At 45.2% G+C, this 72089-nt stretch overlaps 1 protein-coding gene, 1 long non-coding RNA gene and 1 pseudogene across 2 annotated transcripts; 1 reads left to right on the forward strand and 2 right to left on the reverse strand.

Moving 5' to 3' along the window:
• Nucleotides 1–20082: 20082 nt before the first annotated feature.
• On the reverse strand, nt 20083–23431 carry LOC137846990 (endogenous retrovirus group PABLB member 1 Env polyprotein-like). The gene has a single exon (XM_068665173.1). The coding sequence runs from the start codon at nt 21298–21300 to the stop codon at nt 20113–20115; it is 1188 nt and encodes a 395-aa protein (XP_068521274.1). The 5' UTR covers nt 21301–23431; the 3' UTR covers nt 20083–20112.
• A 13629-nt stretch (nt 23432–37060) lies between these two features.
• Nucleotides 37061–38887, reverse strand: LOC137846932 (very low-density lipoprotein receptor pseudogene; annotated as a pseudogene).
• A 367-nt stretch (nt 38888–39254) lies between these two features.
• LOC137847064 (uncharacterized) lies at nt 39255–42662 on the forward strand. The gene is made up of 3 exons (XR_011090772.1): nt 39255–39460; nt 40777–40903; nt 40997–42662. It is a non-coding gene; the product is annotated as an uncharacterized lncRNA (long non-coding RNA).
• Nucleotides 42663–72089: the final 29427 nt, after the last annotated feature.

Genomic DNA, 72089 nt, shown 5'->3' on the forward strand with positions numbered 1-72089 from the left:
AGTAAAATAAACACAATTCATACATATAGGGTGTAAATATATATTTGAATGGGTAGGCATATTCAATCTGTTGCTGTAAATCCAAAATTTAAATCTGTGGCACTGAATCTCTCTCTGAGTCTCTTACATGGAGACTACTCTCAGCCCGCTCTCTGTAAGTCACCAAACATTTTGCTGCCATCACTTCGTTGCCTTGTTGTGAGCTTGTAGTGGTTTTACCAAGCTAGGCAGCTAAACACCACAACTGCTCTCTCACTCCCCCTCCTTAGATGAGGAGGGGAAGAAGTAAAGTAAAGAACAACTCACGGACTGAGATAAGGATAATTTAATTAAAGGGAAAAAATAATTATTATTAAGGAAAGATTATTATTAACTAAACAATTTAACTAAAGGGGAAAAAAAAAAGAAAGAAAAGGGAGGGGGAAAAGGAAAATAAATAAATAAATAAACAAACAAATAAATAAATAAATAAAAGCTATGTGGACGTGCAGAGGAAAGAAATTACTCTCTACTTCCCACAAATGACTGATACTTGACCACGTCCTTGAAGCAGGGCCTCAACGCACGTAGCTGGTGATCGGGAGGAGGACTGACATTTTCACAATGACAGCCCACCCCTCCCCTCTTCTTCCTTTTTCCACCTTTTATTGCTGAGTGTGACATCACATGGTATGGAATATCCCTTTGGTTGGTTTAGATCATCTGCCCTGGCGATGTTTCTCTTCTCACTTTTTTTGCCCACCCCCTAGGAGGGTTAGAAAGAGTCCTGATGCTGTGCCAGCACTGCTCAGCAGCAGACACAACACTGGTGTGATCCCACTGCTGTTCCAGCTACAAGTGCAGAGCACAGCACTGTATGGGCTGCTGCAGGGAAAGTTAACATCCCAACCAGACCCAGTACAGAGCTGAAGGGCCATGAGCAGCAGCACAGCTTCGTAAAGGTGTTCGAGTTCAGTATAGGAGGTCAGAGCTTAAACACCATGAAAAATCTGGTCCTTTGTCTGTTCTGGTGCTACCGAGTGCACTGCAAAGAAATCTATTGACATCAGTGGGCTTTGGATTAGGCTCTTGCTGCGTTATTAAGTGAATTATTGATTATTAATAGTAACATAACAGAAATCACATGTTGCCTTATTCAACCATTCAATTTTACCTTATGCATGGGTTTTTGAAAACACAGTTGCTGAGTTTAAATACAACTGTGGATTGATTGTTCAGCCTCCTCACTCATTGCCAATGAGAGTATGCTTACATATGGGTGCCCAGTTTTAAATTAGTATTGATTGACTGAAATTCATGCCATCTGCTTCAGTTTAACTGTTTGTCAAAGCTAGAGATGTCAATAAAACTGGACTGAATTTTGAACGGTATTAAAACTTTCTGGAGCCAAGGTAATCATGATGGAAAAAAGTAATAAATGGCTGGAGACCTTACAAACTTGGGGTTTTTCCTACTGCTGTGAAACCTTCTGGAGATATGGGTGTTTAGATCCAATGTTAAAAGACAAGAAGAGCTGCTAATGGTCTTTCCTTTCCTTTGCCTGCAGGAAATATAAATAAGCCAAGTAGATGCTCCAACTTGGACCTTCTTAAACCTTGGCCAAAGGAATGCCTTTATAATGTTTCTTCAGATAATGAGGTCTGGGAAAGTGCCTCCTCCTCAAGCAAGCAGAGGCCAATTGCATGTCCAGGTGATCCTGAGTTTGTCCCCATGGGACCAGCACTTGCCTGTCTTGGCTCCCCAGAACACACAAACATCTGCCTTGTCTGCAGGAGAAGTGGCACTTGGCAGATTTGAGAGAAGGAAACAGCAGGGTGGGTCTCACAATGCTGTGTATTATTTTGATTTTAATTCCTGAGGCAGGAATTCATGGGATAAGAGCAGAGCCCATTGTCCAGCCATCTGCAACCTCACTGTATCCCAGTGCAACTTTTTATCCCAGCAACTTTTATTGCACTTTTCCACTTATTCATGATCATGATTATTTACTTACCCACTTGTTAGTGCACTTAGTGCAAACTGAAGTACAATGAAATTAAGGCACTGAGCCTCCAAAATATTTTTATCCAATTTCTAAATGATTTCTATGAGAATTTGTCCTATGGGTGAATCTGTATCTCCCAAATTTAGCCACCTTAAGTTCAAGCTTTCTAGTCTAGCAGAGATCTAGACTCCAGAGCTGCTTCCTCCTGCCATGCAGTCATGAAATGATGGCACTTAGGTGTACTGTGGGAAGAACTTGGGCATTTAATACTAGAAGAGAAGAATTTACTTGCATAGCTTACACAAGATCATGCATGATTGCTAATAACAAAAGGATTTGAATTGGGATGTCTTGCAGGTTTGGTGTATACCACAACTCTGGCCTAAGATTTCAACCAGTTTGGGGCTGGAACTATGAAAACAGACAGCTCTACAGTAACCAGCCAAGGCTGGTAATCATGTGTCTTATCCATTTGTGGTGAACGGCCAGTGGCAAAAAGAAAAGGGGGGAGACAAAGACAGAAACGCTACAAGGAGGATGCCACTGACACTAACAGCATGGGTAATAGGAGTAGTATAAGTGACACAGGTGACGGTACGGGGTGCTCTGCCTGCTGCTCGCCCTCGCCTGACTGTGCACTGCTGCCAACGGTGCCAGAGTAAAATGTGAAGACTGCTCAGATGGCAGTGATGAGAGTGCTTGTGTGAAGAAGATGTGTGAAGAAGATGTGTGCTGAATCTGACTTTGTGTGCAACAGTGGTCAGTGTGTGCCAAACAGATGGCAGTGTGATGGGGATTTGGATTGTGAAGATGGGTCTGGCGAAAGTGCTGAGATGTGTCATATGAGAGCATGCCGGGTAAATGAAATCAGCTGTGGTCCTCAGTCGACCCAGTGTATCCCAGTGTCGTGGAAATGTGATGGTGAAAGAGACTGTGACAGTGGAGAAGATGAAGAGAATTATGGCAATGTGACTTGTAGTAGTGCAGCAGAGTTCACATGCAGTAGTGGACAATGTATTTCCAAAAGCTTTGTCTGCAATGGTCAAGGTGACTGCTCTGACCACTCGGATGAATCTTTGGAGCAGTATGGCTGCCAGCCTGCACCTCTGGTGAAGTGTTCTGTGAGTGAGGTGCAGTGCGGCTCAGGTGAATGTATCTACAAGAAGTGGTGATGTGACAGAGATCCTTATTGCAAGGATGGGAGTGATGAAATTAACTGCCCTTCCTGGACCAGTTCAGATGTGAAGATGGGAACTGTGTCCATGGGAGTAGGCAGTGCAGTGGTGTGAGAGACTGTCTGGATGGCACTGATGCAGCAAACTGTAACAATGTTATTCAGTGCTCTGGACCTGGCAAATTCAAGTGCAGAAGTGGAGAATGCATAGATATCAATAAAGTGTGTAACCAGCAGAGAGACTGCAAGGACTGGGGTGATGAGCCCCTGAAGGAATGCAACATAAATGAATGTGACTGTCGAGCTGGGAAACTGTGGAGATAGTGATGAATGCCAAAACCCTGGTATCTGTAGTCAAATCTGTATCAACCTGAAAGGTGGCTACAAATGTGAATGTAGCCATGGCTATCAGATGAATCCTGCTACAGGAACCTGGAAAGGGCCATACGGCAAAGCAAATTAGATAACTGTTATTTAACTTGTCAGAAAATAAAAAAGAAAGTGTTTCAACAAGCAGCCACGGGAGGGAAGAATCACTGAACCCTCGATGTGAGGGACTGTACCTTGTTTTACTGACTACTGAAACAGCTGTGAGAACCGCAGAAAGGGACCCATGCATCCAGAATAAAAGGACCAGTAACTACTGAAACTTGGAGGGCTGAGTCCGCTCCTGGGAAACTGAAACTCAAGCTAAGGAAGAACTAATATTCTGGCAACGAGGCTCTGCATGAATTAAGGATGCCAAATAAAGGGGACAAGCTTGAAGGGAGGAAAGGGAGAAGGCAAGACCGGGGCAGGACCCTCCACTGCGGTGTGTATGGTCTACCGAGGGAGGCAACCCCTATGGGTATTGACTGCTGAGTGAGAGGGCCTCGACCGGACTTCTCCCACACTAAGGTCAGGTTGTCCCGAGAAAATAACATAAGAACCTTTTTTTAACCTATATAAAATTGTGATTCGTTTTCAGACTCCCGGTGCACCCAGCGCTGTTTGCTTACCTCTATTCCTTTATATTCTTTTAATAAATCCTATTTTTTTATTTAATCCTAATTTGAATCCTGAGCCATTTATAACTATCTGTAATTATATAAATTATGCGTGATGGTAGTAAATGTTCATGTCAGTTCCTAATTGCAGATTGATTAATTGACTGTGGTGATTTGTATTACTTATATAGGAATATATGAAGATGATGATAAATAATGATTAGTATGCAACTTTTCATATGACACATAGCCAGAATTAGGGGAAACTTTCCTCTCATTGACACTTATGTTCAGTGTATCAAAGACATTTTGCATTATTCCATGCCCCAAACAGGGACACTTTGATTAAATTTAAAAAAAAGTATGGTGTGCTCTGCTTTGTGACTTGGATGAAAATTCAAGCAAATAAAAAACTCTTGAAAGATTTCCAGCCCTCAGGAATTTGCCTGTGGCTTTCTACTCACTTCAGTACTGATCTGGATGTCTCATTAACTCTGGTTTTATTATGAAAGTCTAAAGAAAGGGGGGTGCTGATTTACTTTTGAGGAGATAAACTCTCTTGCTGTAATAGTTCAGGTCACACTGATGTTCTGAGAATTGCTTAAAGTTCAGAGGGCTGATGGTGTAAGCCCAGATTTGCCAGTAAAAAGGAACAGCATTTGCTAAAGAACATCTACATTTCCAGAGAAATCCTGGGCAAATTAATGACTTGTTCAGATCTCTGGCCTTTGTGGAGATCCTGTATGGTCCTAACCCTTCTCAGTTCACTTCTTAAGCAGGAAGAAAACCAAAACAGAAATTGTATCTCACCAATACCATGCTTATTTTTCTCCAATGACAACACACCTGAAGTCTAGATCAGATGAAGACCTGAGTTTTGCAACTTAATCCCGTGACTGTTTGCAGTCCTGGTTCAGAGAGATTAGCCATTTCTTTACTGAAAAGTGTCTTTTTATGTAAGTATTTATGTATGTATGTATTTAAATCAAAATGGAAACAATTCAAAGTTCTCTGAATTTGCAGAGTCTGGTAAGGGGAACCCAGCCTAGCTTCCCACATATTCATCCATGGGATTCATTGGCTCACTGTTTTGCTGTCAAGACAATACCATGAAATCCTCCCAGTCACAGGTGCTGGTCCTTTTCCTCATCATGGCCTCATAATTTGGGTTTCTTTCTGAGAGAGCTGTTACCCTATTGACTATCTCAGACCACTCCTGTTCTGAGGTGTTGCTCCCATGGAATCCCCTCTGTGACTGGGAGAGCCTGGGCACCAGCCTTTGGGACTGGCTTTGGCTGGGATGTGAAGTGGTGAAGGCTGGATGTTGCAATACTCACCACAGCAGGACTCCTCCATTATGGAAGGCTCTTGCAAGACTTTCTGGAAATGGTACCCAAGTCCTACAAACCTCATTTGGCTGAAGGTACTCACAAGCTTGCAGTAAACAGGTCAGAAATACTCTGATGGGACAGTTACCCATTAGTCATATTGTATTCATTTAATAAAGACACCAAGTTAGGTCTGAAAACAGCTCATTAGGTCTATTTTTGGCAGACATTTTGGCTATATGGCCCCTCTAAGCCATATGTAGCTCTATACAATAAATTATATCTCTGTACAATAAGCCTTTAGGCCATGAAGCACTCTAAACATATTCAATACCTTTTGCTACAAGAACTGGATTTATTTATATGATTTGTCAGGAAATCCCAATTCCGTTCAGGCAAATGCTAGGAACATGAGCCTGGTAATTGCTGCCTGTGTCACTGAGTAGGGTCCTCTGCTGTAGCTGGCAACTGTACTGTACAGCCACTTTCAGCAGGTGACCATGTTCTTCCTTTATTAAGTTTTATGCTTTCAGGAGAAAGGCTCTAATATCCCAATTTAAGACAATAAATCCTGCAACATCAGTTTTAGTTTTAATAATCTAATGAAGAATGTTCAAAATGAGTGTTCCAGATGATCTAATCTCTCCCTTATATAAAGTAGTAGCACTATTTTTGTTGCTCTCCTGAAAATCTCTCTTACATTGTAAATCTCATTTGCATTTTTCATGACCATATCAGTCCCAAGATCTGCTAACATGCCCGAGTATATTTTCTCAGTCATTCCCATAAAACAGCAGTTTTTAAACTTGTCTCTCAGCACTGTTGCTCCATTTCTGTTAATCCAGTTCTCAAGGTAACCTGATTCCTCCTGCACAGTACGTCAGTTCTCCCCAAAACAATGTCTTTTGCACTTTCAGCAAGCACCATTTAAAAATATCTACTTTTTGTACCAAGGTCACTCAGACGTTTTGAATATGGCTACTGAAAAAAATGATCCTTGAGGAGCTCCACTAACAAACTGTTCCCAGTCCAGCACTTCTGTTACTAGAAGCTCTTCTTTTCCCCTTGGGTAAACCTTACAATTTATATTCTAATCCCCAGTTTCTTCAGTTTCACTAATCCAGATAATCCCTCTCTGAAGCAAGGATAAGTGACACCTATTCCATTTTCTTTTCTAAACTCAGCCTCTTATCAATGGGGTATGCTAAACACAAGTGACACTGTATCTTTGGAAAAGTCAAGCTATATTTAAGATGATAGCCCTGAGTTTTTCCAAATTTTGTTCTGATTTTGTCACCTCACTCAGATCAAAGCATTTTTTAAACTGTAGGATTAATGGTCCATAGTTATTTTTCTGCCACTTGGTATCTGCGTGGAGATTGTCCAGTGCCTTCACCATGTTATGATCTTCATTATTTTCTTACATCTCAGGGGTGGTAATTTCCATTCTTCTGCTTTCTTCTGCAGTATCCTTCCTGCCTACACTGATACAATCCCTCCCTGAACTGTGAAGCTGGATACATGGTTGAATGTTGAGAAGGAAAATCAGCTTTTGTCAGATAGTCATCTGGTAAGTAGCTTTTCTTTAAAAATGCCTCCACTACCCTGTGTCTTCCAGGAACCCATGTACACTGACTTGCAATGGTCTTTTCCAGTTCTGAGCCAAAGTGGGTGTTTGTCCTCGTATCCACAGGATGAGCAAGGACAAACACATTTGGTTATGGCCCATTCAGGGAGCCTTCTCTGAGTTATTACTATTATCAGCTGGGAGACCTCAGCTCTTGGGAGAAAAAAAAAGATAATTCCCTTTCTATGGTCCTCTCCCAAGAGGAGACTCTGGTCTGTGAAGGTTAAGAGACAGATGCCACCCCAAGAGAGAGCAAGGACAGGTGCTCTCCTTCAGCATGGATCCTCTCTCCCTCAAATCCCTGGCAGAGGCTGGGCAGGGCAGAGCAGAGGTATTGTAGCAGATGGCACTATCATGCTTTCCTCCAAAAGCAGAAATTCTCTTTGTTTGCTATTTGCCATTTTCCTGTTATGACAGTGAAGGCCTTTTTTTTTTTTTTTTTTTCCCCAGATGTGTGCATCTCACTGGGACCATTCACTGCAAGCTGAAACCTTCATTCTCTTGCCTAGGTGTATGCAACCTTGGCTAAATTACTTACCCATCAATGCCTTGGCTTCCTTACTAGAAAAATTAGTACAAAGCCAGTTATGCATTGATGTCTATTCAGCTAATGCTTATAAAGAGCCACAGGACCCAGGCATGGAACATGCAGTAGAAATATCTACCATATTGCTGTTGCTAATGTGGTCACTTACATTTCTGTGCATAAATAAATCTTGAAGGGATAACTAGGGAAAACACAAATGCTGGAAACGTCTCATTCATGTACAGTGATCTGAATTTCTAAGCTCTAGCGTAAGTGGAGTTGCTCAGTTTTATTTTCACTTAGGCCTTTAGGCTTAAGGCTTTATTTTCAGGCTTGACTGTGCGCCCTTTGGGACAGAGACCATCTTGTTCCATGATTTTGCCCTGCTGACTGTGGCTGCCTGTCCCAGACATTGCTGCTAGTGAATGGGACACCATTCCATCCATTCACCTCTTCTTTTATACACGCATGTGCAACATAGTGAACCAAGCTAAAAAACAAAACAAAACAAAACAAAACAAAACAAATTTCCCATTAGCTTTGAGCTTCCTCAGCTCAGGACCTGCCAACAGACTTGCCGCAATTGACTCCTGTTACAAGTTTAAGAGGAATTTACCCTCCTTTTTTGACAAACCTCTAATGTTTTCCATGAACAGGGTGGAAAATGCTACCTGGCAGCTCAGTAACCATTTCCATAACCAGTGGTTTAAATCATTATAATTGTTTTTACAAAACTAATCTGTGTGGGCAAACAACTAGATGAATTATGCTGGTGCCTTTTAAAAATGCAACAGATCTGTAGCTGATGCCTTAGTATCAGTTAATTCTCATAAAAGGTGTGTACAGTGAACTGCAGGCCTGTGAGAGCTGGGCAGAGGCAGTATCCCTATGACTGATGTGCAACACTCAGGGGTCAGCGCATTACAAAATGATTCTCTTCAATTATTTGCATCCATCTATTGTATGGTGGGCTCGGGCCTGCTGCAAGGAGCTTCTGCCATCTTTACGCTGCTCTGCAGGCTTTTTCTGTCTCCCTAGGAATGGCATTCGCTTAAATAAAAACTGCAGTCCTTTCCTACTTTCTGTGCTTGACAAAAACATTTGGGAAGAGGGTGGGTGGTACCAGTGCAGCTGCTCAGCACTGGGGGAGCCCTGTGCTCCCCAGCATCCTAAACGGTGCCTGTGAGCCCTGCGAGTCTGTCCTGGATGAGCCCCTGGAGAGGGGATCCCATGGTGCGCTATAAAGATGAGGCTGGGAAGAAAGATGCCAATTTCATAACCGATGATCGCTCTCTCTCTCCCCCCACCTCCAAACCTTCAGCAAAAAATCCAACTTTTTTTTTTACTTTTTTTTTTTTTTCTGATGGCAACATAGTATCAGGCATGCCATATATCAGACATGATGTATAGCCTTACAAGCTGACTGTCGTCAATTTATGGTCTTTTGTCTGGGTTTGCCTACTTGTTTAATTACATGAAGTGCCTGTTGTCTGCTGACATTCATACTAGCGGCTGCTGGAATTCATGGATGATGCTGTTTACATTAGCCATCAAGATGATATTCAAACACATTAGCATGACCATAGTGTAAAATATATGGTAGGTGGAGTTGCTATTGTGGTACTTTGGTACATCTACATGAGCTAAATTAGCCAGAAGAATATTTGCTAGAATAAAGTGTTTCTTTACATGTTTTCAATACTTTCCTGTAACACCCCTCCTTCCATTTCTTTTTTACATTGATGAAATTTAAATTAATGACCATAGCAATTTCATTTTTGATGCAAATTGCAATTAATAGAGAGGACAGTAGAAAAGAGTCCTGATATTTTATAAGTATAGATTACTCTAAGGCTACATAATAAAATGAATACAGCATGCATAAAGGTCATTATAGCTGTAATAATGCTGTCCCAAAGTACCCATTTCATTCTGGACTACTGACACTCTTTGCCAAGCCTAAATAAAAAGCAATGAAGTTACATCTCAAACCTCTGTTATTGTGACATAAAAATGAACCCAAAAATCTGGGAACCATTTTTGTGAGCAATGTTCAGAAAGCTGTTAGACTTCACTTTGTCTACTGAAAGATGAAAATTTAAACATGGAAAGAGGCAGAAATTTTGAAGGAGAGAAACTGGTAATTATCATATAAATGTCACTGATTTTTTTAACAAACCTTAAGCAGTCATAGGAGGAGCCCTTAACTGGAATCAGTGTCTTGTATTACCTAAAGTAACAAAAATAGACTGGACTAGGAGATATATTTCATGTTTCTGCTTTTTTTAATCTACACATGGTGCTTATGAAATTGTATCAGCTGAGTGGACATCTTATCTGATGAAAAGCTGAATAAAGTGTCATCTCTTAGGCTTACTCAAATGAGCATATTTCCCTTTTTTGTGTATATGAAACAGAATAAAATTTCTCTGTTTTGCCTTTGGGTCTTTGAATACTCTTTTAAAATGAAAGGTAGGCAACTGAAATGAAAATTGAAAAAAAATCATTTTGAACCCTTTAACTCCACCTGAAAAAAGAAACTTTTTTTTGTTTGTTTGTGTCTTGGTTTCAGTTAGAACAGAATTAATTTTCTTCCTAGTAGCTGGTGCAATGCTGTGTTTTGGCTTAGGATGAGAAGAGTGCTGATAACACCCCGATGTTTTAATTGTTGCAGAGCAGTGCTGTTGTTTATCCTCTCCGGGCCCTGGTTTCAGATCATTATGGTACTGAGTGTTGTAGCAATGGCTTATGAGACGATGAGATATCTGGTCATGACTCTAACTTGGTATTTGTACTCAGTAGCATCGTGGACTCTGTACTTTGGAAACTGTATCTTGGAAACTATTAGCAATTATACCTATTGTTTTTTTCCATTAGGGAGTCAATCTGTGGAGGGGAAAGTGGAAGATATTTTTTCTTACTTGATTACTCTCCCTTTCTCCTTCACCACCCCTGTATCCTCCTGGATCACTCTCCCTTCCTCCTTCAACACCCTCTTATCCTCCGAGCTTGTTACAATAGCTCTCCAAGATACTGCTGCTCAGGTAGAGAATCTGGCTGTGAAAGTACGCCACGTAGATGCTCATGTGCCCAAGAATCGGGCTACTGAAGAACATCAAAACAACCAGCAGGTGGATCAGGCTGCTAAGATTGAAGTAGCTCAGGTGGACCTGGATTGGCAGCATAAAGGTGAATTATTTATAGCCCGATGGGCCCATGACACCTCAGGCCATCAAGGTATAGATGCAACATACAGATGGGCTCGTGATCGAGGGGTGGACCTGACCATGGATGCTATAGCACAGGTGATTCATGACTGTGAAACGTGCTGCAATCAAGCAAGCCAAACGGTCAAAGCCTCTTTGGTATGGAGGACGATGGCTGAAATATAAATATGGAGAGGCCTGGCAGATCGATTATATCACACTCCCTCAAACTCGCAATGGCAAGCGCCACGTACTTACAATGGTGGAAGCAACCACCGGATGGCTGGAAACATATCCTGTGCCTCATGCCACAGCCCGAAACACTATCCTGGGCCTTGAAAAGCAAGTCCTATGGCAACATGGCACCCCAGAAAGAATAGAGTCAGACAATGGAACTCATTTCCGAAACAACCTTATAGACACTTGGGCCAAAGAACATGGTATTGAGTGGTTGTATCACATCCCCTATCATGCACCAGCCTCCGGGAAAGTTGAACGATACAACGCACTGTTAAAGACTACACTGAAAGCAATGGGCGCTGGGACATTCAAAAATTGGGATACGCATTTGGCAAAGGCCACCTGGTTAGTCAATACTAGGGGATCTGCCAACCGAGCTGGACCTGCCCAATCAAGCCTGTTACGTACTGTAGAAGGGGATAAAGTTCCTGTAGTGCATGTAAGAAATATGCTGGGTAAAAGTCTGGGCTACTCCTGCCTCAGGAAAAGGCAAACCCATTCGTGGAAATGCTTTTGCTCAGGGACCTGGATACACTTGGTGGGTGATGCAAAAGAACGGAGAGGTCCGTTGTGTACCTCAAGGAGATTTAATACTGGGTGAGAATAGCCCATGAACTGAATTGTACCATGTTAATTACTATATAATACTGTATGTTATCACTACCATGACTACTATAGGTGACTAATTAGAAAGTATGGGAAAGAGTGTAACCTTAGCACGACATAAATGGTATGGAATAAGGGGTGGATATATGTCCTGGTTTCAGTTAGGACAGAGTTGATTTTCTTCCTAGTAGCTGGTGCAATGCTGTGTTTTGGCTTAGGATGAGAAGAGTGCTGATAACACCCCGATGTTTTAATTGTTGCAGAGCAGTGCTTATACCAAGCCAAGGACGTCTCAGCCTTTTGCTCTGTCCTGCCAACAGGCAGGCTGGGGGTGCAGCAAGAGCTGGGAGGGGACATACCCAGAGCAGCTGACCCAAACTAGCCAAAGGGGTATTCCATACCATCTGACGTCATGCTAAATAATATATGGGGTGGCTAGCCGGGGTGGGGAGGAGGGCCAGACTGCTTGGGGTTAGGCTGGGCATCGGTCAGCGGGTGGTGAGCAATTGCATTGTGCATCACTTGTTTGTACATACTATTATTACTTATTTATTATCACCATTGTATTATTATTATTATTGTTATTATTATTTTTGTTATTATTATTTTCCTGTCTTATTAAACTGTCTTTATCTCAACTCACGGGCTTCACTTTCCATTTCTCTCCCCCGTCCCAGAGAGGGAGGGGGAGGGGGAGCGAACGGCTGCGTGGTGTTTAGCTGCCGGCCGGGTTAAACCACGACAGTTTGTTTGTTTGGTTTGTTTTGTTTTGTTTCCTGAAATTTTGGGCTAGGTCTTGTGTTTGAAACAGTCACTCAAATCCACCATGAGTGTTCCAGTAGCACTGGTTGCTTTCCAGTGCTGCTATTTTGGTATCAGATCTTAAAAGAAACATTTCCTGCTCCACCTGGGACCTAAATTGCCCCATCTCACTTCTACTTGAGAGCTCCTGTTCCCTCTCATCTTTCATGTCCTCCCTTGTTTCCATGTGCTGCACCTATCCAGACCTCTCAGTTTGACAGAAGGTGGTAGCCTTTATTGACCATCCTCATGGTAGCACTTGGTGACTTTCTGGCAAGGGCAAAATGTGCCCCTCCACTCTGGACATTCCTATATTACCACACTAGTGCAGTTAAAAACCCTGTTTCTATTAGCCTGTAATAGGACTTAGGCCCTTAAATCACTTAATCCTAGAAGGATTTAGGAGTAACTCTGCTGAACATTGCAAAACTCAAGTGATTTTCACTTTTGAAAGTCACATAGGTACTTATGGGTTTATCTTATGGAAGATGAATGGGATGCAAATCCCAACAGCCTCTCTCATCCTCAAGAGTGGGGCTTGGTTCACCCCTTGCAATGATAAACAAAGTGATGCCCAAATGTCTTAAACTGTCAAAAAAATCCCACCTTACATTCTATTACATAGCCACAAACGCTCGTTTCCCATTTTAATCTCTGTCCTGAGGATGAGCAGGCATAAGGCATATAATTTCAATTAATCTGAGATCTGCCAGTATAAGAAGCTATAAAAGAGATTATTATTATTTATTTCTCCAGGCATTTTAGTCATATGCCATTAGAGATATATAGTTAAATGTACTTCCTATGTCAATGGTAGTACTGTGTGAAATAGCAAACATTAAAAACCCATAGGAGAGGTTATTTTGTTAATATCTGATGGAGGTCTAAATAAAATGCTCTGCTAGTGTTTCATCTGCATGCTGGAGGGCAGTTTATGGGTACACAGCTAGGCTGTCTTCCATAACGTGGAGCACGATTGTGTATCTGAGACCACACACAACTCTGTCCATCAATGTATTTGGCACCTATGGAACCTGTTACCACACCACGGCCAGCCTGACTGCTGGAACAGGTGAATTTTTTTTTGTTGTTTTTTAAACTTTCAAATACTATAGCAGGTTAGACTGGAGCTTTTTAGGTCAGGGGAGCAAAGGTTCTTCCTCTAATTTTGTAGAAAATTAGGTAAGTGAAAAGAAGCAGATGTCTGCAGCTTTCCCCCTGCAATTCTATGTCCAAGAACTGATGGTATTTTACAGGCTCATGCTCCTTTCTCTGCTTTAGGCTTGCTCTCCATTTTGTGAGCTGTAGGTACCCTGCCTCCATGAAGGTGTGGGCAGCCATATTACATCTCTCCTGGGTATTTCTGGGTATTTAATTTAGGTACTGAGCATTTATTGTGGGTCTGAGAAAGTAATTGCTGATCTGGGCTGCTGGAGGTGGTAAGATTTTCTTTTTCTTTTTTTTTTTTTTTTTTCTCTGTACCTGAACGAAATGCCTATAAATGCAGATAATGTTTCTTACAAATGAGATAAAAAGTGGGCACCTGGGGACTTCACCAGCAGTCCTTGAGACCTCGGCTGAGGCAGGGATATGTCTCTGTAAGACTCCCAGTGGGAAGAGGATGGGCTGGCAGAGCAGGGGCATGGCGCTGTGCTCCCCCCAGTGCCCCCTGCATGTTGAGGATGGTTTGCTCCCATCCAATGAGGTGATGGCTGGGCATGGGGAGCATCCCCTCCCCAAATTCCCCTGCTGCTCAGATCTGCTCCAACGTCCAGCATCTCCTGCTCTCCCTCCCATCCCACCGTGCCCCAGGGTGGGTCCCCAAAACCACCCTGTCCCCCTCGCCCCGTGTTCTCACCAGGAAAGGCAGCACAACGCCGGGCCCTTGCCATTAAGCATCTTCCATCTCCTTTCTTTTGTTAAAGCTAAATGGAACAATGTAATTAGCTTGTTACAATTAAAGTGACTCGACTGGATAGATTGTAATCACCCAGACTGAAGTTAGGCATCCCTGCAGGTCCTGGACAGAGCAACTGAGCTGCCTCATTTGCATAATTACAATATACAAATTATAATAGATTTTGTACTCAGTTTCCAGCTGCTGTAAATTCGAGAAACTATGAAATTAGAATAACTGAGATGGAATCCGCCTTGAGGTAATGAGGACGACAAGTTCTGACAGTAGGGGTGTTTATAACACCAGTTTCTCACTGCAAAATAAATAAGTACAAAAAAGATTAGACAGTGATATTAGTTAATAGTTCCACAGCAGTGGAGAGAGGAGATAGACTGGTGATTACCTCTGTCAATTTATGCTGCCTTTTCGACAAACTCTCTCCTAAACTTAGGGGACATCTTTCATCTGATTATGAAAAATTGAGAATGAATTAAATTGCATAAAAAAGGATTGTCACGGATAGACAAACTAAAGCAAAAGAAATGAAATTAGTCCTGCCATTTTAGCTGACTGCAGGAGGAGGAGGGAAAGGGAAGGGGAGAAGGCTGGGAGAGAGGTTTTAATGATCTGGGAAGGAGGAAATAAAGAGACTGAGGTGTCCTGAATTGAGGATAATTTCACAAAAAATAGGAAGTTGTCGTGGTTCCGCTCGAGTGGGCAGCCGAGCTCCACCACAGCCGCTCTCTCACTCCCCCTCCTCAAAGAGGAATGGGGAGAAAATATGTGAAAGGGGCTCAAGGATTGAGATAAGGACGAGAAAATCACGCAATAATTAGTGTAACGGGCAAACCAGACTCAGCATAAGAAGACAGATAGTAAGATTTATTGCTCATTACTAACAAGCTAGAGAAGTGAGAAACAAAGGAAAGAAACCAAAAGCACCTTCCCCCCCATCCACCCTCTTCCACCTCCTCCCCCCGAGCGGCGCAGGGGAACGGGGGAATGGGGGTTATGGTCAGTCTACAGCACTTCTTCTCTGCCGCTCCTTCTCGGTCACTCTCGTCCCCTGTGCTGTGGGGTCCCACCCACGGGATGCAGTCCTTGACGAACTGATCCGGCGTGGGCTTCCCACAGGCAGCAGCTCTTCCAGAACTGCTCCAGATATGGGTCCGTACCACGGGGTCCATCCCTCAGGAGAAAACTGCTCCAACCTGGCTCCCCTACGGGCAGCAGCTCCTGCCAGATCACCTGCTCCTGCGTGGTCTCCTCTCCACGGGCTACAGGTCCGGCCCGGAATCTGCTCCGGCAGGGGTCTTCCACAGGCGGCAGCCTCCGTCGGTGCAGGGCCACCTGCTCCACCGTGGTCTCCTCCACGGGCTGCAGCGTGAAACCCTGCTCCACCGTGGTACTCCATGGGCTGCAGGGGGACATCCTGCTTCACCATGGTCCTCACCACAGGCCGCAGGGGACTTCTGCTCCGGCGCCTGGAGCACCTCTCCCCCTCCTTCTACACTGACCTTGGCACCTGCAAGGCTGTTTCTCACTCCCTTGACTCTCCCGGCTGCTGTGTGGCGCAGCGTTTTTTTCCCTGTCTTAAATATGCTCTCACAGAGGCGCAAAACAACATCGCTTATTGGCTCAGATCTGGAAAACAACGGGGCCCTTCCCAAACATGGGGCGGCTTCTAGATCTTTCTCACAGAAACCACCCCTATGGCCCCCTGCTACCAAACCTTGCCACGTAAACCCACTACAGAAGTCCTCCAGGACACAGGTAAAAATGAGAGAAAAAAATAATTGGGAGTCAGATAATATCCTGGCAAGGTCAACTCCAGGTTGTGTGTGGGAACAAGGTGTTGTTTTTCCACGACTAATATTCTTTCCTTTCCTTTCCTTTCCTTTCCTTTCCTTTCCTTTCCTTTCCTTTCCTTTCCTTTCCTTTCCTTTCCTTTCCTTTCCTTTCCTTTCCTTTCCTTTCCTTTCCTTTCCTTTCCTTTCCTTTCCATTGCCTGGCACTTCTTCCACCTCTCTTTGAGCATACAAACCTCAGAAATCACATCTGGTTTATGAACATACACACAAACATAAACTTGTTCACAACTATTTTGCAATGCCAGGTTAAAAAGAGGAGTTTCTGTTCATGTTGACTTTTACTCTTGTCTGTAAGAATTCATTAACAATTGCACATGGTTACTAATTATCTTCTGCAACACTCCTCTATCTGGATTCAGGAGCATAAGGAAAGCTATACCTGGTGAGACTGAAGCAGAGAGCAGCGGATACCCCTGGAAAGGTATGAACAGGGAGAACAGAGGGTTGGAGGGTGGGCAGGATTTTCCCACCTCCAACTCCTGTGAACTGGCCCTTGGATGTGCCAATTTTACTCTTTTCCCCTTTTTGCTCTGATGGGAACCATGGTGGCCAGCTCAGGTGGAAAACTCCATCAGCCAGCCGGGTTTTCCTAGGGTTAAAAAATTGAAATTTCCTTGCTGTAGGAGGAAGGTACAGAGGAGAGGGAGGAAGGGGTGGCAGAGGTGTACCTGGAAAGCAAAGGGAGCAGAGGTGCAGGGAGTGGGGGGCTGCATGGACCCCAGGGGTACCTACCACCACCCACCCATAGCAGCAGGAGCCCTTTCACACACTGCCTAGGCATATTTTTGCAGCAACTGCATGTTCCCTTCTGCTCACCTGTAGCCTCAGGTCAAAACAGGCCAGTGCTCCATATTTATCCTTTGAAATGTCACCCAGATGAATCCTATGCTCCACAACAAGGTACTGCTGGTTTTCAGGCTATGGCTTCCTTTTCTCTCTCCCTTCTTTTTCTAGCCTCCAGTGTATTTTCAGTTCAGGTACAGCTGTTGTAGCAGGAAGAACAGCCGAAGTCATGACACACACCAATATGGTCAGATCATGCTCCTTTTATTACCCGAATAGCCTGATTCTTATAGCAATCTAGCAGGGGCGGATAGCATCTCACACAAGATTATTGGTCAAAAGCACTCAGACAAACAACTGCAAGAAAACAACCCCCTTGTGGTAGCAGTCACGTAGACCTTGTCCTTGAAGAAATGCTGGCTGCTTGCAACAATATTTTTAATTCCTCAATCGGGCGATAAGGGAACATCATTATGGCAATTCCTCATAGTTGTCCTGGAAGCTTGGTTTGCTCAGCTGAAGCAAATCATGGCCTCCTTGCTGTTTCAAAAATCCCTCTACAATTCCCCCTTTTTCTTTTTGAGCAATCCAAGCCTCATGTAACAGTTTTGCAAGTAACTTTTTAACCACATTTATCACAACACAACATGCAATGATGATTAACACCACAATAAGCAGAAGCCTTAATCCCTCTTTGATTAACCCCAGTAACCATCTAGGCATCGTCCCAAACAAATCAGTGAGCCATTGATCGAAAGGACTAATATTGTGTTGAATCTTTCCCAGGTGCTCCTTCAGGAAAGTAATGGATTTGTGAATTGACTCACTGTGATCAGAGAGGTTCATACAGCACATTCCCTCAAAGTCCTCACACCCATGTCACCCACAGATTTTATCGTGGCTCAATCTTGGTCACAAGTGCAAGCCCTGCTGGCAGTATTAGAATCACCATCAGCAACTTCCCTGTCCCTTGAGACATCTTGGGCAGCCTCCACAACTCGGCTTGGCACCCAAACTGGTCCTGCTCAGCATACTGCGAGTCTGATACAATATTGCATCCTGCGTCTCTTTGCGTCCCGCATCTCTCCGCGTCTCTCCACGTCCCGCGTCTCTCTGTGTCTCTGTTCCACGTCCCATGTCTCTCCGCATCTCGGTTCCACGTCTCACTGTGTCCCTGTTCCACGTCTCACTGCATCCCGCATCTCACCGTGTCTCTGTCCCGTGTCTCACTGCATCTCTCCTTTTTTTTTTTTTTTTGTCCATTATAATTGGCATCAATTATCCTCAGCAAAACAAACAATCTGGTCAAAGTTGTACTTGATCATCCTAGCAGCAATACACTACAGTCATTCCCAATTGGTCCTTTGACATTCAATGGAATTTTATGAATGTGAATACCCCACAAAGTGGCGTCTGTTACTATGGAGACATCCACTCCAGCACTCCCTCTGGTTCTTGCTGAGAGGGTGTCCACAGTGGTAACCATGGCAGCGAGCTGCAGCACAGAATCCTGCTCCACCGTGGTACTCCATGGGCTGCAGGGGGACAGTGTGCTTCACCATGGTCCTCACCACAGGCTGCAGGGGACTTCTGCTCCAGCTCAAACAACGTCGCTTATTGGTTCAGCTCTGGTCCATACCGGAACCCTTACCTCACATAGGGCAGCTTCTAGATTCTTCTCATAGAAGACACCCCTATGGCCCCCTGCTACCAAAAGCTTGCCAATGTAAACCCACTACATTCCACCCCTCGCCTTTCTGAAAAGCATATTTAAGAATAATCACAATATACTCTTTACAATTATCACAATCTTCACAAACTTCACTTCTATTAAAAAAGAAAAGGAATTCCCCACGTGGTGGTTTTACTCAGGTGGGCAGCCGAGCTCCACCACAACCGCTCTCTCACTCCCCCTCTCCTCAAAGAGGAAGGGGGAGAAAATACAACACAGAGAACTTGAGGTTTGAGATGAGAAAGGTTTAATTAAAGGGAAAGGGAATGAGGAGAAAAAATAAACAAAAGAAACAATAAGTCTGCGCGGAAGCACAGAGAGAGGGAAAAATTATTCTCTACTTCCCATCAACGAGCGATGTTCGGCCACGTCCTGGGAAGCAGGGCCTCAAAATGCGTAGTGGTTGTTCAGGAGGAACAGTCCCCTCCCCCATGAGAGCCCCCCCCTTTTTATTGCTGAGTGTGACATCATGTGTTATGGAATATCCCTTTGGTTGGTTTAGGTCAGCTGCCCCGGCAATGTCCCCTCCCCATCACTTGCCCACCCTCAGCCTGCTGGCTCTTGGGGGCTTGGAAGGAGTTCTGATGCTGTGCCAGCACTACGCAGCAATAGACACAACACTGGAGTGATATCAGTGCTGTTCCAGCTATGAGTGCAGAGCACAGCACTGTGTGGGCTGCTGCAGGGAAAAGGTGACTCCAGCTCAGACAGACCCAACACACCACACCACAATAAACGTAATGATTCAAAGATCGAAGCCGAAATTCCTTTAAGTGGTATATTCTTTATTGCAGCGCTGGATGCACGGGGGATCTCTCCACCTATCGTGCATACCCAAAGCGGAAAGCAGTCTTGAATTTATACAATCAATCTATCAATATTCTACAAGCACCTATACATATGCATTACCTATCCCTGCCTTCCCTCGCTTCTCATGCTAATTAGCCTTTTGGCACCTTGCGCCTGCGTAGAGCCTCCCAAGAATTGTGGGCAGGGGTCTTTGGGACGTGGGCAGGGGTCTTTGGGAGGAAGACCCCGAGTCTTCCTCACAGTGTACTTTTCACCTTTGGTCAGGAATCTGCTGAATTGGCACGTTTCTTAATTGCGAGAGCTGGTTGTTGCCAATTCTTCCGTTTGTTGTATCTTTATAATGAATTCCAATGTCCAGTTTTGAGATTTATAGTCCTTACATTTGTTTCTCTGTCCATCTGCCGCTTCCTTATCATGAGTTCCAGTGTCTTGTTTCGAGATATACAGTCCATGTCTGGGGATTGTCCTTGCCTCCCCAATGCCTCCCCAATACCTCCTTAATCAATCCCCCCTTTTCTTTTCCCATGCAAATTCTTTTGCATCAGATACTTTCATTATTTACAGTAACACAACAAAGCAGGCATCTAAACAACATGCACACAAATATTCCTAACACTACTAATGTGATTAGAGCAATGAACACTTGTTTCAACCATTGGAAGTTGGGCAACCAGGAGGTTAACTTATTCCATATTTCACTAAAACTCCATGAAAGATCATCTTTACTGATCTCATGTAGGACCCTTGTCTGCTTCCATATTTCTTCCAGGTCGGTAGAGATCCTTCCACTCTGATCTACATACATACAACAACTTGTATTTATTACTGTACAGACTCCCCCTTGAGCGGCCAGTAACAAGTCTAGGGCCATCTGATTTTGTAATACTACCTGTGATAAACTAGATATCTCTTCTTGTTGAGCCTTTATAGCATCCAGAGTTTTGTTTTCTAACTTCTCTATAATTGCAGAAATATTAACTATCGCCTTTTCCAATTCACTCACTCCTAACCATGGGATAAACCATCGAACAAAACTATGAAAAGCGGTGTGTCTCTCTATCAATGGATTGTTAATTTTTCGTCTAATTCTCCGGATATGATTTCTCAAATAACCTCGAGGCGCTACATCATGTATGGTCAAATTGGGGACTACTGCTCCAAGAGTGCAAGTTCCCTTCCAATTCTCGGGCAAGACCTTACGGGCTGTATCATTGCATAGCCAATACCACCCTTTTCCTTCTGGAACTGGCCAGCTGGTTGAATTTGCCCAACTGCTAGTTGTACTAATATCAATTGTTTGATTACAAGATGTCTGATTTCCCACATAAGTAGTACCCGTATTTATACAATCCTGTTTTCCCATACCCTTAGGCGGGTTACACCTTTGTACACATACATAGTAAGATTCCAATGGCACGAAGCTAAAAACTTCTAGTTCCAAAACTTCTTCATATTTTCGACCCCAAGATGTGTTTTCCCACAAATTAGTCCAAGGTAAGTTTGCAGGCAAGGGAATCCTGATTAACGATACACCCTTATTCCCATGCTGTGGCAGATGGGTGCATACCCAACAGTTTGTCTTATTAATTACTTGAGAAATTGTTTGTATCAGGGACAGGTGTAAGTTCTCATCCCAAACTGCCCACCCCGAATCTGAGAACCACACCCCTGCAATCATTAGGATCTGGAAAACCATAATTTTGTTGGTCCAATTGGAGTGGTGGTCCATATCCTCGCCAGGGCCTTCTTCACCCTTGAATCGTGGATCCAAGCTGCTTGCTCCTTAATCTTAATGGCGGTGTGTGTTGTCAGTAATACCTGGTATGGTCCCGTCCACTTTCCTTCCGTTTTTCCTCTAGGGGTTGTCCTGAAAAAGTCTTTATATATATATAATCCCTGAGCTTAAAAGGGTGGATTGGTTGATCCAACCGTCTAGCCCAGGTCCTGAGAACAAATTTATGTACTTTATTTAATTATTTCTGAAGTTCAGTTATATATGCATATTAATATTCTAATCCTAACTGCGTTCGATCCTCTCCACTAAATAGAAATGGATACGGCCTTCCATATAAGATTTCAAAGGGACTCAAATTCCCTTTTATTCTAGGTTTAACTCAAATTCTAAGTAATGCTAAAGGGAGGGATTGAGGTCATGACAAATTAGATTCTTGTCCGATTTTAGCTATTTGTTGTTTAATTAAATGTTTCATTTTTTCTACCTGTCCACTTGCCTGCGGTCTATAAAGAGTATGCAGTTGTCTTTAGAATATCTTTAGAATCTTACTTATCTGTTGTACCACTTGCACACAAAAATGTGAAACTCTATCAGAAGACATTGCTACTAGAATCCCAAAGCATGGTATTATTTCATTTAACAAGACTTTAACCACTTCTTCTTGCTTTGTTTGTTCGACAGGGAAAGGCTTCAGGCCTTCCTGAAATCATGTCAGTCAGAACCAGTAAATAACAATACCCCCCTTTTCTAGGGAGTTCTGAAGAATCAATTTGCCACAGTTGCCCCGAATAATTTCCTTTACTGATTATTCCAAATTTTATTCCATTCTTGGTATTGGGGTTATTTTGTAAGCAAATGCTACATTGTTGAGTTACTTGTTTTATTGTTGTATATAAATTTTGTTCCACTAATGTCTGACTCAGGCTCTTATGCAGTGTGCCAGCTCCCCAATGTGTTTTATTGTGTTCTGTAAGAACTATGAGCCATGTCAAATTAGAGGGTATTATTATGTCGTTATCTTTTAAATATACTCATCCATCTGGTTTCATTTTACCTTTCAAATCTTCAATTAATTTTAAGTCTTCTTTTGTATAATTTGGCTTTTGGTTCATGTACATAGTTTGGATTTTACCGTCTGGTATCAAAGACAATGCCTTCACCTCAGTTATTTCAGCTGCCCGCTTAGCCTTTGCCAATCGATTTCCAATTTCAAAATCGGTGTTCCCCTTTTGGTGTCCCTGACAATGCATGATAGCTACCTTTTCTGGTTGTTTTACAGCCTCTAACAATTTTAAAATTTCTTCTTTCCAAATTGCTCCATGAGCATGTACCATGCCGAATGTATATTTAGAATCTGTCCAAATATTTATTTTCCTTCCTGCTGCTAGTTCCAGTGCTCGCATAAGAGCAATTGTCTCTGCTTTCTGGGTGGACGTCCCAGGGGTAATGGTTTGGACTTGATTACCTGTTGAGTGGTTGTAATGGCGTACCCTGCCTTACGTTGTCCTTGTTTCACAAAGCTGCTTCCATCAGTATACCAAGATTCGTCAGCATCTTCTAAAAGTTCTTCCTTAAGATCGGGTCGATTAGAATACACAGTCTCCATTGTTTCTATACAATCATGGGTTATGGGTTGATCCAGAGTTCCACTAAGGAAAGAAGCTGGATTTACGATGTTAATGACCACAATTCCCACATCATCTTGTTCTACTAATATTGCTTGATATTTTAAAATCATCAATTCTTGTTTAAGTTGTTTAAAGACTTTTTGTGCTTCTCCAGTCCAGACTAACTTTGACTGATTACTCTTTATCAATTCACATAGAGGCTTTACCAATCGTCCATAATTATAAATCCAAAGGCGACACCAACCTGTCATTCCTAAAAAGGTTTGTAGCTCCTTTACCGTTTGAGGTTCTGGAGTCCGGCAAATGACTTCCTTATGTTCAGTTCCTAGTTCTCGTTGTCCTCCCGAAATTTCAAATCCCAGATAGGTCACACTTTGTTGAGCCAGCTGGACTTTCTGTCAAGAGACTTGATATCCATTTTAAACCCAGAAAATTAAGAAAACTTATAGTCCATTGAATACAGCTCCCTTTAGTCTGGGTAGCTATTAAGAGATCATCTACATATTGTAACAAAGCACCTTCAGTGTCCGGAGGCATCCATGTTTCGAGTTCCCTTGCTAATTGGTTTCCAAAAATAGTGGGGCTATTCTTGAATCCTTGAGGTAGTACTGTCCACGTAAGCTGTGTCTTTCTGCCTGAATTGGGATTTTCCCATTCAAAGGCAAATAGGTTTTGGCTTTCTGTGGCTAAGCCTAGGCAGAAGAAGGCGTCTTTTAAATCCAGTACGGTAAACCAGACTTGACTATTCTTTAATTTAGTCGGCAAAGTATAAGGGTTTGCCACTACTGGATGTATATCCTCAGTGATTTTACTTATGGCCCTCAAATCCTGAACTAGCCTATAGCTTTTTTCATCTGCCTTTTTAATTGGCAATATGGGTGTATTGTATTCTGATTCACATTCAATCAATAATCCATACTGTAAAAATTTATCAATTATCTCTTTAATTCCTTTCCTATCTTCTATCCTCAAAGGATATTACTTAACCTTAACGGGTTTCTCTCCTGGCTTTAATTTAATAATTATTAAGGTCACATTTTTAGCTCTTCCAGGGACTTCGGTAGCCCAAACTCCTGGACATATTGATCTGTGATCTCTAAAGGTATTTCACTTTTAGGGTCAGTTTGTATTAGTGCCAAGCTTAACACATTTATTAGTTGTTCTTCTCCTATTCTTAATTTCATTTTCCCTTTTTCAACGACAATTTCTGCTCCTAATTGCTCTAATAAATCTCTACCTAAGAGTGCCCATGAGGAGTTAGGCATATATAAAAATCTGTGTATGCCCCATTGTTTCCCTAACTTGTACTTCAAAGGTTCACAAAAATAAGCCTTTTCGGTTACACCTTGTCCTGGTTTCAGTTAGAATAGAGTTAATTTTCTTCCTAGTAGCTGGTAGAATGCTACGTTTTGGCTTAGGATGAGAAGAGTGTTGATAACACCCTGATGTTTTAATTGTTGCAGAGCAGTGCTTATGCCAAGCCAAGGACATCTCAGCTTCCTGCTCTGTCCTGCCAACAGGCAGGCTGGGGGTGCAGTAAGAGCTGGGAGGGGACAGACCCAGGACAGGTGACCCAAACTAGCCAAAGGGGTATTCCATACCATCTGATGTCATGCTAAACAATATATAGGGGTGGCTAGCCGGGGGAGGGGGCCGGACTGCTCAGGGTTAGGCTGGGCATTGGTCAGCGGGTGGTGAGCAATTGCATTGTGCATCACTTGTTTGTACACATTATTAGTAGTGGTACTATTATCATCATTGTATTATTACTATTATTATTATTATTATTTTGTCTTATTAAACTGTCTTTATCTCAACTCACGGGCTTCACTTTCCATTTCTCTCCCCCGTCCCAGAGAGGGAGGGGGAGGGTGAGCGAACGGCTGCGTGGTGTTTAGCTGCCAGCCGGGTTAAACCACAACACACCTTTTACCCTAACATAATAATTCTGTGAAGGCATTAATGCTTGATTTAGAACTGAATACGTTGCCCCATATCAATAAGAAATTTCACTTCCATTCCTCCCCTAGCTTCATTATAATCAGTGGAGGATCCGCTAGGGTAGATTCCCCAGGTCCCCGTTATTCCTGTTGAAATCAGGGACCAATGATTACCCTAGAAAAAGGCTAGTCAATTTGTCCTCCGAAGCCAGGTCCAAACCGTTTTGTTTTATTTATTTATTTATTTTCATTACATTTCAGAGTTGGTCCAAAAATTCCATAGGGGTTTCTTTTAGACCTTGTTGGAAGCATATTCTCAATTCCCAATTCATCCAGATTTTAGTATTTACTTAGCCGTTCATAATTTTAGGGATGATTAGGGTCTCAGTGGGGTCGGTCAGGGGAATGCAGTTGTCCACAGTTCCCTGAGCGGTCCCATCGGTAATCTGAGCTCGCACATGAACTCAGGTTGTTTTAAGAGTTAACTGTTTTTCTGTTTCCATAACAACTCTCTCTCGGACCCATCATGATCCATTTGCCCCAAAGGGCTAACACCCATGATTTTAAGATCTCTGCCTAGAGCAGAGGCAGAACTATTAACATTCCTACATCCTCTTTCCCTGCTCATTCAACTTCAAACACCTTTAACACTTTCAACAACCCTTTTAACACTTCCTTTATCTTTCTCCAGCCTGTACTTCTCTAATGCCAACATCAAAGGCTCAGTCAGGGGCCAACTTAATTCCGTACCTTTTCCCACCAAGATGCTGAAACAACATCAGTATACAACATTTCATCCTATTCTCCTTCTCAAAACCAACATTAACTGTAGCAAAACATTAGAGTTTAAAGTTCCATTTAGGGGCCACTTTTCTCCACATTCCAGCTTATAAAGCGGCCACCATTGATTACAATATTTTATCAATGTTTTCCTGTTCACACTTCCACCGGCAGATCCTCCAATATCCTTCCAGTGACTCAAAACACATCCTAACGCACTTTTCTTTAAAATTTCACTGCTTACTCGCCCCCCCCATTTTCCAGTTTACACTTTCAGAATACACGTGTTACTTACAAAAGCGTATCACAAAAACGTATCACTCATAAAATTACAGGCACGCAATATCTTTCAGTAGCGATGTCACAAAGCTACTATTACCAGCAATATTGCCAAAATCACAATAACAATAGTCAGAGTCAAATTCCACATGCAATAAGTCAGAAAACCGAAATATGTAATACCGTAACGATATCTTTCTTATAACAATGCCACGAACCTACTATTACCACCAGAAAAATAGCCAAAATCTCAGTAACAATAACCAGAGTTAAATACCATATTCCATGAGTCAGAAAACCGAAATAGGCAACACAATTCCAGATGGACCTTAAAGCGAGCTCCTTCCTTAAGGTCCCCAAACATATACTTATGGTGCTAACCACAAAGTATATACCAAACACTGCCTCGCAGAAGATCACCTTCTGACTTACAGACAGCTCCAGACGACCGGTCTACCAGAAAACCAAACCAGAATAAAGAATATACTCACTTACAATGATGGGGTCCTTGTCTGCCTCCGCAGTGATCCGGTGAGTCGAGGAGTCCCTCCGGGAAATCCCGGGGGTACCCTAGGGAGTCCTGTCCCCAGCGGGTCCTGCGGTCCGGCAGAGAGGTAGTCCCATCTGGGGTGCCAGATTGATTCAAAGATCGAAGCCGAAATTCCTTTAAGTGGTATATTCTTTATTGCAGCGCTGGATGCACGGGGGATCTCTCCACCTATCGTGCATACCCAAAGCGGAAAGCAGTCTTGAATTTATACAATCAATCTATCAATATTCTACAAGCACCTATACATATGCATTACCTATCCCTGCCTTCCCTCGCTTCTCATGCTAATTAGCCTTTTGGCACCTTGCGCCTGCGTAGAGCCTCCCAAGAATTGTGGGCAGGGGTCTTTGGGACGTGGGCAGGGGTCTTTGGGAGGAAGACCCCGAGTCTTCCTCACAGTGTACTTTTCACCTTTGGTCAGGAATCTGCTGAATTGGCACGTTTCTTAATTGCGAGAGCTGGTTGTTGCTAATTCTTCCGTTTGTTGTATCTTTATAATGAATTCCAATGTCCAGTTTTGAGATTTATAGTCCTTGCATTTGTTTCTCTGTCCGTCTGCCGCTTCCTTATCATGAGTTCCAGTGTCTTGTTTCGAGATATACAGTCCATGTCTGGGGATTGTCCTTGCCTCCCCAATGCCTCCCCAATACCTCCTTAATCAGTAACATCATCACAACACCGATGAGGTGGACAGTTTACACACACACCACCCCTCGTCCCTTCACCACACTAATATGAAACATATTCCTCACAACTGCTGCTTTCTTAAATTCTTCACAACTATTACATTCATAAAAAAAATCCAGTCCATGTTTTGCCCGTTACTTCTCTTGACTATCATCCTTATCTCAAATTCCTTGAGCCCCAGGTTGGGCTAGTAAAAAACAGTAAGTTATCATGGATTTGGGATAGGAGATTTCAAGAAAACAATCTTCCAGCAGTATCGGACAATAAATGGCACAGAAACTATAGTAATGCTGATTTGTACTGGAGCAAACAATTTGCGAATAGCATATGCCAACAGAAATGTGCCTGTACCAGCAGCCCTTTTAGATTGCAACGATTTATGGCTTAGTGGAGGACTTGTTAGTGTTAGGTCAGAGGTTGGACTAGGTGATCTTGGAGGTCTCCTCCAACCTAGATGACTCTGCGATTCTATGATTCACTGAAACCAAGTTTGAAGAGAACTGCAGTCATATCCACACCACTTGACACAGCCAGGTAGAAGATTCCTAGAAATACTAATGAAATTCCAACATGGAATGAAACCCCTACAGCACCACACTCTTTGAAAACTTTTTTCAGCTGCTGGGATTTATTGAGTTTCTTGTTTTCACTGCTGAGATCTGTGGCCGCCTTTTCAGGGGATCCACCCACATCCTTGGCCGAGCTGCTGGTGGCAGCCCGCAACGCCAGCAGAGGGGCCAGAGGGCTGGGGGGGGGGGGCAGCCCGAGGGTGGGGGGTGGGGAGGGGAAAGCAGCGGCGGTGAGTGGGGGCCCATGGGGCGGCAGGCCCGGTCGCAGCAGCAGGTGGAACATGGCAACGCCCGATGTGTGCAGGCGGGCGCTCAAACCGGAGAAACGCAGCAGCCGGCAGCGGGGCTGGTGGCGCTTTGCACCAGGCGTTCTGTCAGTCCCAGGCGGTACTGCTAGAGCTTGTGCTGCCGCCATCACCTCCTGCTGATCGGCTTTCATACCGCACAGCGCATTAATCACTGTCTGCCATGTCCACTCACTTCTTTATCCAGCTTTCCACTTGAGATGGCTTTATCCTATAAGCGATCTCCTACCTCCCGCCACTCTTCTGGGCTCACAGCACTACTCGTCCTGATATTGTATAAACTCACTTTAGGATAGAATAAAACTTGTGGTTAAAAGTTAGCGAGAACAAAGTAAATGACATCTTGCTATCTGTTGACCTTCTGTTATGTTGAAGCATCTTGTTATTTGAAAACATCCCGTTATCTGTTAACCCTCAGTCAGGCTGAGACTTGAGATAACTTGAGTCAACTGTCTGTTATGTCTTGTTAACTGGGACATCCTGTTATCTGCCGACCCTCAGTTAGGCCGAAAGCCAACTCAGCATTTTTACAGCTTGGAAAACAACTGATTAAGCAAAAGGTGAAAAGTGCATTACGAGGAAGACCTACGGTCTTCCTCCCAAAGACCACTGCCCACATTTTGAAGACCCCGACCCACAATTCTTGGAAGGCTTTGCGCAAGCACAAGGACTGATAAGCTAATTAGCATACAAAGCGAGAGTAGGCGGGGTTATGTAATGAATATGTATAGGCGCTAATAGAATATTCATTGTTTCGCTGTATAAATATGAGATAGTTTGTCACTTCGAACATGCACGATAGGTGGAAAGATCCCCCATGCATCCAGCGCTGCAATAAAGAATATACCACTTAAGGAAATTTCGGCTTTGATCTTTAAATCAGTCCCCTGACTCCTCCGTTCTCCCATAGAATTTTTGAGGTCCGGCTCGATCACCGATGTCCTGGGTCCCACCGTGTTCAGGTGCCATTTGTCACAGGAAGAACGGCTGAAAACATGACACACAACAATATGGTCAGATCATGCTCTCTCCTTTATTACCCAAATAGCCTGACTTTTATAGCAATCTAGCAGGGGCGGATTGTGAAATATGTTCATCTGATTCGTGTAAATATGGAACAATGCTAGGGCCTCATAATGAAATGTGACCTTCTGTCTTACATCCCCTTGTATAAATAACCACAAGTCCAAGAGAAACAGAGTGGTTAGTGTATATAGTTCTTGTATCTTGCAAAAGAATGGTCTAGCAGTTTGTGTTGATAGAGGGTTTGAGACTTGGGTCTGGGAGATAAGAGAATAGGGGGGAGTTTTTTGAGATAACTGCTGACTATTGCATGAGACACAACTTTCTGACATCTGGCCCAGAGACTACTAAATAAGGAGAAGGGGGGGAAGATGAAGAACAACCGAAGGACAAAGCCTGGGAGGAAGACTACAAGCCTTCGGTACGAGCGACCCCCAGAGGGACCACCAGAGACTGATATGCATGCATCCGTGGGACGGTTCAGGTCCTGGGAAACTAATTATAATAACCTTGCCTTTTCCAAAAGTGGCAATGAATATGTATTAGCCTAGGAGCATAAAAACCAGACGCCTGATGTAACTGGTGTGCGTCTTGGTGGAGCAGAGACTCCCGGCGCACCCAGCACTGTTTGCTTACCTCTATTACTTTAATAAATTGTAAACTTTGATTATAGTCCTATTTGGGACTCAGTCATTTATAACTGCGGATAGTGTCTCACACAAGATTATTGGTCAAAAGCACTTAGACAAACAACTGCAAGAAAACAACCCCCTTGTGGTAGCAGTCACGTAGACCTTGTCCTTGAAGAAATGCCGGATGCTTGCAACAATACTGTTAATTCCTCAGTCGGGCGATAGAAGAACATCGTTATGGCAACTCCTTGTAGTCATCCTGGTAGCTCGGTTTGCTCAGCTGCAGCAAGGCATGGCCTCCTTGCTGTTTCAAAAATTCCTCGACAAGCTGTCATTTACGTTTTATAGTTTTACAACATCTTTTTATGCCATTATCTGTTAAATAATGTATTCTTAATGTGTTTAATAGCATGCTTTATAAATAAGTTATTAAAGAATGTACCTGCAGCTAGTGATCACTTAATAAATATTAATAAAGCAATTCCAGATGAGGCCATCATTAAGAGTGTTGGAGCACACCCACGCTAGTTACCTAGAAAGAGTTTATGTGCTGGATCCAGAAAAGTTTGGGAGGGTTGTGATGGGAAAGGTGTTGGTAAGTAGCGGTAGGAAGGAAACAGTTTTGCAAAGCCCTTTTGGCCTTGAACTCCAGACTGAGTAATTTATTTATTTATTTATTTATTTTCCTCCATGAAATACCAGTGGCAGGTGGGGAAAGGGGGGTTAAATAGAGTATAGTGACCCTGAAGATGTGCCTGGGTTATTGTCCATGGTAAAGGAGCAGCCCAAGGGTGGCTTTGCAGGAAGGCAATGGTTAGTTCACCTCACTGGCTTTTCCTCTCATGATTAAAATATTAACTTAGCCTTGAGAAATGTGGAAATTTGGTCTGAAAATTTTGACTGAATCTATGTTTTTTGATGTTTTCATTTGGGAACTGGTGCAGCCAATAGACCTGCAGCCTTGGGGTAGGTACACTTGCTCTCCAACAAATGCATTTTTGTTCTAGCTAGGGAGTCTAAAAAGCACCCATGGGTGTCAAATCTGGGGAGAAGCATGGGGTTTTCCAGTGGAAAAAGCCACCCAAACCCAGTCAATTTATAAGCCTCCCTCCAAAAAACTCAGTTTGCTTACACCATGGGATTCTGGGTGGCAGATGAGTTATCCACAACACCACTGGACATTGTGCAGGGGGTTGAGCAAAATTTTCCTTAGTGTTGGAGACTGGAGCAGACAGGTATGCAATCACTTCTGGTCAGGTAGGCACTGGCAGAGAACACCAGCCCTCCTGGGTTACCTGTGTGGATATGGAGAGAAAGATGGTCCTTTAAAGCACTCTTCATAGCCCCTGTCCACGGTCACCTTCTGGAGCAGCAAAACATTCTCAGCACTGTGTTTTCAGCAGAGTGGAGATGCTCTCCAAGGGGAGAAAGTTCCTCATGGAGGAAAAGGCAGAAAAAGCAACTTTTTCTTTCCACCTCCCCTTTTCTGCTCTCATTACAGACCAGGTGCTCTCCCACAACACAGGAAGCAAAGGAAACATTTGAAAGATCCCTCCTCTTTCTGCAGCTCCCATAATTGTCTTTGACACTGTTTATCATCTGTGATAATACAGCTGTGTCCTGTTAGCTCCAGTTGCCCTAATTCATGTTATCAGTCTGGCACCAGGGAGAGGAAGGTGAGAGGTAGGGAGGAGAGGTGAAGCCATTACAGAGCTGACAGGGCAGTGAGAATGGAGCGTGGTGATGGACTAGCCATCACTTGACCTGAATGCAAACATACATCCTATTGGATTGACCTTTCCCTGAGAGTAACGGATCACCTCATGTATCATTTTTGCTACATTGCTGGCCATTCCAAGAAGATAGTTTCTGGTAATTAAGATAGATTCCTCATATAATCCACCCACAACAACAATCAATAGGTGCCTCTAGAGGGATATTTCCAGATTATTGCTATGTCAGCACAATTTTTGGAAGTTTTGTAGATCTTATCATGAGAGGCATAATCAGCAGAGCGACATGGGGGTGATTTCTGGGGAGGCAGAGTATTTGCAAAAGCCATGCATCTGTTTGTGTGTATAAACAGGTGACTGCCCTCTCTTGCTTAGGATGAGAAATATGTAAGACTTACAAACCCTAATACCACTGCAATGAAATATCATAGCAGAAACTTTGCCGTCCTGCATGACTGCAAGCCTATTGTGGCAGCAAAACACATCTGTGATTCTGATTTTGAGAACTACTGCAGCTACCTATACCAGACTCCTGCTCCCACTCTGCTCAGTGCAGCAGGCACTTATTCTCTCATGCTTCATCTTTTTTTGTTGTGATGTTTGAGTTGCTGGAAATTATGGAGCAAAGGTCCACAGCACTGTAAACAGATAGCAGGTTGTACTTGCAAAGGTGGAACCAGGTGAAAATGTTTTGTCTTCATTTGCAAATTGAGCACGTTTGATGGAGATGTCCACCTGGAAGCCTGCATGCAAAAGATACAAGGGCCTCTTGCTTCTCTTCATCCAGTCACTTCTCTGGCTGATAGCCAGTCCCAGTGTCATGATGTCTCTGAAAACCAGGTTTAGATCTGGGAATGGAAAAGCCTGCACGGTACAGCTGCACAAAGCAAGAAGCTTCCCAATTTGTGCAGCCCTCTTTAGTGGAAGATACACTGTCAGTGAAAAGAGGAAATTCCAGATTTTCAGTGGGGGTCAATTCCTTGTCCACATGTATTTGACCTAACTAAGTGAGGACACTTTTTCTAAGTTTAAGTCTAATGTAATAATTTCAGAGAAGAGCTGAGAGCCACAGAGTCCTTATTTCAACCTTGCATTCCTCCACCAATTCCTGACGTTAAGATCATTCCTTTCCATCTCTTAGACTCATTTTACAGGAGTTTTGGCTATATAATATGTGTTCATATTCCACCACAGAATTTGAAAGAGAAATACAAGCCCTAAGGAAATATTCCGAGACCTCAAAGTACCAAGGAAGACAACATGCAATGTATGTTATTGTAATAAATGGCTCAGTCTTCAAAAGAGGACTATAATCAAAGTTTACAATTTATTAAAGGAACAGAGGTAAGCAAACAGCGCTGGGTGCGCCAGGAGTCTCTGCTCCACCAAGATGCACACCAGTTACATCAAGCAGCTGATTTTTATGCTCCTAGGCTAATACATATTCAGTACTACTTCTAGAAAAAAAACAGGGTTATTGTTATAATTAGTTTCTGGAATCCAAACCCTCCTACTGGAGCATGCGTATCAGTCTCCGGTGGTCCCTCTGGGGGTCTCTGGTGCTGAAGGCTCATAGTCCTCCTCCCTCTTGTCCTTCTCCTTTGTCCTACTTGGCTGTATGTCAGAGACTTGTGCAGCGTCCCCTGCAAGCTTTGTCTTTTAGTTGTTCTTCAGCTCTCCCCGTCTCCTTAATCTCCTGGCCAGATATCAGAGACTTGCATAGCGTCCCATGCAATAGTCATAATAGTTAGCTGTTATTCTGAAACCCCCCAGATATCAGAGACTTCAAGGAAAAGCCTACAAATACATTGCCCTTCAAGCTCTCTATTGACACAAATTGCTAAAACATTCCTTTGCAAGATGCAAGAACTATATACATTAACCACTCTGTTTCTCTTAGACTTGTGGTTATACAAGGGTATGTAAGACAGAAGGTCACATTCATCATACCATGCAGCCCTAGCATTGTTCCATACTGAGATGAATCAGATGAACATATTTCACATTATGGCCTCCCAGCCTGTTTCTGGTTTGCTATAGGCAGCTAGAGAAAAAGCTGTGCTCTTGAATGACCAGGGCTGTTCCAGTGCTTGTTTGGGGAGTTCAGTAACTCACCTAATAAGTGGGATGGATGACAGCATTGGTGTGTTAGAGCTTCAGAGTGAGGGTTGGCTTTGCAGTCTCTTGAAGTGGGTGGTAAAACCTGGGCCAATGTTGAGAGGATCTGAAATGTGTTCCCTTAGTCATATTGATCTATGAAAAGCAGTCAAATATGAGTTGGGATATGTGCTTTAAAAAATGTCAATTATTTCAAGCTGTGAATATAAATAAAGTTAATAACTTGACTCTTTCCATTTCCCTTTTTAGCTTTTACTCTCTTTTGGTGACCTGATTTTCCAGAAAGGGATATTTGGTAGGTCAGTGGTGGAGAGGGATGCAGATGAGTCCCTGTAAGGTTGAGGCACCATTACCATTTCTGCAACCCCAGTCTGGGTCTTCTTGCACAGACCTCTGAGGGATCACATACCAGATGACTTCTAGTCAGAGACAAAACCTCCAGAGAATTACATTTGTTTTCTTACTGAACATTTCACATTTACCTGATACATATTTTCCATCAGAGTCATCTTCTAGTCTGTGTCTGCTCTGGAAATTATGTCACTGGATGTTGTGGTAAAAGGCAAATGCAGAAAAACCCTCTTGCAAGGGAAAATCTCTTACGGAGCTCCCCAAACTTTGAATTGCAAATTGCATTTCTAACATTGAGAGACAGTTACTCCCTTTTGTCTCCAGATTTTGTTGTTAAGGTTTCCATGAACATGTGGAACATTTTTGTTCCAGCATCCTTCCTAATATTTTAAATCAGCTTTACATATCTTCTATGCCCCCTCTGATCTTCATGGCTTTTCAAATTTTGTTTTGTTGTTGTTTTTTTTTTCATTATAGCTTTCCATTTCACATTAGCACATAAAGAAAAATGCATTTTATTGGAATAGCTATGTTACAGCTAAGATTATTCTTCTCCCTGTGGATGAAACCAGATAGTGTTGTGCCATATGGCCTACGTTATAACAATCTCACTTTGGCTGTATGACCAAAACCTAATCATAGGATTTTGAGAGGAAATTATTATTATTCAAATGCAGTTTCACCCCAATACATTTTAGAGCCATAAAAGAACATTAACTGGTTCTTCTTTTATTTGTTTCAAAATACTAAGGTTTTATATAAATTGATCAAGCTTTTAAAAAATCAATTATATTTGTACTCCCCCACACTACTGCATGTAAAATTTGTAAACAAAAATAAAAAGAGATCTGTCCACAACTAAGCCAATGTAATAGCCTTATTAAAAGGTATGGGCTGCTTTTCTGGAGGACTAGGAAGAGCATCTGATTGAGGATTTTTGTTAGCGCAGATCAGCATTGCCACTTTGGGTGTACAGAGGCAAATTCCAGAAGAGCAGAGGGACAAGGTTTTAAATATGAGTATCTCTAGCTGGGTTTGGTTTTCCGTTTAGGTGAAGATAAGTGATACAAAACCACACAGCTGTTTAGGGAAAGTACACCACCAAGGTTTTACTGAGAAATGCAAGAGCTGAGAAGAGTTTCTAAGTTTTTTAATGATTGTTTTTCCTTATTAATACAGTAAAAGAACTTTGAGAAACTTCTGCCAACTCACTTGACCATGGAATTAGTAGGTCTCCGCTGTTCAATGTACGTTATGAAGTCAATGAAGTGCCACCACAGGCTATTGCCAGCAGGTACAAGCCCATCAGATCAACAGTTGGCTGGAAATAAGGGAGAGCTCTGGAAAAAATCCCCAACCTCTTCCATGACTCACTCCTTTAATCTGATCTTGAAAATAGCAAATAAAAGATCCAAACCCGGTTTTCAGAGACATCATGACACTGGGACTGGCTAGTATCTTCTGGTCTTAAGGATCAATGCTTTTGTGTGTGTGTGTGATTGTGGATTAACATCTTTCTGAGCTCCATTGAAATGGCCCATTATAAAAAATGAGGTTGACTAAGATGATTAAACATTATTTACAGAAAGGACATGGGTCTGATTAAATCACCAGGAGGGAGGTCTCTTTTATGGTGACAGGAAAAAATACACATCATTCATCAGAGATGCTTGCTTCATTTCAGTAATTTGGGACTAAAGTAACTTGGATGGTCTGTCAGCTTCAATACAGTGGAGCTAACTAAGAGATCATGTAAATAAAAGCTGATGATTAGATCAAAAATTAAAGGGCCATCATTTTTCTTGTTATGTTGCAATTTACTGATGAAGTCTTTATAATACTGTCACCAAGCACACACCCCCAACAGTACTTACTTACTGGGCTACATTTTTAAAAAGTATTTTAATAGCTTCCCTCTAGAACCTAGATAACTGGCCAAATTTTGAGAAGTTCTGGCTAGATATCTCCACAAGGAGACCTGATTTTAGCAGGGCTCAGCATCTGAAATTCCTATTAACTGCTCTTTTCAAAATCAGATACTAAGGAAATTTGCTATAAACTTTTTTTACCTAGTCTTGGATCCAAGTTCATTTTATTAGTGAGGCCAAGAGAGAAACAGATTTTAGTGCCTGTTGCAGGAAGCACGGCCAAAAGCACGACAGACACCAGTAGAGTCAGATCACGCTCCGTTTTATTGCCCGAATAGCCTAACTTTTATAGTGAACTTAACAGGGGCGGATAGTGTCTCACACAAGATTATTGGTCAAAAGCACTCAGACAAACAACTACAAGAAAACAACCCCCTTGTGATTAGCAGTCACATAGACCTTGTCCTTGAAGCCAGAGGATGGTAACAATATTTTTCTAAATTCCTCAATTGGGTGATGTGGGAACACTGTCATGGGAACTTCTCATAGTTGCCCTAGTAGCTTCGTTTGCTCAGCTGCAGCAAGCCATGGGATTTTTGCTGTTTCAAAAAATCCCTCAACAATTCCCCCCCTTTTTATTTTTTTGTTTGTTTGAGAAAACCAAGCCCAATGTAACATTTTTGCAAGTAACCCTTTAACCACATTTATTACAATACAACACGCAATGATGATTGACACCACAACAAACAGAATCCTTAATCCCTCTTTGATTAATCCCAGTAACCATCTATGCATCGTCCCAAACAAATCAGTGAGCCATTGATTGAAAGGATTGATATCATATTGAATCTTTCTCATGTGCTCTTTCAGGAAAGTAATGGATTTGTGAATTGACTCATTATGATCAAAAAGGTTTAAATAGCACATTCCCTCAAAGTCCTCACACCCATGCCTTTGAGCCAAGAGCAAGTAGTCAATATCAGCTTGATCCTGTAAAAGCACATGTCGCAGACTATTTTGATCTGGTAACATCTCCTCAAGTATCTCTGTCGTGGCATGGGCTTGCTTCTTGGCCCAGCATACCAATTTTTCTAAGTTGTTAAGTGCAGCCGCAGATGCCACTCCAGGCACTAAAATTGGCAATGCCTCTCTAGCTGCAACCCCACACAATTCAACATTATCATTGCAATCCGGTGCGAGCAATGCCCATTTATGTCTGGTGATCTCACGCAACTGTAGCAAGCTAGGAGCAAATACAATGAGTTTATCTAAGTAACATGGACTTCTGATAGCATTTGCACGGATACCTTGCCATGCCCTATCCCCGCAAATCAGAAAAACATCAGAAGGTAAGGCCAAAGCTGTACAATTGTTCCAAACACTATAGTTGTTACCCCTTGTCTCCGTGCCCTAAACCCTGCTTAGCAATGTCATTGTAATCACAGGTGTTATTTGTATTTCTGTACCCGTATGACCCTATCCAGGTTCCTGTAGCAGGATTCATCTGATAGCCACGGCTACGTTCACATTTGTAGCCACCTTTCAGGTTGATACAGATTTGACTACAGATACCAGGGTTTTGGCATTCATCAATATCTCCACAGGTTCTCTTGTCTACAAGCTCAAACCCAGCTGGACCTTCATAGCCAGTAATGAAATCTCTGCAGATGCGGGAGCATCCACCGTTGTTCACCAAACATTCATTTATGTTGCATTCCTTCAGGGGCTCATCACCCCAGTCCTTGCAGTCTCTCTGCTGGTTACACACTTTATTGATATCTATGCATTCTCCACTTCTGCACTTGAATTTGCCAGGTCCTGAGCACTGAATAACATTGTTACAGTTTGCTTCATCAGTGCCATCCAGACAGTCTCTCACACCACTGCACTGCCTACTCCTATGCACACAGTTCCCATCTTCACATCTGAACTGGTCTGGCCTGCAGGTCCGAGAAGGGCAGTTAATTTCATCACTTCCATCCTTGCAATCAGGATCTCCGTCACATCGCCACTTCTTGTGGATACATTCACCTGAGCCGCACTGCACCTCACTCACAGAACACTTCACCGGAGGTGCAGGCTGGCGGCCACACTGCTCCAAAGATTCATCCGAGTGGTCGGATCAGTCAGCAGCATCATCACACACCCAGCTGATAGGGATGCAGGCAGAACCCTTGCACTGGAACTCATGAACACCACAGGTAGGAGGTGCACACTCCAGCTCATCGCTACCATCACTGCAGTCATGTTGACCATTGCAGACAAAGCTTTTGGAAATACATTGCCCACTACTGCATGTGAACTCTGCTGCACTACAAGTCACATTGCCACAATTCTCTTCATCTTCTCCACTGTCACAGTCTTTTTCACCATCACATTTCCATGACACTGGGATACACTGGGTTGACTGAGGACCACAGCTGATTTCATTTACCCGGCACGTTCTCATATGACACAGCTCAGCACTCTCGTCAGACCCATCTTCACAGTCCGGATCCCCATCACACTGCCATCTGTTTGGCACACACTGACCACTGTTGCACACAAAGTCAGATTCAGCACACGTCTTCTTCACACAAGCACTCTCATCACTGCCATCTGAGCAGTCTTCATCACCATCGCATTTCCAGAGTAAAGGAATACAGTGTCCACCATTACTACACGGGAACTGGGATTCTTCACGTTTTGCTCTAGCACAGTCGGCAGCAGTGCACAGGCAGGCGAGGATGAACAGCAGGCAAAGCGCCCCGCAGCGCAGCAGCGCCCACCACCGCCCCGCACTGTCACCTGTGTCACTTATACTACTCCTATTACCCGTGCTGTTAGTGTCAGTGGCATCCTCCTGATACCGTTTCTGTCTTTGTCACCCCCTTACTCTCCCCCTTTTCTTTTTGCCATTGACCAATCACCGCAAATGGATGAGACACATGATTGCTAATTAGGAACGAGAGTGCAACGTCTGCTATACGGCTGCAGGCAATGCCAGCTGCAACCTTAGAAGCTGTTTGTGAAAGAGCCTGCCCGTGGTCATTTGGTAGTGTAATCCGCGGCTCTGCACTCCTGCCCTGCAATAAAGGTAGTAATAGAGCTAAGTCGTCATTAGTAATCCGTACAACATGGCAACCCCACAGAATGTTATCCAGGAACATTTGTACATTTATCAAATTATGTAACAGCATAGTTATAACAACGATCTGGGGACGAATAGTCTTTTTTGCATTGCAAGATAAACCTCTCATAAAAAGAATGCTAGAGAGAAGCAGCACAGCCGCCGCTGCCTCCATGGTTATGTCAGACAGGCTGCAGGGTCCTGATGTCCGTCCCTCTGCTATGTGCCAACTCGCCACACGTTTCCCGCAGCTCCCGTGTCCCTCCACGGCTCCCGCGTTTTCCGTGGATCAATAAAAGGATGCTGGAACTTATTTCTTGTAAATGCAAGTAGGTCATTATCAATGGCATTGGGAGCCTTGCACGGTGCTTCAGAGAGACATTTTCTCTCTTAGCTCAGTCATCAATTAAAAATCTGACAATGAATCTTGGAAAATGTGAACAAAGGCATTTTATGACTTACCTCAATAAAAGTCTGGCAGGCTGCAGTTCTTCCTTGCTGCTGTTAATTGTCTTCCTCACAGTGCCTGCTGCTGGCTTTTAATGTTCAACACCTGAGGGAGATAGAGTGAAATCTTGTCAGGTAAGTCAGTTGGCTGGTACTGTTAATGAAATTCTTCTTGCTTTATCTGTTGTTAATACCTATTTTATACATAGCATAAATTATATGTGAAGAGCTCATGTATGCTAATGACAAATGCAGTTTTGGGAAGAGATGAAGGGTGAGTTATTTCAGTGCCCCAGCTTGTTTTGCTCTCCTAAATGAAAAGAAGTCAGACCCTTAGCTCAGTCACACAGTCCATCATCTTCATCATCCTGCTCCTGTCAGTAGGTTTTTGTCTGGTATCCATGTTTGAAAGATTGTTTGCAATCTGATGGACAACCAGAAAACAAAGCCTCTTTTTATTCTGAGGAACATGCAATATTAACTTGTCACCAAGTGCTGAAATGGTATAGCAAGAATGGGAATTGGGAAGGTCCATTAGGGGAAATTTGTACCCAGCTTGGTTTCATTAGCTCTTTTTCTTGTCAGGTGATTAAGAATCTTATTTTCCTGGTCATTTCTGATCTATGATATTCTCAATACTGTACTCATAAGTTTGTGTCTTGAATTCTTGCTCAATATTTACTCAAGACAGTTCCCACTGGAGATATCAAGCAGCTTTACTCCAGCAGCCCACAGAAATCAAAGCCACACTGAACAGCATTTGAGTGTGAAACTTAAACAGCAGTGGATAATTTTCTTCAGCATCTTTTCCTGTATAATAACAAAGGAGTGCCAGAAATTTCAGCATTCTCATGTGTTTCCTTACTCGAGTCAGCATTGACAAAGAGATCAGATAATCATAATTGGATTGATGCATGATGAGGGAACTTTTCCCAGCCCTGCCAACTGACTCCTGACAAATCTCTTAACCAGTTATTTGCTCTGTATGTAGTAAGGATGCTGCTGCCTCCTGATTTTAATGCAAGAGAAGTTAAAAAACTTCTTCCTTAGTGGCATCCTGAAGATTACAGCTCATGCTGAAACAAAATCCACCAACACTTGTGATTCAACTAGCACTAGCAAATCTGTGCATTAATGACAAATAGTCAAGTCACTACAGATGCAAGTGATGCTTAAGGATCTATTCAAAATGTCATTTGCCTTTACTTACCTGTATTTTTTCAATTATCCTTTTTTTTTCCTAAAGAATTATCACTGATCTGCTATTCATACTCAGTGGATAGCTTTATTTCAGTGCAAAAGCAACACCATTTTAGTAATATCTGTACATTTGTAAATTAGTAATATTTGTATATGTTTGTATACATTCTGGGGAGTATAAAGACATTTAAAGGGGAAAAAGTCTCATATGAGGCATTTTGTTTAAATTAAACACACTCTTGTTTTACAAGGACAGAGATGGAGAAATGAAGTTCAGTGTGAAGTTGTCAAGCTTGTCTGGCAAGATGCAAACCCAAATTTCTCACCTGATTGCTCTTCTCTGCCTACAGGGTAAATGTTCCAAATGATGCACAGGAGGTGTGTGGACAAAACCTATTAATAAATAATTGTTTTTGTACCCCTGCCTCCTGCACACTTTCTTGAAAATTCCCTTTTCTTCCTTGTCTCCAGGAGTCATTCATGAGAGTCTACTGAAAATAAGACTGAAGAGTGAATGCAGAGTAGGAAGCCATGCTTAAGTGAAGAGCTCTCAGCTGTCTTCCTCTCCATCTGAGGTTATGAAAGCAGACAGGATATTTCCTCACACTGAAGGACGTTTCTGTTGAACGCATATCCAACATCATGTAGAATTTTTCTTATCACGGCACAGTAACAATCCCTAGAAAGAGGAATATGCCCCCCAGGCCTCATAATATCATCTTTTATTAGAAATAAGAACAAAGGATGCAATTAAAACACAAATTTTTCACATCCCAATGGTCTGGAAGTTGCTTGGCAGCACCCTGGTGGTTCCCCCTTTGAAGAAACATCACGGATGCAGCAGCTTGGGAAGGGTAGCACCACCATAATGGGAATGGGAATGTGGCTAAAGAGGTACACGTACACAGCTGGGGAAAAGAGGAACAAATGTTTTAAGGAAATTATCTCTATTTGGAGCCTTTTAGGTTTTGCATTGGGCAGGAACAGGATAGATTTGCCTGTGTCTCTCCACTCTCTGGGCTGTAACCTTGCTGGAGCTGAGGCTCTGTGCAGCCCCTGGATGAACACAGTCCTGGACTTTAGAGTACTGATTAAAAATTATCTTCCCTTTGATTTGAAACCCCCTTCACGTATAAGTCAATATGAACATTTTCTACTAGTTTTGCTTTTTAAAATTTATTTGTCAAGTTCTTAAGAGAAAAACAGCCACCTCCTGGGTTGTGCTTGCCCAAAAATATTCAGACAAAGAACCAAGCCATTTCTGGTATTTGCAACTCCAAGAGATCAGTAATACCATGGTCTGGAACACTACTGATAAATCATTACCCTGTAATGTTGCAAGTATTATTTTATTTCAAGTTTGTCAGGGTTGGCAGCCTTCTGCCCTGCAGAAGCTGGTGTTCACTCCCAGGTGAAGAGTGCTTTTTCACTCTAGGTATCTTTAAAGTGCTGGTTAAAAAAGCTCTAAAGCCTAAAGAAATGAAGTGCATTTCTGAAGGTTGTTATCCCAACAGATCTCCAAATATTTCTGTCAATGTCAGCCCAGGCTGGGGAAAGGCCTGGACCCCTCTTCTACTGCACTCTGTGATAGCCACACACCCTGATTTTGCCTGGCACGTGACAAACCTCACAAGGTTTGTTGTACTCAAAGGGAGAAAAAGTCTTACATTTGGGGAGGACTCCCTTGGAGGAAAAAGGGAAGATGTGTGTATTTTTGCTCTGTGAAGGCAGTCCTTACCTTAGGATCCTCTGTGCTGACAGCCCATCCAGCCCTGGGAGCTCCCTGCACAAGTGTCCACCACTGCAGATCTGAGATTACCTCTGCCTATGTTTTTGTGTTCCTATAAAATTCAAGATTTATAATCCCTTGATGATTGATTGGCCATTCCTGGATCAATAGTGTCCTGTTTCAGTTAGGACAGAGTTGTTTTTCTTCCTAGTAGCTGGTGCAATGCTGTGTTTTGGCTTGGGATGAGAAGAGTGCTGATAACACCCCGATGTTTTAATTGTTGCAGAGCAGTGCTTATACTAAGCCAAGGACATCTCAGCTTCTCACTCTATCCTGCCAATGGGCAGGCTGAGGATGCAGCAAGACCTGGGAGGGGACAGACCCGGGACAGGTGACCCAAACTAGCCAAAGGGGTATTCCATACCATCTGACGTCATGCTAAACAATATATAGGGGTGGCTAGCCGGGGGGAGGGGGCCGGACTGCTCGGGGTTAGGCTGGGCATCGGTCAGCGGGTGGTGAGCAATTGCACTGTGCATCACTTGTTTTGTACACATTATTAGTAGTAGTACTATTATCATCATTATTGTTATTATTATTTTTGTTATTATTATTTTCCTGTCTTATTAAACTGTCTTTATCTCAACTCATGGGCTTCACTTTCCATTTCTCTCCCCCGTCCCAGAGAGGGAGGGGGGAGGGTGAGCGAACGGCTGCGTGGTGTTTAGCTGCCGGCCGGGTTAAACCACGACAGTCTTTTTGGCGCCCAACGTGGGGCACGAAAGGTTGAGATAACGGCAGATCTGACCAGAGTGTGTTAAACTAAAATTGGTGTAAGGATTAGACCTGCTTAATAGTCACTTGTCACGATGTTGATTGCTTTAATCTCAACTCTGCTGCGCCTGTTTTCCAAATTGAGTATTAAAGTACATTATTTTCCGTATTTGCTCTCTGTCGTGTTGTTTATCCTCTCCGGGCCCTGGTTTCAGATCATTATGGTACTGAGTGTTGTAGCAATGGCTTATGAGACGATAAGATATCTGGTCATGACTCTAACTTGGTATTTATACTCAGTAACATCGTGGACTCTGTACTTTGGAAACAGTATCTTGGGAAGTATTAGCAATTATACCTATTGTTTTTCTCCATTAGAGAGTCAATCTGTGGAGGGAAAAGGGGAAGATACTTTTTCTTACTTGATTACTCTCCCTTTCTCCTTCACCACCCCTGTATCCTCCTGGATCACTCTGCCTTCCTCCTTCACCACCCTCTTATCCCCTGAGCTTGTCACAATAGCTCTCCAAGATATTGAATATTTCTGGGATACTCAGAATACCATAGTCTTGTTGTTCTGCCTCCTGAATGCACTTCAGGTTCTGCTTAAAGTTAAACAACTACTTGGGAAGCTCATCCGGAGATCTGCCCGGAGGCAGTATAGTTGTGGGTGGCAGGGAGTATGGGTGGATATGGGCAGGCATCTAGAGCAGTTGGCACCCCCAGTGTGTTGGAAATTCACCCCTGAACAATGGCAAAATCCTCAAAAACTGGCAGAATGCTTGAAAAAAAGGTGTCATGACTCTGGCAGTTCCAAAGTAACACAAATCATTGTAACGTGCTGGGGCCTGGCTCATGCCTATCGAGCTGCCATTGATACTGCTATCAACTTAGTGACAGACCCTGCGGCCACTCCAGGCCCTGTGACAGATCCAACGGCCACTGTGACCCCTACGGTGGATTCTGCAGTCGCTCCAGTTCCAGCTCCTGCAGCCACTCCAGATCCGGTTCCTGCAGCCGCTCCAGCTCCAGCTCCTGCAGCCGCTCCAGTCCCAGTTCCTGCAGCCGCTCCAGTCCCAGCTCCTGCAGCCGCTCCAGTTCCAGTTCCTGCAGCCGCTCCAGTTCCAGCTCCTGCAGCCGCTCCAGCTCCAGCTCCTGAAGCCGCTCCAACTCCAGCTCCTGCAGCCGCTCCAGCTCCAGCTCCTGCAACTGCTCCAGCTCCAGCTCCTGCAGCCGCTCCAGCTCCAGCTCCTGCAGCCGCTCCAGCTCCTGTGGCCGTGTCAGAGAAACGAGCTGTAGCAGTGCAAGTTGACCCTGCAGAGGGTATTCCAACCCGTGTAACGGGGTCAGAGAAACGAGCTGTAGCAGTGCAAGTTGACCCTGCAGAGGGTATTCCAACCTCTGTGGCAGACCCTGTAACAAAGTCAGAGAAACGAGCAGTAGCAGTGCAAGCTGCCCCTGCAGAGGGTATTCCAACCCCTGTGGCAGACCCTGTAACAAAGTCAGAGAAACGAGCAGTAGCAGTGCAAGCTGCCCCTGTAGAGAAGGTGAAAAAATGGTATAGAGATTCAGGTCGTTTAGAACGCAGAGAGTCTTCTGCCAATCCAGGTAAGGCTTCTGCCAAAACTAGGTATAGAGATGACGAAGATGACGACGACGCTGGGCCATCAAGGATTCAGGAGGAGGAAGATGAGGATGTCGAAAAATCAACAGTAACTACCCGAAGCCTAAACGAGCGCGAGCTACGAGATGTGCGAAAAGATTTTGGTCGCTGTATAGGTGAGCAGCTTGTCACCTGGCTGCTCCGGTGCTGGGACTCTGGAGCCAATTGTGTGGAATTAGACGGCAGGGAAGCGAAGCGGCTGGGATCCCTTGCTCGAGACGCCGGCATTGACAAAGCAATTGCAGATGGAGCACAATCCACCAGCCTCTGGAGGCGTCTCCTCTCAGCTGTGAGGGAAAGGTATCCCTTCAAGGAAGAACTTGTATGTCTACCAGGCAAGTGGACCACTATGGAGAAGGGAATCCAGTACCTGAGGGAATTAGCCGTACGGGAAGTGATTTATGAGGATCCAGACCTCAGAGAAACATCCAAAGACCCAGATGAAGTCAAGTGTACACGACCCATGTGGCGGAAGTTTGTACGGAGTGCACCATCATCATATGCCAGCTCATTGGCAATAATGGCCTGGAAAGAGGATGAGGAACCCACAGTGGATGAAGTGGCTAAACAACTCCGGCAGTACGAAGAAAGTCTCTCTTCTTCCTTACAGGCCTGTGTCTCAGCTGTGGAGAAACTTTCTGAAGAGTTCCCCCAACTTAAAGAGAATCTATCTTCCTCTCCACCTGAACCAACCAGTGTCCTACGACCGAAAGAGAACACCTGGGAGAAAACACTTTCTGAAAAGTTTCACCAACTTGAAGAGAGATTATTCTCCTCTGCACCTGTACAGAGCAGTGTCTCAGCTATCAGGGGTAGGCGTTCATCTACACAAGGAAGACGATATGGTGGGTACTCACCCCGTGCCACCCTGTGGTTTTACTTACGAGACCATGGAGAGGACATGAGAAAATGGGATGGAAAATCTACCACAACCCTAGAGGCACGGGTACGTGAGTTGCAAAAGAAAACAATCAGGAAAAAGGGATTCTCTGAAAAGTTTGCTGCTCCAACTTCCAGCAGACAGTCCTTCAAACGCAGAAACGAAGAAGATTCTGACCAGGATTAGGGGGGCCCTGCCTCCAGCCAGGGGGAGGAAAGGGACAATCGAGTTTATTGGACTGTGTGGATTCGATGGCCTGGCACATCACACGCACAGAAGTATAAGGCTTTAGTAGACACCGGTGCACAATGTACTATAATGCCATCGAGCTATAAAGGACCAGAGCCCATCTATATTTGTGGAGTGACAGGGGGATCTCAGCAGTTGACTGTATTGGAGGCTGAAGTGAGTCTGACTGGGAATGAGTGGGAAAAGCACCGCATTGTGACTGGTCCGGATGCTCCATGTATCCTTGGCATAGACCATCTTAGAAGAGGATATTTCAAGGACCCAAAAGGGTTCCGGTGGGCTTTTGGTATAGCTGCCTTAGAGACAGAGGGCATTAAACAATTATCTACCTTGCCTGGTCTCTCAGAGGACCCCTCTGTTGTGGGGTTGCTGAGGGTCGAAGAACAGCAAGTGCCAATCGCTACCACAACTGTGCACCGGCGGCAATATCGCACTAACCGAGACTCCCTGATTCCCATCCATAAGCTAATTCGTCAATTGGAGAGCCAAGGAGTGATCAGCAAGACCCATTCACCTTTCAATAGTCCCATATGGCCAGTGCGAAAGTCTAATGGCGAGTGGAGACTAACTGTGGACTATCGTGGCCTGAACGAAGTCACGCCACCACTGAGTGCTGCAGTGCCGGACATGCTGGAACTTCAGTATGAACTTGAGTCAAAGGCAGCCAAGTGGTACGCCACAATTGATATCGCTAATGCATTTTTCTCCATCCCTCTAGCAGCAGAGTGCAGGCCACAATTTGCCTTCACTTGGAGGGGAGTCCAATATACTTGGAATAGGCTGCCCCAGGGGTGGAAACACAGCCCTACCATTTGCCATGGGCTGATCCAGTCTGCGCTAGAGCAGGGGGAAGCTCCTGAACATCTGCAGTACATCGATGACATTATTGTGTGGGGTGACACAGCAGAGGAAGTTTTCGAGAAAGGGAAGAAAATAGTCCAAATCCTTCTGAAAGCCGGTTTTGCCATAAAACAAAATAAAGTCAAAGGACCTGCACGAGAGATCCAGTTTTTAGGAATAAAATGGCAAGATGGACGTCGTCAAATCCCAATGGATGTGATCAACAAAATAACAGCTATGTCTCCACCAACTAACAAAAAAGAAACACAGACTTTCCTAGGTGTTGTGGGGTTTTGGAGAATGCACATCCCAAATTACAGTCTGATTGTAAACCCACTCTATCAAGTAACCCGTAAGAAGAATGAGTTTGAATGGGGCCCTGAACAACGACAAGCCTTTGAACAAATCAAGCAGGAAATAGTCCATGCAGTAGCTCTTTTTCCAGTTCGAACAGGACCAGATGTAAAGAATGTGCTCTACACTGCAGCCGGGGAGAACGGCCCCACCTGGAGCCTCTGGCAGAAAGAACCTGGGGAAACTCGAGGTCGGCCCCTGGGGTTTTGGAGTCGGGGATACAGAGGATCTGAGGCCCGCTATACTCCAACTGAAAAGGAGATATTGGCAGCATATGAAGGAGTTCAATCTGCTTCGGAGGTGGTCGGTACTGAAGCGCAGCTCCTCCTAGCATCCCGATTGCCGGTACTAGGCTGGATGTTCAAGGGAAGGGTCCCCTCTACGCATCATGCAACTGATGCTACATGGAGCAAGTGGGTTGCACTGATTACTCAGCGGGCTCGAATAGGAAACCCCAGTCGCCCAGGAATATTGGAAGTGATCATGGACTGGCCAGAAGGCAAATACTTTGGGATATCATCAGAGGAGGAGGTGGGTCGTGCTGAAGAAGCCCCACTGTACAACCAGTTGCCAGAGAATGAAAAGAAATATGCCCTGTTCACTGATGGGTCCTGTCGTATTGTGGGGAAGCATCGGAGATGGAAGGCTGCTGTATGGAGTCCTACACGACGAGTTGCAGAAGCTGCTGAGGGAGAAGGTGAATCGAGTCAGTTTGCAGAAGTGAAAGCCATTCAGCTGGCTTTAGATATTGCTGAACGAGAAAAATGGCCAGTTCTCTATCTCTCTACGGATTCATGGATGGTAGCAAATGCCCTGTGGGGATGGTTACAGCAATGGAAGCAAAACAACTGGCAGCGTAGGGGCAAACCCATCTGGGCTGCTGCATTGTGGCAAGATATTGCTGCTCGGGTAGAGAACCTGGCTGTGAAAGTACGCCACGTAGATGCTCATGTGCCCAAGAATCGGGCTACTGAAGAACATCAAAACAACCAGCAGGTGGATCAGGCTGCTAAGATTGAAGTAGCTCAGGTGGACCTGGATTGGCAGCATAAAGGTGAATTATTTATAGCCCGATGGGCCCATGACACCTCAGGCCATCAAGGTAGAGATGCAACATACAGATGGGCTCGTGATCGAGGGGTGGACCTGACCATGGACGCTATAGCACAGGTTATTCATGACTGTGAAATATGTGCTGCAATCAAGCAAGTCCTATGGCGACATGGCACCCCAGAAAGAATAGAATCAGACAATGGGACTCACTTCCGAAACAACCTTATAGACACTTGGGCCAAAGAACATGGTATTGAATGGGTGTATCACATCCCCTATCATGCACCAGCCTCCGGGAAAGTTGAACGATACAACGCACTGTTAAAGACTACACTGAAAGCAATGGGCGCTGGGACGTTCAAAAACTGGGATACGCATTTGGCAAAGGCCACCTGGTTAGTCAATACTAGGGGATCTACCAACCGAGCAGGACCTGCCCAATCAAACCTGTTACGTACTGTAGATGGGGATAAAGTTCCTGTAGTGCATGTAAAAAATATGCTGGGTAAAACAGTCTGGGCTACTCCTGCCTCAGGAAAAGGCAAACCTATTCGTGGTATTGTTTTCGCTCAGGGACCTGGATACACTTTGTGGGTGATGCAAAAGAACGGAGAGGTCCGTTGTGTACCTCAAGGAGATTTAATACTGGGTGAGAATAGCCCATGAACTGAATTGTACCATGTTAATTACTATATAATACTGTATGTTTTCACTACTATGACTACTATAGGTGACTAATTAGAATGTATGGAAAAGAGTGTAACCTGAGCATGACATAAATGGTATGGAATAAGGGGTGGATAGATGTCCTGGTTTCAGTTAGAACAGAATTAATTTTCTTCCTAGTAGCTGGTGGAATGCTGTGTTTTGGCTTAGGATGAGAAGAGTACTGATAACATGCTGATGTTTTAATTGTTGCAGAGCAGTGCTTATACTAAGCCAAGGACATCTCAACCTTTTGCTCTGTCCTGCCAACAGGCAGGCTGGGGGTGCAGCAAGACCTGGGAGGGGACAGACCCAGGACAGGTGACCCAAACTAGCCAAAGGGGTATTCCATACCATCTGACGTCATGCTAAACAATATATAGGGGTGGCTAGCCGGGGGGAGGGGGCCGGACTGCTCGGGGTTAGGCTGGGCATTGGTCAGCGAGTGGTGAGCAATTGCATTGTGCATCACTTGTTTGTACATACTATTATTACTTTCCTATTATCACCATTGTATCATTATTATTATTATTGTTATTATTATTTTTGTTATTATTATTTTCCTGTCTTATTAAACTGTCTTTATCTCAACTCATGGGCTTCACTTTCCATTTCTCTCCCCCGTCCCAGAGAGGGAGGGGGGAGGGTGAGCGAACGGCTGCGTGGTGTTTAGCTGCCGGCCGGGTTAAACCACGACAGCCATCAAGGTAGAGATGCAACATACAGGTGGGCTCGTGATCGAGGGGTGGACCTGACCATGGACGCTATAGCACAGGTGATTCATGACTGTGAAACGTGCTGCAATCAAGCAAGCCAAACGGTCAAAGCCTCTTTGGTATGGAGGACGATGGCTGAAATATAAATATGGAGAGGCCTGGCAGATTGATTACATCACACTCCCTCAAACTCGCAATGGCAAGCGCCACGTACTTACAATGGTGGAAGCAACCACCGGATGGCTGGAAACATATCCTGTGCCTCATGCCACCGCCCGAAACACTATCTTGGGCCTTGAAAAGCAAGTCCTATGGCAACATGGCACCCCAGAAAGAATAGAGTCAGACAATGGGACTCACTTCCGAAACAACCTTATAGACACTTGGGCCAAAGAACATGGTATTGAGTGGTTGTATCACATCCCCTATCATGCACCAGCCTCCGGGAAAGTTGAACGATACAACGCACTGTTAAAGACTACACTGAAAGCAATGGGCGCTGGGACGTTCAAAAATAGGGATACGCATTTGGCAAAGGCCACCTGGTTAGTCAATACTAGGGGATCTGCCAACAGAGCTGGACCTGCCCAATCAAGCCTGTTACATACTGTAGAAGGGGATAAAGTTCCTGTAGTGCATGTAAGAAATATGCTGGGTAAAACAGTCTGGGCTACTCCTGCCTCAGGAAAAGGCAAACCCATTCGTGGAATTTGCCGAGGCGATCGGCTCCGGGGCAGACGCGTTCTGCAGCGGAGCGGGGGATCGGGCCAGGCAGGGCTAATTTTCCGGTATCGAGCCGACTTCAGGGAGTCGCCAGGACCCGGCAGCCCTCGTGAGGGAGGCTGACGAGGCGAAGGCGGAGCCAGCAGCGCCCCCTCCCCGGCCGTTCAAAAGCAGCCCCTAGGGAGCGCGAGCGACCAGGAGCGCGGCGACCAGGACGGGCAAACAGGGCGTGGCGCGTCAGAGGGGAGTGGCGCGGCAGTTAGCGCAGGCAGGGCGAGCAGGAAGGGCGGAGAGCAACCCCCTGCCCACAGGAACACCTCTTAACGACAGTCGTTAGCTAGGCGATAATGGTCTCCACCAGGCACGGTGCGCTCTCCAGGAGGTCTGTACACACCCAGACTGACTGCCAGCTCAAAAATGCAGCAGTTCAGGTCTCTGGATGCAGGGAGTGTCAGAGCCTGCTGCTGCCATCGGCGGGAGGCAGAGACGCTGCGTGCGTGAGGTGCGAGCAGGTGGATGACCTGATCCGCATGGTGGCGGAGCTCAAGGAGGAGGTGGAGAGGCTGAGGGCCATCAGGGAGTGTGAGCGGGAGATAGACTTGTGGAGTAACTCCCTGCAGGGCCTCAAGGAGAGGTACCAGGGTGAGACACCCCAAATGGGGGTGGACCCCCTGCCCTGTCACCGTCGGGCAGAGGGAGGGGATCTGGGAGGTGAGGAGGAATGGAGACAGGTCCCTGCTCGACATGGCAGGCGATGCCCTCCCCTTCCGGCCCCACCTTCCCAGGTGCCCTTACGAAACAGGTTTGAGGCCCTGGAGATTGACAGACCAGCAACTGAGGAAGAGGTCGAAAGTGTTCCCAGGAGGATGCCTAGGGCGAGGAGGTCGACTCCACGCCTCAGGACTGCCTCCACCAAGAAAGACAGGAGGGTGATTGTTGTGGGAGACTCTATCCTTAGGGGAACAGAGGGTCCTATTTGTCGGCCTGACCCTACCGGTAGGGAAGTCTGCTGCCTCCCTGGGGCCAGGGTCAGGGACGTCGCCAGGAAGCTTCCCAACCTGGTACGCCCCTCTGATTATTATCCTCTTCTGATAGTCCAGGCGGGCAGTGACGACATTGAAGACAGAAGCCTGAAGGCAATCAAAAGAGACTTTAGGGGGCTGGGACGGTTAGTGGACAGAGCGGGAGTGCAGGTAGTGTTTTCGTCCATCCCTACGGTGGCAGGGAGGGGTACGGAGAGGACAAGGAAAGCCCACCTGTTAAACACGTGGCTCCGGGGCTGGTGCCAACGCAGAGATCTTGGGTTTTTCGACCATGGGGCAGTTTACTCAGCACCTGGCCTGATGGCCGTAGACGGGTCCCTATCCTTTAGGGGAAAAAGGATCCTTGGCCAGGAGCTGGCGGGGCTCATTGATAGGGCTTTAAACTAGGTAAGAAGGGGGATGTGGGTGAAGCAAGGATTGGTGGGGCTGTGCCAGGGGGAACAATAGCAAGGCCGGGGAATAAGGTAATGGCCCAGCTGAAGTGCATCTACACCAATGCACGCAGCATGGGTAACAAACAGGAGGAGCTGGAAGCCATCGTGCAGCGGGCAGGCTATGACTTGGTTGCCATCACGGAAACGTGGTGGGACCAGTCTCATGACTGGATTGCTGCTATGCCTGGCTATAGGCTCTTCAGAAGGGACAGGCAGCACAGAAGGGGTGGCGGTGTGGCTCTCTATATTAGAGAGTCTTTCGATGTTGTGGAACTCGAGGCTAGGAATGACAAGATCGAGTCCCTTTGGGTTAGGATCGGCAGGGACAACAAGGCTAGTGTCCTGGTCGGGGTCTGCTATAGACCGCCGAACCAGGATGAGGAGACGGATGAGGAGTTCTACAGGCAGCTGACAGAAGTTGCGAAATCCTCAGCGCTTGTACTCGTGGGGGACTTCAACTTCCCTGACATATCCTGGAAGCACAACACAGCCCAGAGAAAGCAGTCTAGGAGGTTTCTGGAGAGAGTGGAAGATAGCTTCCTGATGCAGCTGATTAGTGAACCTACCAGGGGTGGTGCCCCGCTAGACCTTCTCTTCACAAACAGAGGAGGACTGGTGGAGGATGTGATTGTCGGGAGCTGTCTTGGGCAGAGTGACCATGAAATGGTGGAGTTCACTATTCTTGGCGAGGCCAGGAAGGGAACCAGTAAAACCACTGTATTGGACTTTCGGAGGGCTGACTTTGGGCTGCTCAGGACACTAGTTGGTGGAATCCCTTGGGAGGCGGTTCTGAAGGGCAGAGGGGTCCAGGAAGGCTGGGCGCTCTTCAAGAGGCAAATCCTAATGGCGCAGGAGCGGTCTGTTCCCATGTGCCCAAAGATGAGCCAGCGGGGAAGAAGACCAGCCTGGCTGAACAGAGAACTGTGGCTTGAGCTTAGGAGAAAAAAGAGGGTTTATAATCTTTGGAAAAGTGGGCAGGCCACTAGGGAGGAATATAAGGATGTAGCGAGGCTGTGCAGGGACAAAATTAGGAAGGCCAAAGCTCATCTGGAGCTCAATCTGGCTACTGCCATTAAAGATAACAAAAAACGCTTTTATAAATACATCAACACAAAAAGGAGGACAAAGGAGAATCTCCATCCTTTACTGGATGTGGGGGGAAACTTAATTACAAGAGATAAGGAAAAGGCGGAGGTGCTCAATGGCTTCTTTGCCTCAGTCTTTAGAGGCAAAACCGGTTGTTCTCTGGATACCCAGTCCCCTGAGCTGGTGGAAGGGGATGGGGAGCAGGATGTGGCCCTCACCATCCACGAAGAACTGGTTGGTGACCTGCTACGGCACTTGGATGTGTGTTGAGGGATTTCTTGAAACAGCAAAAATCCTATGGCTTGCTGTAGCTGAGCAAACCAAGCTACCAGGGCAACTATGAGAAGTTCCCATGACAGTGTTCCCACATCGCCCAATTGAGGAATTCAGAAAAATATTGTTACCAGTAGCTGGCTTCAAGGACAAGGTCTATGTGACTGCTAAACACAAGGGGTTGTTTTCTTGCAGGTGGGGTTGTTTTCTTATAGTTGTTTGTCTGAGTGCTTTTGACCAATAACCTTGTGTGAAACACTGTCCACCCCTGTTAAGTTCTCTATAAAAGTTAGGCTATTCGGGCAATAAAATGGAGCATGATCTGACTCTACTGTGTGTCTGTCGTGCTTTCGACCATGCTTCCTGCAACAGATGTGCACAAGTCGATGGGGCCGGATGGGATCCACCCAAGGGTACTGAGAGAACTGGCAGAAGAGCTGGCCAAGCCCCTATCCATCATTTATCAGCAGTCCTGGATATCGAGGGAGGTCCCAGCTGACTGGCAGCTAGCGAATGTGACGCCCATCTACAAGAAGGGCCGGAGGGCTGACCCGGGGAACTACAGGCCTGTCAGTTTGACCTCAGTACCAGGGAAGCTCATGGAGCAGATCCTCTTGGGAGTCATCATGCGGCACTTGAAGGGCAAGCAGGCGATCAGGCCCAGTCAGCATGGGTTTATGGAAGGCAGGTCCTGCTTGACGAACCTGATCTCCTTCTATGACAAAGTGACGCGCTGGGTGGACGAGGGAAAGGCTGTGGATGTGGTCTACCTTGACTTCAGCAAGGCTTTTGACACCGTCTCCCACAGCATTCTCCTCAAGAAACTGGCTGCTCTTGGCTTGGACTGGCGCACGCTTCGTTGGGTTAGAAACTGGCTGGATAGCCGGGCCCAAAGAGTCGTGGTAAATGGAGTCAAGTCCAGTTGGAGGCCAGTCACTAGTGGCGTCCCCCAGGGCTCGGTGCTGGGGCCGGTCCTCTTTAATATCTTCATCAATGATCTGGACGAGGGCATTGAGTGTACCCTCAGTAAGTTTGCAGATGACACCAAGTTAGGTGCGTGTGTCGATCTGCTCGAGGGTAGGAAGGCTCTGCAGGAGGATCTGGATAGGCTGCACCGATGGGCTGAGTTCAACTGCATGAAGTTTAACAAGGCCAAGTGCTGGGTCCTGCACCTGGGGCGCAATAACCCCAAGCAGAGCTACAGGCTGGGAGATGAGTGGTTGGAGAGCTGCCAGGCAGAGAAGGACCTGGGAGTGATGGTGGACAGTTGGCTGAATATGAGCCAGCAGTGTGCCCAGGTGGCCAAGAAGGCCAACGGCATCCTGGCTTGTATCAGAAACAGTGTGACCAGCAGGGCTAGGGAGGTGATCGTCCCCCTGTACTCGGCTCTGGTGAGGCTGCACCTCGAGTACTGTGTTCAGTTTTGGGCCCCTCGCTACAAGAAGGACATTGAGGTGCTCGAGCGAGTCCAGAGAAGGGCGACGAAGCTGGTGAGGGGTCTGGAGAACAAGTCCTACGAGGAGTGGCTGAGGGAGCTGTGATTGTTCAGCCTGGAGAAGAGGAGGCTCAGGGGCGACCTTATTGCTCTCTACAGGTACCTCAAAGGAGGCTGTAGTGAGGTGGGGGTTGGCCTGTTCTCCCACGTGCCTGGTGACAGGATGAGGGGGAATGGGCTAAAGTTGCGCCAGGGGAGTTTTAGGTTAGATGTTAGGAAGAGCTTCTTTACTGAAAGGGTTGTGAGGCTTTGGAACAGGCTGCCCAGGGAGGTGGTGGAGTCACCATCCCTGGAGGTCTTCAAAAGACGTTTAGATGTAGAGCTTAGGGATATGGTTTAGTGGGGACTGTTAGTGTTAGGTTAGAGGTTGGACTCGATGATCTTGATGTCTCTTCCAACCTAGAAATTCTGTGTGATTCTGTGTGTGTGAATTGCTTTCGCTCAGGGACCTGGATACACTTGGTGGGTGATGCAAAAGAACGGAGAGGTCCGGTGTGTACCTCAAGGAGATTTAATACTGGGTGAGAATAGCCCATGAACTGAATTGTACCATGTTAATTACTATATAATACTGTATGTTTTCACTACTATGACTACTATAGGTGACTAATTAGAATGTATGGAAAAGAGTGTAACCTGAGCATGACATAAATGGTATGGAATAAGGGGTGGATAGATGTCCTGGTTTCAGTTAGAACAGAATTAATTTTCTTCCTAGTAGCTGGTGGAATGCTGTGTTTTGGCTTAGGATGAGAAGAGTACTGATAACATGCTGATGTTTTAATTGTTGCAGAGCAGTGCTTATACTAAGCCAAGGACATCTCAACCTTTTGCTCTGTCCTGCCAACAGGCAGGCTGGGGGTGCAGCAAGACCTGGGAGGGGACAGACCCAGGACAGGTGACCCAAACTAGCCAAAGGGGTATTCCATACCATCTGACGTCATGCTAAACAATATATAGGGGTGGCTAGCCGGGGGAGGGGGCCGGACTGCTCGGGGTTAGGCTGGGCATCGGTCAGCGGGTGGTGAGCAATTGCATTGTGCATCACTTGTTTGTACATATTATTATTACTTTCCTATTATCACCATTGTATTATTATTATTATTATTTTGTTATTATTATTTTCCTGTCTTATTAAACTGTCTTTATCTCAACTCACGGGCTTCACTTTCCATTTCTCTCCCCCGTCCCAGAGAGGGAGGGGGGAGGGTGAGCGAACGGCTGCGTGGTATTTAGCTGCCGGCCAGGTTAAACCGCGACATTGGGCCATCAGCAAAAAGTCAATGGCTGCCCGATTCTGCAACACTGAGTGTCGCAGACTGTCCATATCATCCATCATTTGAGAGAGGATGTCGGTAGTTGCGTTGAACTGTTTCACTTTCCAACATGCCAACTTTTCTGTTTGTGTCAGTGTCTTCGCGGCTGCCACCCCTGGTGTGAAGAAGGAGGCAAATATTCACGTGGTTGCTGACCATAATTCAACATCATCTTTATAGTCAGGTGTTAGACCATGAGTGTCTCTTTTTGCTCTACTGGACATCGTCTTGGAGATATTCAGCCAGTCGTGGTGGTGAAGTGCAAATAATCCCAATCGACCAAGGTAGCAGGGACCTCCGCATGCATTCACTGGTATCCCCTGCCATGCTTGGTCTCCACAAATCAAGAACATGCCCGGGGGAAGGGCCTTCGCAGTCCCACTGTTCCACAGGAGTCTCTCGTTTTGTATGTCTCTAATTCGAGCATCTTCTATGCGCGCCACTAATCCGGCCACATATAACGAGTCTGTGACCGCATTCAAGGGCGTTGTCATCCATTCCATGAAGGCCCACACAATGGCCGATAGTTCCAGTGTTTGTAGAGTATCTCCCGATGTAGCTTGTTGTAGTTGTTGTGATCTGGCGGCGTCTGACTGTAGGTGGGCTGCATCGCAGGCGGGGCAGGTGTTGAGATCGTGGGCGGCGATGCCATCTCGTGGTGGGCCAGTAGCTGCCCTCGTGCTCTCTAGGCATGTCTCCGGCCCTAGCTGTACCTGCATATCCACCAATGCAAATCTCCCAACCCCCATTAATTGCTCAGTAGTTACGTATTCTAAAGGATCTCCCGGTGGTCGGGGTGTGTGAGCACTGATATCGCATAATCGCTGCCAATGAGCCTGCCATAGCAGCTGGCCAGATCGTGTCATAATCATTCTTACAATAGTTTTGATGTCCTCGGGACATAAAATACTGCTACCCCAAATATAATTAAGCAGCTGCTTGGTCGGCTCACTATGCAACCCACTCTCGTTTACTGTGGCTCTCAGCTGGGATAGTAGTTTCTAATCAAGCGGGCTGTGAGCTCCCTGCAGACCCACAGCCCCTTGTCCATAGGTTACTGGGAAAGCCTGATCAGCGAGCGGGCTCAGCAATTCAAAGTCCTGAGCGTCTGCCGGCTCTCTGGCTATCGCCTGCCAATTAACCCTTTATATCCCCTGTGGGGAGGGCTTTGGCAGTGGCTTAGTGGGAGCCTTACGGCTCGGCTCTCTCTGGGTGTATCCTCTTTCGGTTTTAAAATGAGTCGCCCCACCACCTCCTCCTCGCTGTCGGAGACCCCGTTTTCTGCTCCTGAGACTTGTATCCCAGTTTCGACCGTGGTCGGAAGGGGTGGCGCTGTAGGCCATGTCGCCTGATCTGCGTCCGTGTTTTTACTTGGGGGGGGGGGGGGTGATGCCCCGGGGGCCCCGGCGAAGGGTGCCGTGGCTTAACAGTTATCGGTCTCCCAGACGGTGGTATAGACGAGTAATCGCCCTCCACAGAGAACAGTCCCTCTGATTCTCGGGGCTGACCTCCTAATTGCTGGGTAGCCACAGCTGCAACTTGCTGTTCTAACTTCACAGAATCACAGAATTTCTAGGTTGGAAGAGATCTCAAGATCATCGAGTCCAACCTCTGACCTAACACTAACAAGTCCTCCACTAAACCATATCCCTAAGCTCTACATAGAATCATAGAATCATAGAATATCCTGAGTTGGAAGGGACCCTTAAGGATCATCAAGTCCAACTCTTGACACTGCACAGGTCTACCCAAAAGTTCAGACCATGTGACTAAGCGCACAGTCCAATCTCTTCTTAAATTCAGTCAGGCTCGGTGCAGTGACCACTTCCCTGGGGAGCCTGTTCCAGTGTGCAACCACTCTCTCTGTGAAGAACTTCCTCCTGATGTCAAGCCTAAACTTCCCCTGCCTCAGCTTAACCCCGTTCCCGCGGGTCCTGTCGCTGATGTTAATGGAGAAAAGGTCTCCTGCCTCTCGACACCCCCTTACGAGGAAGTTGTAGACTGCGATGAGGTCTCCCCTCAGCCTCCTCTTCTCCAGGCTGAACAGGCCCAGTGCCCTCAGCCGTTCCTCGTACGTCTTCCCCTCCAGGCCTTTCACCATCTTCGTAGCCCTCCTCTGGACACTCTCCAACAGTTTCATGTCCTTTTTATACTGTGGTGCCCAGAACTGCACACAGTACTCGAGGTGAGGCCGCACCAGCGCAGAGTAGAGCGGGACAATCACCTCCTGTTGAGGGATTTCTTGAAACAGCAAAAATCCCATGGCTTGCTGTAGCTGAGCAAACCAAGCTACCAGGGCAACTATGAGAAGTTCCCATGACAGTGTTCCCACATCGCCCAATTGAGGAATTCAGAAAAATATTGTTACCAGTAGCTGGCTTCAAGGACAAGGTCTATGTGACTGCTAAACACAAGGGGTTGTTTTCTTGCAGGTGGGGTTGTTTTCTTATAGTTGTTTGTCTGAGTGCTTTTGACCAATAACCTTGTGTGAAACACTGTCCACCCCTGTTAAGTTCTCTATAAAAGTTAGGCTATTCGGGCAATAAAATGGAGCATGATCTGACTCTACTGGGTGTCTGTCGTGCTTTCGGCCGTGCTTCCTGCAACATATGGCGCCCGAACAGGCTGAGACCTGAACAGGGCCTGAACGGGACATCGCAGCGGGAGACCTGAACAGGACCTGAACAGACATCGCAGCGGGAGCAGGACATCGCAGCACGGGAGCAGACATCACAGCCGAGCACGGACATCGCAGCGGCGCCGGGGCAAACATCGCAGCGCAGCGGGACACCAGCGGCGCCGGCACATCCGAACGCAGGTAGACCAGGAGACCAGCGGCGCCGGGACCGGCGGCGCCGGGACCAGCGGCGCCGCGATCTCGCCGCGCCGTCGGGACTTCGGAGCGCCCATCCGACCGGCGCTTGAGCAGACCGGACACCGGCTCGGAAACACGGTACACAGGCCTCACGGTGAGACGCGGTACTCCCGCTGAGAGACGCGGAAAACGGTGGGAAACGGGGTTTCGCGGCGGGACGTGGAATTGCGGAGGGCCGCGGGAAACGGAGTTGCGGCGGGACGTGGAATTGCGGAGGGCCGCGGGAAACGGAGTTGCGGCGGGACGTGGAATTGCGGAGGGCCGCGGGGAATAGAGTTGCGGCGGGACGTGGAATTGCGGAGGGCCGCGGGGAATAGAGTTGCGGCGGGACGTGGAATTGCGGAGGGCCGCGGGAAACGGAGTTGCGGCGGGACGTGGAGTTGCGGAGGGCCGCGGGAAATTGACGTGATCACGGTGTGATGCGGGACATCCGAGATCGAGCTGCTACGGGAGACCAGAGGCATCAGTGGACAACGGCAGCCGACTCTCACCGTGTGGCGAGTCGGCACAGAGCAGAGGGGCGGACATCAGGACCCTGCAGCCTGTCTGACGTAACCATGGAGGCAGCAGCAGCGGCTGTGCTGCTTCTCTTTGGCATTCTTTTTATAAGAGGTTTATCTTGCAATGCAAAAAAGACTATTCGTCCCCAGATCGGTGTTATAACTATGTTTCTGGATAACATTCCGTGGGGTTGCCTCATTCTACGGACTATTAATGACGATTTAGCTCTATTGCAGGGCAGGAGTGCAGAGACGCAGATTACACTGCCAAATGACCACCGGCAGGCTCGTTCACAAACAGCTTCTAGGATTGCAGCTGGCACTGCCTGCAGCCGTATAGCAAACGTTACACTCTCTTTCCTAACTAGTAATCATGTGTCTCATCCATTTGTGGTGAATGGTCAGTGGCAAAAAGAAAAGGGGGAGAGTAAGGGGCGGCAAAGACAGAAACGGTACCAGGAGGATGCCACTGACACTACTAGCACGGGTAATAGGAGTAGTATAAGTGACATAGGTGCAGGGCGGCGGCAGGCACTGCCGTGCTGTGGGGCATTCTGCCTGCTGCTCGCCCTCACCTGCTTGTGCACTGCTGCCGACAGTGCTAGAGCAAAATGTGAAGACTGCTCAGACGGCAGTGATGAGAGTGCTTGTGTGAAGAAGACGTGTGCTGAATCTGACTTTGTGTGCAACAGTGGTCAGTGTGTGCCAAACAGATGGCAGTGTGATGGGGATCCGGACTGTGAAAATGGGTCTGATGAGATTGCTGATCTGTGTTATATGAGAACATGCCAGGTAAATGAAATCAGCTGTGGTCCTCAGTCAACCCAGTGTATCCTGGTGTCCTGGAAATGTGATGGTGAAAAAGACTGTAACAGAGATCCTGATTGCAAGGATGGAAGTGATGAAATTAACTGCCCTTCTCAGACCTGCAGGCCAGACCAGTTCAGATGTGTAGATGGGAACTGTGTCCACGGAAGAAGGCAGTGCAGTGGTGTGAGAGACTGTCTGGATGGCACTGATGAAGCAAACTGTAACGATGTTATTCAGTGCTCAGGACCTGGCAAATTCAAGTGCAGAAGTGGAGAAGGCATAGATACCAATAAAGTGTGTAACCAGCAGAGAGACTGCAAGGACTGGGGTGATGAGCCCCTGAAGGAATGCAACATAAATGAATGTGACTGTCCAGCTGGGTTTGACTTTGTAGAAAAGAGAAACTGTGGAATTTATGAATGTCAAAACCCTGGTATCTGTAGTCAAATCTGTATCAACCTGAAAGGTGGCTACAAATGTGAACGTAGCCGTGGCTATCAGATGAATCCTGCTACAGGAACTGGGAAAGGGCCATACCGGTACAAAAACACAAATAACACCTGTGATTACAATGACGCTGCTAAGCAGGGTTTAGGAGTTTATAGCATGGAGACAAGGGGTAACAACTACAGTGTTTGGAACAATTGTACAGCTTTGGCCTTGCCTCCTGATGTGCTTCTGATTTGTGGGGATGGGGCCTGGCATGGCATCCCTGCAAATGCTGTCAGATGTCCATGTTACTTAGATAAACTCATTGTATTTGCTCCTAGCTTGCTACAGTTGCGTGAGATCACCAGACATAAATGGGCATTGCTTGCATCGGATTGCAATGATAATGTTGAATTGTGTGGGGTTGCAGCTAGAGCGGCATTAGCAATTTCAGTGCCTGGAGTGGCATCTGCGGCCGCACGTAACAACTTAGAAAAATTGGAATGCTGGGCCGAGAGGCAAGCCTATGCCATGACAGAGATACTTGAGGAGATGTTACCAGATCAAAATAGTCTGAGACATGTGCTTTTACAGGATCAAGCTGCTATTGACATCTTGCTTTTGGCTCAAAGGAATGGGTGTGAGGATTTTAAGGGAATGTACTGTTTAAACCTTTCTGATCATAATGAGTCAATTCACAAATCCATTACTTTCCTGAAAGAGCATATGAGAAAGATTCAATATGGTATCAATCCTTTCAATCAATGGTTCACTGACTTGTTTGAAACAAGGTGTAGATGGTTGCTGGGTTTAGTCACAAGGGGATTAAGAATTTGGTTTATGGTGGTGGTAATCATCGTTGTGTGTTGTAAGTATAGCTAAGGAGTTACTTGTAAAACTGCTGTGTTGGGCTTGGTTTGCTCAAAAGAAGAAGGGGGAATTGTTGAGGGATTTCTTGAAACAGCAAAAATCCCATGGCTTGCTGTAGCTGAGCAAACCAAGCTACCAGGGCAACTATGAGAAGTTCCCATGACAGTGTTCCCACATTGCCCAATTGAGGAACTCAGAAAAATATTGTTACCAGTAGCTGGCTTCAAGGACAAGGTCTATGTGACTGCTAAACACAAGGGGTTGTTTTCTTGCAGGTGGGGTTGTTTTCTTATAGTTGTTTGTCTGAGTGCTTTTGACCAATAACCTTGTGTGAAACACTGTCCACCCCTGTTAAGTTCTCTATAAAAGTTAGGCTATTCGGGCAATAAAATGGAGCATGATCTGACTCTACTGTGTGTCTGTCGTGCTTTCGGCCGTGCTTCCTGCAACAACCTCCCTCGACCTACTAGCGATGCCATGCTTGATGCACCCCAGGACACGGTTGGCCCTCCTGGCTGCCAGGGCACACTGCTGGCTCATATTCAACTTGCTGTCTACCATGACCCCCAGATCCCTCTCTTCTAGGCTGCTCTCCAGCGTCTCATCGCCCAGTCTGTACGTGCAGCCAGGGTTTCCCCATCCCAGGTGCAGGACCCGGCACTTGCTCTTATTGAACTTCATGCGGTTAGCGATCGCCCAGCTCTCCAACCTATCCAGATCCCTCTGCAAGGCCTTTCCACCCTCATTCGAGTCCACAACTCCTCCAAGTTTGGTGTCATCGGCAAACTTGCTCAAAATACCTTCTATTCCTACATCCAGATCGTTTATAAAAATATTGAAAAGTACCGGCCCTAAAATGGAGCCTTGAGGGACCCCACTAGTGACCGCCCGCCAGCCTGACGCAGCCCCATTCACCATAACCCTTTGGGCCCTGCCCGTTAGCCAATTGCTCACCCATCGTATGATGTTTTTATTTAGCTGTATGGTGGACATTTTGTCCAGTAGGATCCTATGGGAAACCGTGTCAAAAGCCTTGCTGAAGTCCAAAAAAATCACATCAGCTGGTTTCCCTTGGTCCACCATACGGGTGATCTTATCATAAAAGGAAATCAGGTTAGTTAGGCAGGACCTACCCTTCACAAACCCATGCTGGCTGGGACCAATGACTGCTTTGTCCCCCAGGTGCGCCTCAATAAGTTCGAGAACCATCTTCTCCATGATTTTACCAGGCACTGACGTGAGACTGACAGGCCTGTAATTGCTAGGGTCTTCTTTCTGACCCTTCTTGAAAATCGGCACAACATTTGTCAGCTTCCAGTCTACCGGGACCTCTCCAGACTCCCAGGATTGTTGAAAAATAATTGAGAGAGGTTCCGCGATGACGTCCGCCAGCTCTTTCAGCACCCGGGGATGAATCCCATCCGGACCCATGGACTTGTAGGGATCCAGGTGGAGTAGCAAATCCCGCACACGTTCAGGGTCGGTTGGGAGTTTGTCATCCCCACCGTCCCGGTCAATCGACATCTAAAAAGACATCTAAACGTCTTTTAAAGACCTCCAGGGATGGTGACTCCACCACTTCCCTGGGCAGCCCATTCGTTCCAATGCCTCACAACACTTTCGGTAAAGAAGTTCTTCCTAACATCCAACCTAAACCTCCCCAGGCGCAACTTAAGCCCATTCCCCCTCGTCCTGTCACCAGGCACGTGGGAGAACAGACCAACCCCCACCTCTCTACAGCCTCCTTTAAGGTACCTGTAGAGAGCAATAAGGTCGCCCCTGAGCCTCCTCTTCTCCAGGCTGAACAAGCCCAGCTCCTCGTAGGACTTTGTTAGGAATGTTTTAACAATTTGTGTCAATAAAGAACAGTCCTGTCTGCCTCTGGGTCCTTCACTGGCAATTTAATTCTTGAACCACAGATGCAGTGTGTCCCAGTCTCCCCCTCATTCTAGTCAATTTATCAAGTCTTCAGAAAATACTCCTCAAATTTATGAACCTGTTTGCCTTTGTCATTCTGGACTTCTGTTTCTAACAGTTACAGCCTTTTTTTTGTCTTCTTCGAGATTAACTTAACACTGCTATAGGTGTGAGTGTCCCTGTGAATGGCTGGTGAAGAATGTTTTAATTACTGAAGTGTCAATAAGAAAGCTATTTGTGTTTGTATGAAGTCTTTGATGTCTGGGGGTTTCAGAACAACTGATAACAACGAGTGACTGTTATGGGATACTATGCAAGCCTCTGATATCTGGCCAGGTGGCCAAGAGATTAAGAAGAAGAAAAAAAGAAGCTGAAGGACGGCTGGGAGACAAGACCTTCAGGGGATGCTGTATAAACTTGACACGGTGCCAAGGAGTACAAAGGGGAAGGACAAGAAAAAAACTTGGAGAGGAAGACTACGAGCCTTCAGCATGAAAGACCCCTAGAGACCCCCAGAGGGACCACCGGAGACTGATGCGCATGCTCCAGTAGGAGGGACTGGACCCCGGAAGCTAATTATAATAACCTATTTTTTTTTAATAGTAGTAATGAATATGTCTTAGTCTAGGAGCATAAAAATCAGCTACTTGATGTAACTGGTGTGCGTCCTGGTGGAGTGGAGACTCCCGGTGCACCCAGCGCTGTTTGCTTACCTCTATTCTTTTAATAAATCCTATTTTTTTATTTAATCCTATTTTGAAGACTGAGCCATTTCTAACAACTTGTTCTTCAGACCCCTCACCAGCTTTGTTGCCCTTCTCTGGACTCGCTCAAGCACCTCGATGTCCTTCTTGTAGCGAGGGGCCCAAAACTGAACACAGTACTCGAGGTGCAGCCTCACCAGAGCTGAGTACAGGGGGACGATCACTTCCCTAGCCCTGCTGGCCACACTGCTTCTTATACAAGCCAGGATGCCGTTGGCCTTCTTGGCCACCTGAGCACACTGCTGGCTCATATTCAGCTGACTAGCAACCAATGCTCCCAGGTCCTTCTCTGCCAGGCAGCTTTCCAACCACTCATCTCCCAGCCTATAGCGCTGCTTGGGGTTATTGCGCCCCAGGTGCCAGACCTGGCACTTGGCCTTGTTGAACTTCATACAGTTGACCTCAGCCCATCGGTCCAGCCTGTTCAGATCCTCTTGCAGAGCCTTCCTACCCTCGAGCAGATTGACACACTCACCTAACTTGGTGTCATCTGCAAACTTACTGAGGGTGAACTCGATCCCCTCATCAAGATCATCGATAAATATATTAAAGAGGACCAGCCCCAGTACTGAGCCCTGGGGGAGGCCACTAGTGACCGGCCTCCAACTGGATTTGACTCCATTCACCACGACTCTTTGGGCCTGGCTATCCAGCCAGTTTTTAACCCAACAAAGCGTATGTATATATACTACTGTATGTCATCACTACCATGATTACTATATACCCTAGATGAAAATGGTGATTCATTAACATGTATGGGAAAGAGTGTAACCTTAGCACGACATAAATGGTATGGAATAAGGGGTGGATAGATGTCCTGGTTTCAGTTAGGACAGAGTTGATTTTCTTCCTAGTAGCTGGTGGAATGCTGTGTTTTGGCTTAGGATGAGAAGAGTGCTGATAACATGCTGATGTTTTAATTGTTGCAGAGCAGTGCTTATACTAAGCCAAGGACATCTCAACCTTTTGCTCTGTCCTGCCAACAGGCAGGCTGGGGATGCAGCAAGAGCTGGGAGGGGACAGACCCAGGACAGGTGACCCAAACTAGCCAAAGGGGTATTCCATACCATCTGACGTCATGCTAAATAATATATGGGGTGGGTAGCCGGGGTGGGGAGGAGGGCCAGACTGCTTGGGGTTAGGCTGGGCATCGGTCAGCGGGTGGTGAGCAATTGCATTGTACATCACTTGTTTTGTACACATTATTAGTAGTAGTACCATTATCATCATTATTGTTATTATTATTATTATTATTTTCCTGTCTTAATAAACTGTCTTTATCTCAACTCACAGGCTTCACTTTCCCATTTCTCTTCCCCATCCCAGAGAGGGAATGGGGAGGGTGAGCAAATGGCTGTGTGGTGTTTAGCTGCTGGCTGTGTTAAACCACGACAGGTTTTTTTTTCTCTCCCCTTGTGGTTGAATTGCAGGGATGAAGAGTCACAGCAAAACATCAGCAGCAGCTTCAGCTGGCGAAAGATGTGACAGAAATAAGCTGCAAAGGGTCTAAAAGGATTTCAAAAGTTTCAAAATAGGTCTTGTGTCTCTTCTTTGAAAAGTGTCTTGAGGTTGCTTTACTGCTTGAGCTGCCCCCCCCTTTTTTTTTTCTGGTTTAACACATTTTTATTTGCTTTCTTACAGCAGGTATGTGGGTCAAAGCCAACTTGGGCTGTAGAGGGAATCCTAAGGGATAGCCTGAAAGCTGTGAAAGCAAAAACATGAGGATTTTTTAGTTAAGAATTTTTGGGAATCTTTTGGTTATGAAATTGTTGTTAACATAACTCTAGTGCTTTGTGTACTCTTGACAGAAAAGTTCCTCTTGGTATGGCTGAAAAACACACATTGCTCAGTTGTGGCACATCTCCCAGCAATGTTGCATGAGAAAATGTGCTATTTTCAAAGCACAAAAGAAACAAATAAGTTCCACCAGTGCTACCAGAAACGTTTTAGATTTTTACACCTAAACTCATCATTTTGTATCTACCTCTATACCTTTTTCTCTTTTGTAGCACAACGCACATCTGAAAAAGCACTTCTCCACCTGAGAAAGGAGTCTGGGATGTTAATTTCCCATTAATTAAAGTGGGAATCAAATAGTCACTCTCTTGGACTGCTGTACAAACAACACCATGAGTGGGTCATGCTTTGCAGGCACAAATGCAGAGCTGAGGGACTCAAGCCACCCGTGTCCATCAAGGGCAGGCTTAGGTCTGCATCATGTTGCCAACTGAAGCAAGCTGGAAAACCCCAACTCTCAGTAATTTGCATTAATTTTGCTGAATCTGTTATCCCTAAATCACACCCACCTGATTTTCTGTCTTTGAATTATATTGATTTCCACTGTTACTCTAATTTATTTCTTATCTTTGTTTACCTCTAATGATTATGGCATTGTTAATTGATATTTCTGTTGTGTTTCTTAAAAGCATGATTGAAAAACAATTCAAATCGATGGCAAAATTGCCATAAATTTACCTGCATTTTCAGGTTATAATAGTGTTTTTTTTTCCACCTCCTCTTTTTGTATATCAAAGGAAAAACAAAACAAAACGAAACAAAACTGTAGTCCTTTAAGTCGTGTATTTCTTTCTGGAAATATTCTGTACATATGGTACCTTCTCTAAATCCTAATCATTTTGATTGTCTTTGGGTTATCAGTCACACTGGTTATTTTCTTTTCAGACTTAAGAGAATTATTGGGACTGGATTTTGTACTTTGTCAGTATTACACAGCGACACCTCTGCGGTCAGGGCTCAGCTGCAGCCTGGCAGGGAGCCTGTGTGCCTTCCCTCTCACCGAAATCACCCCCAGCTCCCCCCAGCCTCCCAGATTGCCCAGATTACCACAGTGTTCAAGCAGAAAAGTCAGTTAAAGCCCCTGGGAAACAGGGAAAGGGACAGATTTCAACCAGATGAGCAAGCAATAACACTTGGTTTTCCTTTTTGAAACCCTGGTAGAAAGCAGCTGCATACAGCAAAGCAGCTTTGAGATCGCTGTAACTCATATGAATAGGATGAAAGCAAAAAGATATTTCACTGTGTGTCAAACTGATGAGTGAATGTGACCCCAGCAGTCCTCTATAGCAGAGCTTGTGGGGCTTTTTTCAAAGAAACACGTTATAAGATTTCTCTGCTATGGAGGTAAACCCACATTTCCTTTCCAGTTGTGTCTAGCCTTGTTTTATTTATCTGTATGGATGTACTCTGAATTTCTGCAGCTTTTTTCCCCAGCCTTTCCTGAGGCAGAGGCATCAACTGCACTTTGGCTCTTCTGTTTGGCCCCAGGTTATTTGTCTCCTAAGAACGCAGGAAGGGCTCTGGGGCTCTGGGAATATCTCTGTGGGACATCTTGCAGCTCCCTATATGGTAGGGAGGGAGAAGCAGTTTCTGGATATGCAGGGGAAATGCTCTTCCACATGGAACAGAGCTGGGCCAGGTTTGCACTCCAATCACATAAGTTGCCTGACTTGTCTACCTGAAATGCAAGAGCTGAAATATGTACTTAGATGTCCAAATCACCACAGAAGCAAGGACCTGTGTCTTAAGCTGTTGTGGGGTGAATTTATGACCAATTCCCATTGCTACTACAATCCTAAACGAGACCTAACTCACTATGGACAAGACTTTCAGGGGTGCACTGCTGTAATCCATTTAATCCCCCATATGTCCATGGTGATCCCTGGCATACAACACCTCCTTTCTCCTCCTGAAGGAATCAGCGCTGTTGCCAGGCCCCTGTAGAGCTCCACTCTGTTGGGGATAACCATATCCATCAGGTGCTTTCATCAAGCATTCCTGCAGGTCTGGCCTGGGGACTCCTCTAAGCCAGGACAAATATTGCAGCTTTTGCCATTCAAAACCATCCTGCCATACCCAGGATTGCCGTGTTAATTGAGCTGCAATTGCCAGCCCGAAAGGAGGCAGGATATAGATATATTTTGTTTAGGATTGCTATTAGTTTTTCTGAGTTGCAAAGAAGCCTTGCATGGAAATTGAGCCCATTATGTATTTAGGTCTTGCTTAATGAGGTGCAGCGCAAAAGACAGTCCATTACTTTGGAACTAGAGGCTTTGCCTCCTTTCCAAGACTGATTTTTATTTCACAAATTATTACTGTATGGATTAATGATCTCTCTGCATGCAAACGCTCTCAGCTGCTACCCAGGTACATTAACCTTTCATAGAACAAAGAATTCCTTCTCCTCAATGTTGCTTTGACCAAAGCATTTCTCTTCTAAACATGGAATATTAAATACACGGGCATCACTGCCTTGCCATTACCAACAAGAGAGGAACTGAATTCAGAAATCGCAAGCCTGTTTGTGAACCTGTGACCTCCTCCAGGTGTTTTCTGCACTGAAGCACTACAGGCTCACAATGCTCAAAGACATAGTTGTAGCCCCTAAGTTAATGAAATAATACTTTGCACTTATAGAGCATTTTTAGTGCATGAGTACAGTAAGCACGCATCTTAAACCAGGCAAAGTGCACTTTTATAAGTTTATAGGCAAGTAAAATGGGACTTAGAGAAGGAACAAAATGCATCCATGAAGTTCCCAGAGTGAAGACTCCAGACTCCTGAAGCTCATCTTCATTCTTGCAAAACAAGCAATACAGTTTTGTTAACAAAAACTGTTCTAGTGAGTCCTGATCTCCTACAGTCTGTGCAAGGATGTGCTGATCATGTAAACTCATAATAAAGGGCTCAGTCTTGTGACAGCTTCTGCAGAGAGGTACCACAGATATGTTTAAGCTGTTGCAGGGCTGGGGCCTCTACTATAATTTAGGTTGACCAACATCCTTAATCTAGTCCCCTCCTGGTCATTCTTTCCTGGCAAGCTGCTCACTGAGATGTGAAAAGTCTACTCTGCTGGCGGGTTGCTGCCTGCACTCAGTAAATAGCATGAAATGTAGCTAGCTTTGCTATATTTGTGAAAATTTCCCCACAGCTCTAATTATGCCTAGGTAGTACTAACATTTAGTCAGGTTAAATTATTAAACTCCTGCAGCCCCTGCAGGTAAAAACCTGTTTAATTAATGGCTAATTAGTTAAATAATTTTGTGTCCTGATATGAATCATAATAATTTTTATAGTCCATATTATCATTTTAAAGGGATGCTAATTTATTGAAGGATTTTTTTTTCTAAAAGGGACAGAAATGGGCATACCTTAGGTCTAGGGAGAAACCACCTCCTTTATAAGGACAAAACATAACTGCATGAATCTGATGTAGAAAGATATTCCCTAGACGGTCCCAAATGCTCTTTAATCCATCTAGAAGCTGAAGCTGCTCATCCCCTAGAGAAAGTCTTTCAGGTTTGTATATTTATATGCTTAAACCTGTGGTTCTTGTTACTTGCATGTTTTGGGGCAAATGCTGGCACAACTGAATCATCTTCAGTAGATGTTTTCAGTGCTGCTACCAATAATAGAGTCCTTATCAACTTTATGTCATTGTCTTTCTGTCTTGTTGGTACCTGCTGCCCACCAGAACCATCTCTCTGGCAACAAAATCCCATGTTTAGAAGCAACGACTTTTGGTGCTGCTTTGGACTAAAATGGGGCATTGCTATTTGAATGGATTCAGCCAGGTAGCTTTTAGCTTTTTCCAAAACAGTAAATATTTTGGAACCATGCTGGCTGTTTTGACAAACCTGGCAGCATTCTGTTAGTCCATGGCACCACAATATCTGCCAGGACATAAACTGACATGTCCATATGTTATCCTTTTCTAGCATATGACCCTGCCTGCCAAATGGCTGGCTAATGCGACCTTTGACTGTGGCCCCAAGGCAGAAATCTGGTCCTGGGCCAAATGCTAGTGCTTGCAGCTATGCCAGAAGAATAAAGAAATTTAAAGAAAACAAAACCAAACAAAAACCACACTCACAAGCCAAACCAAAAAACCAAACAAACCTGCCACTCCCCTAACAAAAAAGCCAATGAAACAAAAGCAAACAAATAAAAACAAACAAACAAGAAAGAAAAAGAAAAAGAAAAAGAAAAAGAAAAAGAAAAAGAAAAAGAAAAAGAAAAAGAAAAAGAAAAAGAAAAAGAAAAAGAAAAAGAAAAAGAAAAAGAAAAAGAAAAAGAAAAAAAGAGCCACCAGAACTTATTCTAGTTCTGACACATCATTGACCCCATATCCCCTGCAGGTGCTCAGACACTCAATCCCCCTGACTTGTTGCTAGAAGTAATAGCAGACTCCAGGAAGTTCTCCATACTGCCTGTGACAACAATAATTTCTATAAGAAAGCTCCTCTTCCAGGAGCTGAAGGAAATGTCATTTTCTTTTTGAATGGAAACATGTTGAGGGATTTCTTGAAACAGCAAAAATCCCATGGCTTGCTGTAGCTGAGCAAACCAAGCTACCAGGGCAACTATGAGAAGTTCCCATGACAGTGTTCCCACATTGCCCAATTGAGGAATTCAGAAAAATATTGTTACCAGTAGCTGGCTTCAAGGACAAGGTCTATGTGACTGCTAAACACAAGGGGTTGTTTTCTTGCAGGTGGGGTTGTTTTCTTGTAGTTGTTTGTCTGAGTGCTTTTGACCAATAATCTTGTGTGAAACACTGTCCACCCCTGTTAAGTTCTATATAAAAGTTAGGCTATTTGGGCAATAAAATGGAGCATGATCTGACTCTACTGGTGTCTGTCGTGCTTTCGGCCATGCTTCCTGCAACAGAAACAGTGGGCATAAACTGCAGACTTCCCCTACCAAGCCTTGGTTGGCAGTGAAGAGGAGTGGATTGGCAGAAGGTCCCTTTTTTCAGCTTGTTGCTCAGCAGAAGGCATCAGTGCTCTCCCAGCAGGAGCAGAGAGCTCCCCGGGGAGCCATTGGGAAGCGTCAGCCCTTGCTGCCATGAGGGGTGACAGGCTGGGGGGACATTTTATTTAGTGACATAAATAATGTAGCACTGCCTCACTGCAGAGGTCTGGGACAACACTTGAAAAAAGGAAAGGAAAAGGAACAAAGGATCTTTTGAGCTAAATATTCACACCAGAGTGTAATTCACTGCAAACTATTGCTCACTTCCTCTGGTTTACATAAAAACTGCAGTCATGGTTTGCAACAAATACAAGGCAAAGAGAAGAGACTGAATTTTTTTTTTTTGCAGCTCTCCTTCTTTCTCTCCCTCTTTTCTATCATATTGAATTATCAGGGTGTGAAAAATAATAAAGCACTGTACCATTCAATCTTTCAGCTGTACCTTACAGGTGTACTCCAGGTAAATATCCCCTTGGCTGGTGAAAAATGAGCTTACCTGAAACAGATGACTTTGATGACTTTCAGTAGCTGGGCCTTTATCACTCTTTTCCAATTGGCTTTCCCAGCAAAGCATGGTTACCCAATGCAAATTTGTCTTACTGAAGGAAAGATATTCTCTAATTCACTTTGTTCCCAGTGTCTTGCCCCCATGCTGATGCCTTCACTTCATCTGGCGTTTCATAAAAGTATAAATGGCAGGTCCTGTCGTCTCTTCCACTCGGTGTCTCTGGGAAACAAATTAATTATTTACTAGCATATCGCATGCCCCATTGCTTTGATAAAACTGGTATATAAGTACAAATGGCTGTGTATTAAAAGGTGCCATTTCCTGGATGCAGCAGTGGCATGTAGGGGATCACAACAGAGGCTGCTGCCCCCCAGCCTGCCCTCCCCAAGTGGTCCCTGCTCATCGCCCAGCAGGCAGGTGGTGCTCATAGCAGAAGCAAGGTGGACAGGCATGCAGATGAGCTTCCTGTACCTGCGAGGGCTTTTACTTCTCACCTTTAGCATTTTAGATAAGTGACAAATGCCTCTTTACTCTCAAATATGAAAAAATATAGGAGATTAAGTCCTGCCTGACTAGGAATAATCGAGGGCAGCTATTCTGGGGGGTTGAATGTTAGTTTGCTTCTCTCTTTTTTTGCTCATTTCTAATTTTATCCCTTTATTTTAGATTCCCTTTTATTCAGGACAGACCTCTGAAGAGGAGCAGGGAAAGGCCAGGAGATGATTTGGAGGGGCCTTGGGTCAGAGACAAGGCTGCGTGCAGCTGGATCCAGAGGAAAGGCCACACC

The sequence above is a fragment of the Anas acuta genome, chromosome W (assembly GCF_963932015.1).
Source record: "Anas acuta chromosome W, bAnaAcu1.1, whole genome shotgun sequence".
Taxonomy (NCBI): domain Eukaryota; kingdom Metazoa; phylum Chordata; class Aves; order Anseriformes; family Anatidae; genus Anas; species Anas acuta.

Bases quoted from the DNA above. Each gene is read 5' to 3' on its own strand.
- LOC137846990 (XM_068665173.1), bottom strand. From the start codon at position 21,300: ATGGACCACCACTCCAATTGGACCAACAAAATTATGGTTTTCCAGATC.